This window comes from Manis pentadactyla, chromosome 10 (assembly GCF_030020395.1).
Source record: "Manis pentadactyla isolate mManPen7 chromosome 10, mManPen7.hap1, whole genome shotgun sequence".
In the NCBI taxonomy this organism is placed as follows: Eukaryota; Metazoa; Chordata; class Mammalia; order Pholidota; family Manidae; genus Manis; species Manis pentadactyla.
This window is the reverse complement of record NC_080028.1, coordinates 45,984,029-46,056,117: the sequence shown is the minus strand read 5'-3', so window position 1 is coordinate 46,056,117 and position 72,089 is coordinate 45,984,029. Positions and strand designations below refer to the sequence as shown.

At 36.2% G+C, this 72,089-nt stretch overlaps 1 protein-coding gene and 2 pseudogenes across 1 annotated transcript; 2 read left to right on the top strand and 1 right to left on the bottom strand.

The window, feature by feature from the left end:
- Positions 1–23,525: 23,525 nt before the first annotated feature.
- Positions 23,526–24,455, top strand: LOC130685167 (olfactory receptor 6C2-like; annotated as a pseudogene).
- Positions 24,456–35,466: 11,011 nt separating this feature from the next.
- LOC130679311 (olfactory receptor 6C2-like) lies at positions 35,467–53,407 on the top strand (annotated as a pseudogene).
- A 12,526-nt stretch (positions 53,408–65,933) lies between these two features.
- On the bottom strand, positions 65,934–66,875 carry LOC118929178 (olfactory receptor 6C2-like). Its single transcript, XM_036919089.2, has one exon. It carries the CDS (start codon positions 66,864–66,866, stop codon positions 65,934–65,936), a length of 933 nt encoding a protein of 310 aa, XP_036774984.2. The 5' UTR covers positions 66,867–66,875.
- Positions 66,876–72,089: the final 5,214 nt, after the last annotated feature.

The window sequence follows — 72,089 nt, the reverse complement described above, 5'->3', positions numbered from 1 at the left end:
ATAATTAAATCTAGCTAACATGTAAGAAGAAACTGGATGACTGAGAAACAAGATAAGTGACAATATAAGGAAGCAATCAGTTAAATATTCAAAGATATCATTAACTACAAATGACCTAATTTCTCCTTTAATAAAAGCAAGAAAAAGTGAAAGGATCATAAGGAAATTTTTAAATGATGTAAGTAACATAACTACCAAAAGTAATGTGTTAGATTTTGATCCAAACACCTTACCTAAAAGAAATACAAAACAAAAAACAAAACATCTTTATGTGACCCAGGGAAATATGAATACGCACAGAATATAAAAATCTATTATGATTTATTGATAATATTGATATGTGGGATAATGGCATAATGATATTATTCTTATTAAGAAATTTTTCTTTTCAGATAGCTATATTTACAGATAAACTTGTGGGTGAAATGTAATGAATGTATGGGTGAATGGTATAAGGTGAAATGTCAGCCAAAACATAAAATATCAGAGAGTGATAGAGAAAAGTATTTTTAATATATTGATAACTATGGAAGCCAGACAAGGAGTACATGTCTGGTAATTATTGTATCTTGTCTCCTTTTATGAATGTTTAAAAATCCCCACCCAAGAATATTTGCAAAACCTAGGTTACTGAATTATTTTCTACAAAATTTATCTGCTTGATGAGATTAGAATAAATTGCTACTCGTAACTGGCTATGTGTAAGGCAAGCACACGGCCCTCTTACCTCTACTCACCACTGAGTCAGCTCTCAGGGACAGTGTCATTGCCTAATGATAGCAGAATTGCTTGGCTTCTAACACGGCAGGAAAGTCAAACCAGTTTAAGCAACCTCCCTCCTCTTAGCCATATTCTTCAATCTGTATTTACTGTGAATGAAATAACTATTTAAACTCATCTGAATCATGAGCATGTTTATCATTTGTTCAGATCTCAAGTTGAGATAATGTGTGAGTAAATAGTAGCAAAGGGCAACCAGGTTATGGTCTAGAAAACTAATATCATGGATAACATATACATTTGTGACCAAGCTATGAGCCCAGAGGATAAACCAGGCTTGAATAGAAAATGATTTTTCATCTGTGGTTAAAGACGTCAGAAATCAGTGGTGTGACAGTAGTTACATTCACTTGTATCACTGAGGACTTGATTTTCAGAAGTTGAACTCTACACCCTTCATGTAGTCGTGTACATAGGTTAAGGAACTCCCACTTGGAGCAAAAAGCAAAAATAAAATATTAACTGAAGTATATATGTTGCCTGGATTTAAGATAATGGATTAAGAGCATAGGTTATGGCAGAATCAAAGAATCAGAGAAGCTAAATATCTCAGAAATCTGAGGTAGCCATAGGGTGAGGATACCTGCCCAGATGCTTTCATCTGGTTGAGATGTGGAAGGCCACTAAACATTTTTGGTATTCAGTGGGAGATAAAAATTGGAGATCCTTTCTCTCAAACACCCTTAAATATTGAGAAATCCATGCAGGGCCCTCTATGTTCTTAATGGGCTCCCCTGAGGAGACTCTGCACACAACAGATGATTAGCAATTAGAAAAATGCCTAGAAGCAGGATTTCCTCAATGAGATTGAACATCCAGGCTAAAGACCATTTTTTCTTTTCTCCTCTCCTCTGGTTTTTACTTCTTTTTCCATTTCTACTTATTACTTATTTCTCTATACTTGTTACCTGATTTTTAATGTAATTTTACAGTTTTTATAGTATATAATCCAATTAACATCATTTATTACCATTATTTTAATATTCATAGTATATATCATATAAATGTAATACATTTTATGTTTTTCATATTTTGTTAATAAAATTAATTTTGTTAAAATTTAGTACTTACTGATATTTCTTTTATGGGTGTTGAGTTTTGTCAAATGCTTTTCCAGCATCTCTGGAGATGATAATGTGGTTTTGTCCTTTTTGTTGATGTGGTGGATTTTGGTGGTTTTTCAAATATTGTACCATCCTTGCATCACTGGAATAGACCCTACTTGATCATGATGGATGATCTTTTTGATGAATTTTCAAATTCAAGGTGCTAATATTTTGTTAAGTATTTTTGTATCTGTGTTCATCAGGGATACTGATGTGTAGTTTCACTTTTTGTGTTGTCTTTGCCTGGTTTTGGTATTATTCTTATGCTGGCATCATAGAATGAGTTTGGAAGTATTCCCTCCTCTTCTGATTTTTGGAGATCTTAAAGGAGAATGGGTAGCATGTCTTCACTAAGTCTTTGATAAAATTCAATGGTGAATCCATCTGGTCCAGGGGGTTTGTTCTCAGGTAGTTTTTTTATTACCAATTCAATTTATTGCTGTTAATTAGTCTGTTCATATTTCCTGTTTTTTCCTGGGTCATCCTTGGAAGGTTGTATTTTACTAGAAAGTTGTCCTTTTCTTCAAGATTGTCCAGTTTTTTAGCATATAATTTTTCATGGTACTATATAATAATTCTTTGTATTTCTGTGGTGTCCTTAGTGATTTTTCCTTTCTAATTCGGTTTGTGTGCATAGACTCTTTTCTTCTTGATAAGTGTGCTAGGTGTTCATCTATTTGCTTTATTTTCTCCAAGAACAAGCTCTTGCTTTCATTGATTCTTTCTATTGTTTTTTTCTCATCAATTTTGTTTATTTTCTGATTTAATCTTTATTATGTCCCTTCTTCTACTTGGGCCTCATTTGTTCTTTTTCTAGTTTCATAATTGTGAATTTAGACTGCCCATATGGGATTGTTCTTCTCTCCTGAGTAGGCCTATATTGCAATATACTTCTCTCTTACCACAGCCTGCCTTTTCTATGTCCCAGAGATATTTTGGTGTTGAATTATTGCTGTCATTTGTTTCCATATATTGCTTGATCTCTGTTTTTATTTGGTGATTGATCTATTGATTATTTAGGAGCATATTGTTAAGCCCACATGTGTTTCAGGAGAAAAGACAGGTGGACAAAATTTAGCACAATCTGCCCAGTAGATTGGGAACTTTCAAGAGCTATAGGTGCTCCATTTCCCTGCCTAGATACCTGGCTCTGAGGCCTCCCAGCATAATACACAGCCCACTGCACCTTCCTCCCAGCTGGCACCAGCTTGCAAACTGGCTACCTCAGCTCTTGCAACAGGCCAGCCAGTGGGAGGCGCAGCCTATTGCACCTACAAGCACAAACCATAGAGGACTCTACCTGCATGCTTGGCCCAATGGTCTTGGCAATGGAGACAGGTGCTGCACTGAGAAGGAGGAAACATCTCTTTCTTCCTGACAAGCAGCAGTGCCACTCACCTGCAACCCCTGCCATTGCTCCAGGGGCTAAGCAGTTCCAGAGAGTAGAGCTTCTGGCACTAGAGGGCACCACATACAAACATGAAATGCCAAAGGAACATGGTTCAAACAAAAATCCCATAAACAACAGAAAAGGGCCAAGTGAAACTGAATTTATCAATCTTTCAGAATGAGATTTCAAAATAAAAATAATAAACATGCTCATGGAGGTACAGAAAAATATTCAAGACCACAGGGAACAATGAGATTCAATCATTAAAAAGTACAGTATCTGAAATGAAACACACTATGGAGGGATTTTAAAGCAGATTAGGAGAAGCAGAGGAGACAATAGGAGAATCAGAGAAGAGGAATACAAAGAAGCTGAGGCACAGAGAGAAATAAGGATCTCTAGAGATAAAAGAACATTGATAGAACTATGTGACCATCAAACAAGAATAAAATATTTGCATTATAGGGATACCAGGAGAAGAAGAGAGAGAAAAAGAATAGAAAGTGACTTTGAGGAGATAATTGATAAAAACTTCTCCAATCTAGGGAAGCAGTTATTCTCTCAGGCCATGGAGGTGCACAGATCTCCCAACAAAAGGGACCCAAGGAAGACAACACCAAGACATATTATAATTAAAATATCAAAGATCATGGATAAGGACAGAATATTGAAAGGAATCAGAGAGAGAATGAAGTTAACATACAAAGGAAAACCCATCAGGCTATCATAAGATCTCTCAGCAGAAACCTTATAGGCCAGAATGGATTGGCATGATATATTTAATATAATGAAGCAGAAGGGCCTCGAAACAAAAATACTCTACCCAGCAAGATTATCATTTAATTTGAAGAAAGAATTAAACAATTTTCAGATAAAAAGCTGAATATAGCTCCCACAAACTATCTATCTAGTGCATTTTGGAGGGACTGCTATAGATGGAAGTGTTCCTAAGGCTAAATAGCTGTCACCAGAGAAAATAAAGCCACACTAATAAACTATAACAATTAATTTCTAAGCAGATGCAAAATCAAATCAACTATCCCCAAAGTAAATCAAGAGATAGATAAAGAGTCAAGAATATAATACCTAATATATGAAGAATTGCAGAGAAAGAAAAAGGAGAAAGAAAAAAATAGAACCATTATATTGTGTTTATAAACACAATAATAGCATACTAAGTGAGTTAAATTAGACCATTAGATAATGAGGAAGTTACCCTTGAACCTTTGATAACCACAAAACTAAAGCTTGAAATGGCAATAAGTACATACCTATCGATAATCACTATAAATGTAAATGGTCTGAATGCACCAATCGAAAGACATAGAGTCACTAAATGGATAAAAAACAAGACCCAACTATATGCTGCCCACAACAGCTCACTTCAAACCCAAAGACATACAAGGACTAAAAGTGAAGGGATGGAGAAGGATATTTCATGCAACTAATAGGGAGAAAAAAACAGGAGTTGAAATACTTGTACCAGACAAAATAAAGTTCAAAACAAAGAAAGTAACAAGAGACAAAGAAGGACATTACATAATGATAAAGGGATCAGTGAAACACAGGGATGAAATCATTATAAATATCTATGAACCCAACACAAGCACATCTACATATGTGAAACAAATATTAACAGAATTAAAGGGAGAAATAGAATGCAATGCATTCATTTTAGGAGACTTCAACACACCATTCTCTCCAAAGGACAGATCAACCAGACAGAAAATAAGTAAGGAAACAGAGGCACTGAACACCACATTTAGGAGAGATGGACCTAACAGACATCTACAGAGCCCTCCATCCAAAACAGCAGGATACATATTCTTCTCAAGTGCACATTGAATGTTTTCAAGAATAGATCATATACTAGGCCACTAAAAGAGCCTCAGTAAATTCAAAAAGATTGAACTTGTACCAACCATCTTCTCAGACCACAAAGGTATGAAACTAGAAATAAATTACACAAAGAAAATGAAAAAGTCCACAAAGACATGGAAGCTTAACAACATGCTCCTAAATAATCAATAGATCAATGACCAAATAAAAACAAAGGTCAAGCAATATATGGAAACAAATGACAACAATAATTCAACACCAAAATATCTCTGGGACATAGAAAAGGCAGGCTGTGCTAAGAGAGAAGTATATTGCAATATAGGCCTACTCAGGTGAGAAGAACAATCCCATATGAGCAGTCTAAATTCTTAATTAATGAAACTAGAAAAAGAACAAATGAGGCCCAAGTAGAAGAAGGGACATAATAAAGATTAAATCAGAAAATAAACAAAATTGATGAGAAAAAAACAATAGAAAGAATCAATGAAAGCAAGAGCTTGTTCTTGGAGAAAATAAAGCAAATAGATGAACACCTAGCACACTTATCAAGAAGAAAAGAGTCTATGCACACAAACCGAATTAGAAAGGAAAAATCACTAAGGACACCACAGAAATACAAAGAATTATTAGATAGTACCACGAAAAATTATATGTTAACAAACTGGAAAATCTTGAAGAAAAGGACAACTTTCTAGTAAAATACAACCTTCCAAGGATGACCCAGGAAAAAACAGGAAATATGAACAGACTAATTAACAGCAATAAATTGAATTGGTAATCAAAAAACTACCTGAGAACAAACCCCCTGGACCAGATGGATTCACCATTGAATTTTATCAAAGACTTAGTGAAGACATGCTACCCATTCTCCTTAAAGATCTCCAAAAATCAGAAGAGGGAATACTTCCAAACTCATTCTATGATGCTAGCATAAGAATAATACCAAAACCAGGCAAAGACACCACAAAAAGTGAAAACTACACATCAGTACCCCTGATGAACACAGATACAAAAATACTTAACAAAATATTAGCACCTTGAATTTGAAAATTCATCAAAAAGATCATCCATCATGATCAAGTAGGGTCTATTCCAGTGATGCAAGGATGGTACAATATTTGAAAAACCATCAAAATCCAGCACATCAACAAAAAGGACAAAACCACATTATCATCTCCAGAGATGCTGGAAAAGCATTTGACAAAACTCAACACCCATAAAAGAAATATCAGTAAGTACTAAATTTTAACAAAATTAATTTTATTAACAAAATATGAAAAACATAAAATGTATTACATTTATATGATATATACTATGAATATTAAATTAATGGTAATAAATGATGTTAATTGGATTATATACTATAAAAACTGTAAAATTACATTAAAAATCAGGTAACAAGTATAGAGAAATAAGTAATAAGTAGAAATGGAAAAAGAAGTAAAAACCAGAGGAGAGGAGAAAAGAAAAAATGGTCTTTAGCCTGGATGTTCAATCTCATTGAGGAAATCCTGCTTCTAGGCATTTTTCTAATTGCTAATCATCTGTTGTGTGCAGAGTCTCCTCAGGGGAGCCCATTAAGAACATAGAGGGCCCTGCATGGATTTCTCAATATTTAAGGGTGTTTGAGAGAAAGGTTCTCCAATTTTTATCTCCCACTGAATACCAAAAATGTTTAGTGGCCTTCCACATCTCAACCAGACAAAAGCATCTGGGCAGGTATCCTCACCCTATGGCTACCTCAGATTTCTGAGATATTTAGCTTCTCTGATTCTTTGATTCTGCCATAACCTATGCTCTTAATCCATCATCTTAAATCCAGGCAACATATATACTTCAGTTAATATTTTATTTTTGCTTTTTGCTCCAAGTGGGAGTTCCCTAGCCTATGTACATGACTACATGAAGGGTGTAGAGTTCAACTTCTGAAAATCAAGTCCTCAGTGATACGAGTGAATGTAACTACTGTCACACCACTGATTTCTGACTTCTTTAACCACAGATGAAAAATCATTTTCTATTCAAGCCTGGTTTATCCTCTGGGCTCATAGCTTGGTCACAAATGTATATGTTATCCATGATATTAGTTTTCTAGACAATAACCTGGTTGCTCTTTGCTACTATTTAGTCACATATTATCTCAACGTGAGATCTGAACAAATGATAAACATGCTCATGATTCAGATGAGTTTAAATAGTTATTTCATTCACGGTAAATACAGATTGAAGAATATGGCTAAGATGAGGGTGGTTGCTCAAACTGGTGTGACTTTCCTGCCGTGTTAGAAGCCAAGCAATTCTGCTATCATTAGGCAATGACACTGTCCCCGAGAGCTGACTCAGTGGTGAGTAGAGGTAAGAGGGCCGTGTGCTCGCCTTACGCATAGCCAGTTACGAGTAGTGCTTTATTTGAATCTCATCAAGCAGATAAATTTTGTAGAAAATTATTCAGTAACCTAGGTTTTGCAAATATTCTTGGGTGGGGATTTTTAAACATTCATAAAAGGAGACAAGATACAATAATTACCAGACATATACTCATTGTCTGGTTTCCATAGTTATCAATATATTAAAAATACTTTTCTCTATCACTCTCTGATATTTTATGTTTTGGCTGGCATTTCACCTTATACCATTCACCCATACATTCATTACATTTCACCCACAAGTTTATCTGTAAATATGGCTATCTGAAAAGGAAAATTTCTTAATAAGAATAATATCATTATGCCATTATCCCACACATCAATATTATCAATAAATCATAATAGATTTTTATATTCTGTGTGTATTCATATTTCCCTGGGTCACATAAATATGTTTTGTTTTCTGTTTTGTATTTCTTTTAGGTAAGATGTTTGGACCAAAATCTAACACATTACTTTTGGTAGTTATGTTACTTACATCATTTAAAAATTTCCTTATGATCCTTTCACTTTTTCTTGCTTTTATTAAGGGTGAAATTAGGTCATTTGTAGTTAATGATATCTTTGAATATTTAACTGATTGCTTCCTTATATTGTCACTTATCTTGTTTCTCAGTCATCCAGTTTCTTCTTACATGTTAGCTAGATTTAATTATTGAATTGATTTAGATTCATGGTTGTAGCAAAATGATCTATAGGTGAGGTGGTATGTTTTCTGTTGCACCACATCGTGACCCTTACAATGCACATCTGACATACTTTTAGCAATGCTTAGATTAGTCAGTGTATTCAGGTCTTGGCAGCCTCATATCTCTATTATGAATATCCCCATCAATAATTCACAAATGGTGTTTAGCACACAGTAACACATTGTTGAGCTTCATTCTTCTCTTAATAGGTTTTAAAACATTGTTTTCTTTTGTATTTCTGTGAATTCACGGATTTTTTGATAACGTATTTGACTCCAAGGAAAGGTAGAAAGGAGCATTGCCTCCTTTATCAATGTTTTGTGGTAGTAATCTGATGTCCTAGTGACTTCCACTGGTGATCAATTTCCATTTAGAGACTATATGATCACGGATTTTATAAATATATTATCTATCTTTTATTTGATTCATTATGTTATTTGCAAACCCAAATGTCCCATTTTATTTTATTTTATTTTTATGTTGGTATCATTAATGTATAATTACATGAGAAACATTAATCGTTACTAGACTCCAACCATTAACAAGTCCCCTCACCGTACCCCATTACTGTCACTGTCCATCAGCATAGTAAGATGCTATAGAATCACTACTTGTCTTCTCTGTGCTGTACTGCCTTCCCTGTGCCCCATCCCCCCTATATTATATTTGCTAATCATAATGCCCGCTTTTCCCCCTTATCCCTACCTTCCCACCCACCCTACCCAGTCCCTTTCCCTTTGGTAACTTAGTCTATTCTTGGGTTCTGTGAGTCTGCTGCTGTTTTTGTTTCTTCAGTTTTTGCTTTGTTCTTATGCTCCACAGATGAGTGAAGTCATTTGATACTTGTCTTTCTTTGCCTGACTTATTTCACTGAGTATAATACCCTCTAGCTCCATCCATGTTGCTGCAAATGGTAGGATTTGTTTTCTTCTTATGGCTGAATAATATTCCATTGTGTATATGCACTACATCTTCTTTATCCATTCATCCACTGATGGACACTTAGATTGCTTCCATTTCTTGGCTATTGTAAATCGTGCTGTGATAAACATAGGGGTGCATATATCTTTCTGAAACTTGGCTACTGCATTCTTAGTGTAAACTCCTAGGAGTGGAATCCCTTAGTCAAATGGTATTTCTATTTTTAGTTTTTTGAGGAACCTCCGTACTGCTTTCCACAATAGTTGAGCTAATTTACATTCCCACAAGCAGTTTAGGAGGGTTCCCCTTTCTCCACATCCTTGCCAGCACTTGTTGTTTGTCTTTTGTATGTTGGCCATCCTAACTGGTATGAGGTGATATGTCATTATGGTTTTAATTTGCATTTCTCTGATAGTTAACAATGTGGAGCATCTTTTCATGTGCCTGTTGGCCATCTGAATTTCTTTTTTGGAGAATTGTCTGTTCAGATCCTCTGCCCATTTTTTAATTGGTTAATATGCTTTTTGTTTGTTGATGCACATCAGCTTTGTATATATTTTGGATGTCAACCTCTTATCAGATTTGTCATTTATGAATATATTCTCTCTCCCATAGTGTAGGATACTTTTTTGTTCTACTGATGGTGTCCTTTGCTGTATAGAAGCTTTTTAGTTTAATATGGTCCCACTTGCTCATTTTTGCTTTTGTTTTCCTTTCCCATGGAGATATGTTCATGAAGAAGTCCCTCATGTTTATATTCAAGAGAGTTTTGCCTATATTTTCTTCTAAGAGTTTAATGGTTTCATGACTTACATTCAGGTCTTTGATCCATTTGGAGTTTACTTTTGTATATAGAGTTAGACAGTAATCCAGTTTTATTCTCTTACATGTAGCTGTCCAGTTTTGCCAACACCAGTTGTTGAAGAGGCTGTCATTTCCTCATTGTATGTCCATGGCTCATTTATCATATATTAATTGACCATATATATTTGGGTTAATATCTGGACTCTCTATTCTTTTCCACTCGCCTGTTGCTCTGTTCTTGTGACAGTATCAAATTGTGTTGATTACTGTAGCTTTGTAGTAGAGCTTGAAACTGAGGAGTGTAATACCCCCAGTTTTATTCTTCCTTCTCAGGATTACTTTGGCTATTCAGGGTCTTTTTTGGTTCCATATAAATTTTAGAACTCTTTGCTCTAGTTTGTTGAAGAATGCTGTCAGTATTTTCGTAGAGATTGCATTGAATCTGTAGATTGCTTTAGGCAGGATAGCCATTTTGACAATATTAATTCTTCCTATCTGTGAGCATGGGGTCTATTTCCATTTATTGGTATCTTCTTTAGTTTCTCTCATGAGTGTCTTGTAGTTTTCAGAGTATAGGTCTTTCACTTGCTTCATTAGATTTATTCCTAGGTATTTTATTATTTTTGATGCAATTGTGAATGGAATTGTTTTCTTGATTTTCTTTCTGTGAGTTCATTACTGTATAGGAATGCCAACATATTTCTGGGTAATAATTTGGTATCCTTCAACTTTGCTGAATTCAGATATTAGTTCTAATAGTTTTGGAGTGGATTTTTTAGGGTTTTTTAATGTACAATATCATGTCATCTGCTAACAGTGACAATTTAAATTCTCCCTTACCGATCTGGATGCCTTTTATTTATCTGTTTTGTCTAATTGCCATGGTAAAGACCACCAGAAGTATATTGAATAAAAGTGGAGAGTGTGGGCATCCTTGTCTTGTTCCCGATCTTAAAGGATAGGTTTTCAGCTTCTCACTGTTAAGTAGTATGTTGGCGGTGGGTTTGTTATATATGACCTGTATTATGTTGAGATACTTGCCCTCTATACCCATTTTGTTGAGAGTTTTTATCACGAATGGATGCTGAATTTTGTTGAATGCTTTTTCAGCATCTATTGGGATGATCATGTGGTTTTTGTCCTTCTTTTTGTTGATGTGGTGGATTATGTTGATGGGTTTCCAAATGTTGTACCATCCTTGCATCCCTGGGATGAATCCCACTTGATCATGGTTTATGATCCTCTTGATGTATTTTTGAATTCTGTTTGCTAATATTTTACCTCTTGTTTTCTTGATAATAGCCATACTAACAGGTGGGAACTGATAGTTCATTGTGGTTTTGATTTGCCTTTCCTGATTATTTATGATGTTGATCATATTTCCACATACCTGTCCACCAAGTGGATGACTGACTTCTTTTTAAAAATGGCTGTTTAGTTCAATTGACAATTTTTTAAATCACATTTTTATTTTGTTGTTGCTATTGTGGTATGTGTCTCCTACATATTTTGGAATTTTTGAGGGCCATCCATATAGTTTATCTGATATTGTTTGCAAAAATTTTCTTCTCTTTGGTAGTTTGCCTTATCAGTTTGTTGATGGTTTCCTTCTGAGCAAAATTTTCTTAGTTTGATGTAGTCTTACTTACTGATTTTTGCTTTTGTCACTTGTGGTTTGTGTCATATCCAAAATATTATTCCAAAGACTAATGGAAAGCAGGTTCTTCCCTATTCTGTTGTCTAGGAGCTTTATAATTTCAAGTCTTATATTTAAGTTTTGGTCCTTTTCCAGTTACTTTTCATGAGTTGCATAAGACAGGGGTCCAGTTCTATTTTTCTGCATATGGTCATCCAATATTCCCAACATTATTATTGAAAATATTCCTTTCCCTGCTGAGTGTTCTTGGTTTCCTTGTCAAATAATGTATGTGGACATTTATTTCTGTGCTCTCTAGTCTGTTCCATTTTTCTGTGTGTCTGTTTTGATGCCAGGACCATAGAGTTTTAACTGTATGTTTGTAGTATAGTTTCAAATAAAAATGTGTGATACCTCCAGACTTGTTATTTCCTCTGTTTACTACTCTGGCTTTTTCATTGAAAACTATTAAAATCAATATTGAAGTATTTAACCTTTTATTACATAATAAATGTTAAACAATTTTTACTGTATATTTTAATTAAATATTTTATTTAATATTAATAAAATTAATGAATATTAGAAATATGTACGAAAATAAATAGCATGAGTCCTTTAAAAAGTATAAAGTATGAAGGATATGAAAAACATATGAGGCCTGTTCAGAAAATTGAAATTATTTTCTAAAAAGTAACATGAGAGTCTATGTAAAGAAAATAGTATAAACATATTTAAAGACCAACTTACAAGTGGTGATATATTTGCAATACACATTACAAGTCATTGATAGATAAGTATTAACAATTAATGCTCAGTTCTAGGAAATATTCTAAGAGGAAAAAGATTTTTATACAAAAATGTCTCCATCACAGATAAAAGTTGATTTAAAGGGAAATATTTATAATAAAATTGAGTATCATATGAAAAGCTCAAGGTTGTCATTCTTTATAATAATTAAAGTTTTCTTTAAGAAATCACAAAATTTGAAATGTTAGGACTCATTTAAAATTTTGATGAAAGGTACCAAAAGAAATAATACATATTCTCCAATTGATGATACAAATGTATAACTGTTGAGTAAAAAAAGGTTTTTTTAAATTATCAAAGTAATTTTGAAAAACCAGACCATAAGGGATATTTCATATTTGTGAATATAACAACTAATAAGAATATATTTACATGGAATTTTATGGAAGGTAAAATAGAGACATTAAGGGTGGTTATTAAGTTTAAGCTTAATTTTTCCATTTTTGTTATGTTAATTTTTTAATAAATATAACAATTCTTAAGGTAAAAATATGTTACCAATAGAGAAAAGGGGTAATTATGTTCTGTTATGGTAAAGGTAGTCTTGCTCTTTTTCATTAGATTTTTATTTTGTGTAAAGTCCTGTGTTGAATATCATTGTGGTATCTTCAATTCTCTGAGGACATTGTCCCCACGGCTGCCTGTTTCAAGGTATTTGCAGAAACGTTACACAAAAGATTCATAAATAACTTTGGATCCTAATTCATCTGGGACTTGTGTCTGCATATGTGCCTATGCAAACTTCTCCTCATCCTTCTTACCCTCAGGATGTTCAAAGATAAATAAGCAACTTAAACCACTATACTTACAGACGATGATAGACTTAAAAATTATTTTCTTTAAGAACAGTTTCAAATGTTTTACCAACGATAGAGAGATGAAGAATTAATTGAATTGTGGAGAAAAATCCAAATGTCTACAATTTTGAATTGATTGAAGGCTTTGATAGAGATAGATTTGTATATCAACAAATAGTAGGTCACCTAGAAATAGGTGAAAAGAAGCACTTCTCAAAGCAACCTTATATTGGAAATCACCTGCTGACATAATTTAGATCCCTGCACTCTCTAATATGTTCAGTTTTCTAAAAGACTAAAGAAGAAAACATATATTAGTCAAACAATAGTGACAATTAATTTTTTCAAGATATTTAGGAGCAATAACATGGCTTAAATTTTCCAGACTTGTGTAAGGCACAGTGGCGTTAAGACTGAAGAAAAGAAAGGTAGGTGGGTGTACTTGTTTCTATATCTCAAGTCTATATTCTACCTAATTATTTTAATTGCTTATTCTATTATAACTATTCATTTAATTTATTCTTAGTTGTGTGAGGTTCTCATTCATGTGAGTGTCCTGCTCATCCTCAAACATCAAACCAGGGTCATTCTTATATCCCTTTACTGAAACCTGAAAACTCTTGGAGATTTACTATGGGAAATCGGCAGATGTTTGGTACAAAATATCTCCCACTTCTGAAGGAAAGGACTATTTTAAAGTAATAAAGTGAAACCACATAGACAGTAAATTCAAATTTGTATAACAAATGATATGGTTTATCATCAACTTATTTATGGCCTTAAACAAGAATTGGACATCGAAATCATTTCAGCAGGGATTAGTGTAGTTAGTTGTTGTTAAGTAGGATCAACCACAGAGCAGCTGATGGGTCAAAGCCAGAATTTGAGTTTTAATCTGTGGTTTAATATACTTCTGGCAGGTTGATTGAAGAATTATGAATGGAATTCATAAAAGGAAAGCTATTTCTCTGCAAAACACAGTGATAAGTTACATAACACTTTTTTGCTTTAATGCAGGTGGTATATATATGCTGAGTATATAGTCAGGTCATGGTGTGACTTAGGAGCCTACACCAAACATGGAATATTGCCTACACCAAACATAAAAGCCAAAAAGAATCTTCTAAATTAGATTCTAGATATGGCAAAAGTAGAGTTGTCAGGATAGTTTTAAAATTGAGTCCACGTAAATAATAATATAACTCATCTAGGTTTGAGGGCAAATATTACCTTGAATTAACTCAATATCTCAGTCTCCTACAGCTTTGCAGTTATTACTTTAAACAAGATGAAAATCCTGTTTCCAACCAATTTTTTACATCCTCTGTTAAATGTAAAGTTTTACAGAAACACAGAGAAAGTTCTTAATGTGGCGTGGGAGATTTGGAAGGACTTCTCTGAAGAGTTCAAGCAGAAAAGAGAGGAGAAAATCACAAAGTGCCAGGTATAGGTCAGAATCAGCAAATTGATGGAAAGAGGGAGAGGAAAAAAAAAACAGATGAATTTTCTTGCCAGACAGGAAGTCTTTATAAGATGACTTGTGCAGGGGAACAGAGTCTTCAACTGCATTGGTAGATGGATCTAGAAATATCTTGTGTCACAAACACACATCATGAGTTTTTAATTTATTCAGGAAAAAAGGCTACAAGTAGATGGTGAAACGGGGTAAAATTTTGGTTATTGACAAGGGAAACATTTTTAAGCGAAAATATGTGATATGAAATAATTCTGAAGTGCAAATTAAAGGATAATGCCAATTTAAAAAATTATCATGGAAAATCATGTTTTCTTTCATGTTATTAAAAAAACCTATAAAATATTTGATTTTTTTTCAAATACAGGTCATGACCATTCAGTAGGCTAAAAAATCAATTTGATGATATTTGTATTTATTTATTTTTTTTTTAATTTTTTTTTGAGAGGGCATATCTTATATTTATTGATCAAATGGTTGTTAACAACAATAAAATTCTGTATAGGGGTCTCAATGCACAATCATTAATCAACCCCAAGCCTAATTCTCAACAGTCTCCAATCTTCTAAAGTATAAGGAACAAGTTCTTACATGGTGAACAAATTCTTACGTAGTGAATAAGTTCTTACATGGTGAACAGCACAAGGGCAGTCATCAAAGAAACTTTCGATTTTGATCACGAATTATGAACCATAAACAAACAGGTCAAATATGAATACTTGATTTATATGTGGATCCCACATTTCTCCCTTTATTATTACTTTATTATTATTATTTTTAATAAAATGTTGAAGTGGTAGGTAGATGTAAGATAAAGGTAGAAAACAGTGTTGTAAGAGAGCAAATGTAGATGATCAGGTGTGTGCCTGCAGACTATGTGTTAATCCAAGCTAGACAAGGGCAACAAAACATCATGGATGCAGAAGATTTCTCTCAAAACGGTGGGGGAGAGATTCTAAGCCTCACCTCTGTTGTTCCCCAATTTCTCACCTGATGGTCCCCCTGCGACTGTGCCTGTCTTAGGTTGTTCCTCCCTTGAGGAATCTTACCCGTCTCTGGCTAACCAGTAATCTTCTGAGGCCATACAGGGAGATGTAAAGTTGGTAAATGAGAGAGAAGACATATTGTTTGAAAAGGTTAGCTTTTTACTTCTTTGCAGATTTATGCCCCGTGGCTTCTATGCCCAGCATTTATCTTGAGGTATCTTTAGCACTTGGAGGAATTATGATACTCAGTAAATTCGATATGAGGCACGAATTCTATTTAAGGGTTGTAATTAGGAAGGAAGAAGAAAAGCTATAGAGGTAGCAGACAGAAGAATACATGGGGAGATTGATTATTTCTTTGACATATCTTCTTGTAGAGTAATTTAAGCATGTATAGGTTTAAAACTACTAATTAAATTCCACACATACATTAACATAACAGGAATATAGTTACATAACCAAACCAGATGTATAATTACCAGCCATCTCCAGTGAGGCCAAGAAAACCAGTTAGGCACCCTAGGCATTTGTGAAAATTTGTCTATGATATTATGGATATTGTCCAACTGAACTTGAACAGTCTGAGAGAAATCAGACAAATTAAAACAACCCAGTCCTGGGAGCTGTTCACATCCCATATGTTCTTTTAACAGTAGATAGTCTATAGTTGCAAGATTTTGGAGTACTGCAACTTGCACTTCTCCTAATTCTTGGTTGAGTTCCGACAGTATAGATCCAGTCAAATTTGTTGTTTTACTGTATGCACAGGCCAGCTTAGATATCTCCTTCTTCATTCCAATCACAAGTCCAGGAACCGGTGGGATGAATGCAGCTACAACTGCAGCATCACCTGGATCTTTGTTGAGGTTTTTTGATGATCATCTTCTGGTATGACTCTTCCAGAGAGTGCCAATGTTGGAAGTTCTTCTTCATATCGTATCTTAGATCATTTCCTGGGTAGCCAAATTAGGCTTTGATACTCTGTATAAATACAAACAGACCCATTGTCCACATTTTGATCTGCCCTTTATACCATTGTGTAGAACTCATTGGAGGTTACCACACAGGAACTGTTTTTTTTGTGGGTTTTTTTTAAGAGAAAAGAATATTATCAGAAAAGTGTACTTCCATAGCTGATCACCTGACACCCATTAAGTGATCAAAGTTAAGAATATTTAAAGCATGCATTAATCATTGATTTATATTTAGTTTTACTCTATCATGCAGTAGTCCCCTTTTCTTTCTTTCTTTTTTTTTCTTTTTTGTTATCTTTAATCTAAACTTACATGAAGAATATTATATTTACTAGGCTTTCCTCTATACCAGGTCCTGGCTGTAAACCCCTTTTCAGTCACTGTCCATTAGCATAGCTAAATGTTGTAGAATCACTACTTGTCTTCTCTGTGTTGTACAGCCCTCCCCTTTCTCCCACCCCCCCATGCATGCTGATTTAATATTCCCCTTCTTCCTCCCCCCCTTATCCCACCCTACCCACCCATCCTCCCCAGACCCTTTCCCATTGGTACCTGTTAGTCCATTCTTGGGTTCTGTGATTCTGCTGCTGTTTTATTCATTCAGTTTTCCTTTGTTCTTATACTCCACAGATGAGTGAAATCATTTGGTATTTCTCTTTTTCCACTTGGCTTATTTCACTGAGCATAATGCCCTACAGCTCCATCCATGTTGCTGCAAATGGTAGGATTTGCCCTCTTCTTATGGCTGAGTAGTATTCCATTGTGTATATGTACCACATCTTCTTTATCCATCCATCTATCGATGGAGATTTAGGTTGCTTCCAATTCTTGGCTATTGTAAATAGTGCTGCGATAAACATAGGGGTGCACTGGTCTTTCTCAAATTTGATTGCGGCGTCCTTAGGGTAAATTCCTATGAGTGCAATTCCTGGGTCAAATGGTAAGTGTGTTTTGAGCATTTTGATGAACCTCCATACTGCTTTCCACAATGGTTGAAATAGTTTACATTCCCAGCAGCAGTGTAGGAGTATTCCCCTTTCTCCACAGCCTAGCCAACATTTGTTGTTTGTCTTTTGGATGGCAGCCATCCTTACTGGTGTGAGGTGATAACTCATTGTAGTTTTAATTTGCATTTCTCTGATAATTAGCAATGTGGAGCATCTTTTCATGTGTCTGTTGGCCATCTGTATTTCTTTTTTGGAGAACTGTCTGTTCAGTTACTCTGCCCATTTTCTAATTGGGTTATTTGTTTTTTGTTTGTTGAGGCATGTGAGTTCTTTATATATTCTGGATGTCAAGCCTTTATCGGATCTGTCATTTTCAAATATATTCTCCCATACTGTAGGGTTCCTTTTTGTTCTATTGATGGTGTCTCTTACTGTACAGAAGCTTTTCAGCTTCATATAGTCCCACTTGTTGATTTTTGCTGTTGTTTTCCTTGCCCGGGGAGATATGTTCAAGAAGAGGTCACACATGTTTATGTCTAAGAGGTTTTTGCCTATGTTTTTTTCCACGAGTTTAATGTTTTCATGGCTTACATTCAATTATTTGATTCATTTTGAATTTACTTTTGTATATGGGGTTATATAATGGTCCAGTTTCATTCTCCTACATGTAGCTGTCCAGTTTTACCAGCACCATCTGCTGAAGAGACTGTCATTTAGCCATTGTATGTCCATGGCTCCTTTACAAAATATTAATTGACCATATATGTTTGGGTTAAAGTCTGGAGTCTCTAGTCTGTCCCACTGGTCTGTGACTCTGTTCTTGTGCCAGTACCAAATTGTCTTGATTACTATGGCTTTATAGTAGAGCTTGAAATTGGGGAGTGAAATCCCCCCTACTTTATTCTTCTTTCTCAGAATTGCTTTGGCTATTCGGGGTCTTTGGTGTTTCCATATGAATTTTTGAATTATTTGTTCCAGTTCATTGAGGAATGTTGCTGGTAATTTGATAGGGATTGCATCAAATCTGTATATTACTTTCGCAGGATTGCCATTTTGACGATATTAATTCTTCATAGCCATGAGCATGGGATGAGTTTCCATTTGTTAGTGTCCCCTTTAATTTCTCTTAAGAGTGACTAGCAGTTTTCAGAGTATAGGTCATTCACTTCTTTGGTTAGATTTATTCCTAGGTATTTTATTCTTTTTGATGCATTTGTGAATGGAATTGTTTTCCTGATTTCTCTTTCTATTACTTCATTGTTAGTGTATAAGAAAGCTCCAGATTTCTGCGTTTTAATTTTGTATCCTGCAACTTTGCTGTATTCCCATATCAGTTCTAGTAGTTTTGGGATGGAGTCTTTAAGGTTTTTTCTGTAAAATATCATGTCATCTGCACACAGTGGCAGTTTAACTTCTTCTTTACCAATCTGGATTCCTTGTATTTATTTGTTTTGTCTGATTGCCATGGCTAGAACCACCAGGACTATGTTAAATAACAGTGGGGAGAGTGGGCATCCCTGTCTAGTTCCCGATCTCAGAGGAAAAGATTTCAGCTTTTTGCTGTTCAGCATAATGTTGGCTGTGGGTTTACGATATATGGCCTTTATTATGTTGAGGTACTTGCCCTCTATTCCCATTTTGCTGAGAGATTTTATCATGAATGGATGTCGAACTTTGTCAAATGCTTTTTCAGCATCTATGGAGATGATCATGTGTTTTTTTCTTTCTTTTTGTTGATGTGGTGGATGATGTTGATGGATTTTCGAATGTTGTACCATCCTTGCATCCCTTGGATGAATCCCAGTCGGTCATGGTGTATGATCCTTTTGATATACTTTTGTATTCGGTTTGCTAATATTTTATTAAGTATTTTTGCATCTACATTCATCAGGGATATTGGTCTGTAATTTTCTTTTTTGGTGGGGTCTTTGCCTGGTTTTTGTATTAGGGTGATGTTGGCTTCATAGAATGAGTATGGGAGTATCACCTCCTCTTCTATTTTTTGGAAAACTTTAAGGAGATTGGGTATTATGTCTTCTCTGTGTGTCTGATAAAATTCCGAGGTAATTCCTCCAGCCCGGGTGTTTTGTTCTTGGGTAGTTTTTTGCTTCCTGTTTCAATTTATTTGCTCATAATTGGTTTGTTCAACTTTTGTGTTTCTTCCTTGGTCAGTCTTGGAAGGTTGTATTTTTCTAGGAAGTTGTCCATTTCTTCTAGGTTTTCCAGCTTGTTGGCATATAGATTTTCATACAAGTCTTTAATAATTCTTTGTATTTCTGTGGAGTCCCTCATGATTTTTCCATTCTCATTTGTGATTCTGTTGATTTGTGTTGATTCTCTTTTTCTCTTAATATGTTTGGCTAGAGGCTTATCTATTTTGTTTATTTTCTCAAAGAACCAGCTCTTGGTTTCATTGATTTTTGCTATTGTTTTATTCTTCTCAATTTTGTTCATTTCTACTCTGATCTTTACTATGTCCCTCCTTCTGCTGACTTTAGGCCTCATTTATTCTTCTTTTTCCAATTTCAGTAATTGTGATGTTAGACTATTCCTTGGGATTGTTCTTGTTTCTTCATGTGTGCCTGGATCGCTATATACTTTCCTCTTAAAACAGCTTTTGCTGCGTCACACAGAAGTTGGGGCTATGTGTTATTGTTTTCATTTGTTTCTATATATTCTTTGATCGCTATTTTAATTTGTTCATTGATCCATTGATTATTTAGGAGCATGTTGTTAAGCCTCCATGTGACCCTTTTTGTTTTCTTTGTAGAATTTATTTCTAGTTTTATACCTTTGTGGTCTGAAAAGTTGTTTTGTAGAATTTCAGTATTTTGGATTTTGCTGAGGCTCTTTTTGTGGGCTAGTATGTAGTCTCTTCTGAAGAATGTTCCATGTGCACTTGAGAAAAATGTATATCCTGTTGCTTTTGGATTTAGAGTTCTCTAGATGTCTATTAGGTCCATCTGCTCTACTGTGATGTTCAGTGCTTCCGTGTCCTTACTTACTTTCTGCCATGTGGATCTCTCCTTTGGGGTGAGTGGTGTGTTGAAATCTCCTAGAATGAATGCATTGCAGTCTATTTCCCCCTTTAGTTCTGTTAGTATTTGTTTCACATATGCTGATGCTCCTGTGTTGGGTGCATATATATTTAGAATGGTTATATCCTCTTGTTGGACTGAACCCTTTATAAATATGTAGTGCCCTTCCTTATCTCTTGTTACTTTCTTTGTTTTGAAGTCTATTTTGTCTGATATTAGTACTGCAACCCCTGCTTTCTTCTCGCTGTTGTTTGCCTGAAATATGTTTTTCCATCCCTTGACTTTTAGTCTGTACATGTCTTTGGGTTTGAGGTGAGTTTCTTGTAAGCAGCATATAGATGGGTCTTGCTTTTTTATCCACTCTATTACCCTGCATCTTTTGATTTGATCAGTAATTCCATTCACATTTTGGGGAACTATTGAAAGATATGTACTTATTGTCATTGCAGGCTTTAAATTCGTGGTTACCAAAGGTTCAAGGTTAGCCTCTTTAGTATCTTACTGCCTAACATAGCTCGCTTATTGAGCTGCTCTATACACTGTCTGGAGATTCTTTTCTCCTCTCCCTTCTTATTCCTCCACCTCCATTCTTCATATGTTGGGTGTTTTGTTCTGTGCTCTTTCTTGGAGTTCTCCCATCTAGAGCAGTCCCTGTAAGATGTCCTGTAGAGGTGGTTTGTAGGAAGCAAATTCCCTCAGCTTTTGTTTGTCTGGGAATTGTTTAATCCCACCATCATATTTAAATGATAGTCGTGCTGGATACAGTATCCTTGGTTCAATGTCCTTCTGTTTCATTGCATTAAATATATCATGCCAATCTCTTCTGTCCTGTAGGGTTTCTGTCGAAAAGTCTGATGTTAGCCTGATGTGTTTTCCTTTATAGGTGACCTTTTTATATCTAGCTGCCTTTAAAACTCTTTCCTTGTCCTTAATCTTTGCCATTTTAATTATTATGTGTCTTGGTGTTGTTCTCCTTGTATCCTTTCTGTTAGGGGTTCTGTGTATTTCCGTAGTCTGTTCGATTATTTCCTCCCCAAGTTTGGGGAAGTTTTCAGCAATTATTTCTTCCAAGATACTTTCCATCCCTTTCCCTCTCTCTTCTTCTTCTGGTACCCCTATAATACAGATATTGTTCATTTTGGATTGGTCACACAGTTCTCTTTATATTGTTTCATTCCTGTAGATCCTTTTATCTCTCTGTTTGTCAGCTTCTATGCGTTCCTGTACTCTGGTTTCATTTCCGTCAATGGTCTCTTGCATCCTATCCATTCTGCTTATAAACCCTTCCAGAGTTTGTTTCATTTCTGCGATCTCCTTTCTGGCATCTGTGATCTCCTTCCGGACTTCATCCCATTTCTCTTGCGTATTTCTCTGCATCTCTGTCAGCATGTTTATGATTCTTATTTTGAATTCTTTTTCAGGGAGACTGGTTAGGTCTGTCTCCTTCTCTGGTGTTGTCTCTGTGATCTTTGTCTGCCTGTAGTTTTGCCTTTTCATGGTGATAGGAATAGTTTGCATAGCTGGAACGAGTGACAGCTGGAAGAACTTCTCTTCTTGTTGGTTTGTGGCCCTCCTCTCCTGGGAGAACAGCGACCTCTAGTGGCTTGTGCTTTGTAGCTGCACTCAGACAGGGTTTCTGCTTCCTGCCCGGCTGCTATGGAGTTTATCTCTGCTGTTTCTGTAGGCTTGGCCTCTTTCAGGCTGCTTCTCCAAAGTGGTGGAGTCGCGTTGGAGGTGGAGTGTTGGGAGGCTATTTATCTCCGTAAGGGGCCTTCCTGCTCCCTGCAGCCCAGGGGATTAGGGTGCCTAGAGATCCCTGGATTCCCTACTTCTGGATTAAGTGTCCCGCCCTGTCCCTTTAAGACTTCCAAAAAGCACCCACCAAAACAAAATAAAGACCACACAAAAATATAAAGAATTATTTTTAATAAAAAAATTAAAAATGGTCACTCGTTTTTCTTTATTCTCTGGTGCCAGCTTCAGGCATGTGCTCACCGGTCTTGCTGCCCTGTTTCCCTTGTATTGGGGTCCGTATTCCTTTAAGACTTCGAAAAAGCGCTCGCCAAAACAAAACAGAAAAAAAAAAATAAATGTCCACTCCCTTTTCTTATCTCCTCCCGTGCCCGGCCTCCGGTACCCTCTCACCATTCCTGCTGCCCTGTTTCCCTAGAATCCAGGGCCCCTCACATGCTCTGTGTCTCCGCTCTGGTCCGGATGGCTGGGGCTGGGTGTTCAGCAGTCCTGGTCTCCGTCTCCCTCCCGCTGTGCCTTCTCTTCTCCTGCCGGGAGATGGGGGGAGGGGCGCTCGGTTACCGCCATGCCGGAGCTTGTATCTTACCCCCTTTTTGAGGCACTGGGTTCTCGCAGGTGTGGATATGGTCTGGATGTTGTCCTGTGTCCTCTGGTCTTTATTATAGGAAGAGTTGTCTTTGTTATATTTTCATAGATATATGTGGTTTTGGGAGGAGATTTCCGCTGCTCTACTCATGCCGCCATCTTGGCTCCCCCCTATTTCTATTTATTTTTAATGAGATACATCAGAACATAAAACAACAAATAGCAGGGAAACTAAGGGTTAGTATTTTATTGTCATTTTGTTTCCAATATATGTGTGTCAGATATTTGTGTGGGTTGAACATGTACACTTGGCTGCAATATGAAATGTCTACCTTACCATATGTTGTAGTAAAAAACATTTGAAAACCAGGTTTCTGATCCATGTAATGATATGCTATCAACAGAGCCAAAAGTATGAATTATTTTTAAAATTCATTTTTAGTAAAACATAATACATGTAAAATACATTTGGCTTTTCTGAACAAAACCCTTTGTAACACTATTTTCCCACCATATTCTCAGATCTTAATTCTCTCTCTTTAGATGCAGATTGGGCAAAATTCAGGACTGAGGAATGAAAAACCATACATCTCTAATCAGTTTCATCCTCCTGGAATTGACAGATGACCCACAGCTACAGATTCTGATTTTTATATTTCTACTGATCACCTACATGTTGAGTGTAACTGGAAACCTGAGCATCATCATCCTCACATTAGTGGATTCTCACCTTGAAACTGCAATGTACTTTTTTCTCCAAAATTTCTCCTTCTTAGATATTTCATTCACGTCTGCCTGCATTCCTAGATTCTTGTACAGTATATCAACAGGTGACAGGACTATTACGTATAATGGTTGCATACGCCAACTTTTTTTTACATATGTTTTTGTAATAACAGAATTTTTTCTCCTGGCTACCATGTCCTTTGATTGATATGTAGCCATCTGCAAACCCCTGCATTATATGACTATTATGAACTACAGGGTCTGCAAAAGGCTCATCTTCTGCTGTTGGATGACTACATTGTTCATCATGTCACCACCACTTAGCTTGGGACTGGATCTGGAATACTGTGCCTCTAATGCCATTGAGCACTTTGTCTGTGATGCTAACCCTATGCTGAAGATCTCATGCTCAGATACATGGCTCATAGAGCAGATGATTATTATCAGTGCTGTGATTAGTTTCCTCATGACTCTGCTGTGTGTGGTCCTGTCCTACATGTACATCATCAGAACTATTCTAAGACTCCCCTCTGCCCAGAAGAGGACAAAAGCCTTTTCCACCTGTTCTTCCCACATTATCGTGGTTTCCATCACCTATGGAAGCTGCATTTTTGTTTATATCAAACCTTCAGCAAAAGATGAAATGGCCATTAATAAGGGAGTATCTATACTCACTACTTCCATTTCCTTCATGCTGAACCCATTTATTTACACTCTGAGGAACAAACAAGTGAAACGAGCCTTTAATGACTTAGTCAAAAGATTTATGTTGCTGTAAAAAGAATTAGGGGAACATCCATGTCAGGACCCCTGAGCATATTTTCTTCAGTTTCTATCCTATTTTCTCTTTTCCCATTCTGGACATAGCCTTCCATTCAGTGCTGACCCTGGTCATGTCACCTCTTTCATCGTCTTATAAAGAAACCTCTTTGAGATAATAATCTTAATGAAGAAAAGTGAGAATAGGTGTTTCAGGACATCTAAGCATGACTTCACTCTTAATATTTCCTTACCAATGCTAAAAGGATTGGGAAATTTATTGTAAAACATTAGTGCAATAGTACCCACTATTCCTCCAAATATAACAAACAGACAAAGCAAACCAAAAACCTCAAATAAGAAGAGGTGTAGTATTGAGAAGAATCAATACCTTTCTAAGTGTTATAGGGAAATATTTCATGAACCCAAGATAAATTAAAATAAGGAATAAGTATAAGATTTAGGATTTGAAAGAAGCATTTACTACTGAAGAATCTTTAAGATGACAATATTCACATGTTTTATTGAGTGGATCTTATCCAAGATAAAAGTTATTTAAAATTTGCCAAAGGGTCATGAATTAGGTTACAATGAAGAGAGAAATGTCCTGGTAACTCCTGTTAAAGGTAAATCCTTCAATGAAGTTACATAGTACACATTTACATTGATGTGCCAATTAAAATGTAAATCTTGAGTGTAGAGTATTTAAGCATACAGATGGCAGCAAGTCCAAGGAAAGTCACAAAAGCAAGAAGAATGATAAATAAGTAGTAAGCCAAATATTCTGGGAAAGAAAAAAAAGAACAATAAAATGTGGCTACAAATATCAATGTGATGATTTGCTTTTTTAAATGAAAAAAAAAATGTCACTTTGAGTCCGAATTATGCATGCAAGCATAAGTCCTTTAAGAAAGACCAGAATTTCATTACTGAAAACATTCTGTACCAACTTCCACTTCCACAGGGCAGCATAGTAAAATTTCCTTTGATCCTTGATCTCCTACTTAAGGACACTTGTCACTTTGTGGACTCTGTTGGATGGAACTTTCCCTTACCTTTTCAACTTCCAAACTTCCAGTTTAAATGACATGCCCACAGGAATTTTTGCTAAGCATGTCTCTTGATTCCACCAATAGTACCACTAGGCCTGGGTTAGTCCGACTTATTCACACTAGTGTCATCACTTACACGCTGCTTTCATACCTTACCAAACTATAATTTCATGTTTATTTATCCTTATTCTACTCTGAATGGCAAATGCCTTGGGGAATGTCTGCCTCATATGCCAAATTCTACAATGCTTTATGCCTGGCACCTAGACAAATATTAGTTACATAATGGATAAGTTTCCAGTATGATGATTTGAAATTTTGATGATGCAAAATGAGAACTTATATGAGATGAGAAAAAAACACAAGACTAACATCTGACATGATTCTATGAATAGAAGATAAAGAATGACATGACTATAAGTAACAATTGTGTTACAATACTTATTTTTCAATATCTGAAGTAAATAAAATGCAATCTAAAATTGTGAAAATAACCCTGCAATTTATATCTATTATCATAATTTATACTGGAGAAATGTGGAGAAATGGAAGTTTAAAAATGTTAGTATTGCTAGCAAGTAGTAGAACTAGTATTCAAAACTAGTTTTATTGATTTCTGAAAGAAATATTTATTCAAGTAAATGGTTCTGCTTCTCAAGAGATAATTTCAAGAACATCCTAAAAAATACAAATTAGTACTAAATATTTTTTTTGGTTGATTTTCTTTTCTTTCTTTTTTATTTTTATTTTTATTAAGGTATCAATGATATACATTCTGATGAAGGTTTCACATGACAAAAAATGTGGTTACTACATTCATCCATATTATCAAGTCCCCCCCATACCCCATTGCAGTTACTGTCCATCTGGGTAGTAGATTCCACAAATTCACTCCTTGTCTACTCTGTGCTACACTGTCTTCCCCATGATCTCTGCACACACCATGTGTACTAATCATTTAAATATGAAGGAGGGATTAAACAATTCCCAGACAAGCAAAAGTTGAGGGAATTTGCCTCAGAAGGACACCATCAACAAACTGATAAGCAAACTACCAAACAGGAGAAAAATTTTGCAAACCATACCAGATAAACTGTATTTAGGGCCCTCAAAAATTCCAAAACATGTAGGAAACACATACAACTTAATAGCAACAACAAACTGAAAACCTGATTTAAAAAATAGGCAGTTGAACTAACCAGGCATTTTTAAAAGAAGTCATCCACGTGGAGAACAGGTATATGAAAATATGTTCATCATTAATAACCAGATGCAAATCAAAACCACAATGAACTCAGTTCCCACCTGTTAGAATGCCTATCATCAAGAAAACAATAGGTAATAACTGTTGGTGTGGATGCCAAATAATAGGAACCCACCTGCATTGTGTGTGGGAATGTAAATTGGTCAGCCCTTTTTGAATACATTATGGATTGTCCTCAAAAAACTAAAAATACAAGTGCCTTCTGATCCTTCAGTCCACTTTGGGGACATAGACAAAGGGAATGAAAATATGTGCTGAAGTGACACACACACTCCCAGGCTTACTGCAGAATTATTAATAATAGCCAGGAAAGGAATGAACCTAATTCTCTGTGAAAAGATGACGGAATGAAGAAGATGTGGTACACACATACAATGGCATATTATTCATCCTCAAGAAAGAAGGAAATTCTGCCATGTGTGACACCATGGATATGCCTTGAGGGAATTATGCTAAGGGAGGTAACTCAGGAAAAGAAAGACAAAATACTGACTGATATAACTGATGTGTGCAACCAAAAAAGTTTCTATGACAATCTGTTTTCAAAGAAACTGAGAGAAGAATAGTGGTTACCAGGAGATGGTGGTGGGGGAAATGGAGAGGGTATGACCTTGCAATTAGAAGATGAATAAGTTCTGGAGCTCTAATGCACAGCATAGTGGCTAAAATCAACAATATTATATTACATACTTCAAAACTGCTGAGAGAGTAGTCTGAAAAGTTCTCACCACTAAAGAAGCGATAATTATGTGATGTGATAGAGATGTTAATTAAAGCTATCTGGTAGTCATATTGCCATATACAATATACCTATTAACACACTGTAGACCTGAAATTTACACAATGTTCTGTTTAAATTACATCTTGGTAAAAAATTCACCATGAAGATATAACAATTATAAATGTATATGCACTCAACATCACAGCACCTAAAGATATAAAACAAAAATTAACAGAACTAAAAGGAAAAATAGAAATACCAAAATATTAGGAGACTTCAGGACACCAATTTCATCAGTGATAAAACATCCAGGCAGAAATCCAATAAGGAAACATGACTTGAAAAAGACTACAGGCAAATGGATCTAAAAGGCATAAACAGAGCATTCTACCAAATAGCAGCCATGTGCAAAATCCTTCCAGGCATCTACAGCTCATTTCTCCAATGTAGATCACATGTTAGGCTATAAGTGTTAAATTTAAGAAGACTGAAACCATATCAAGTATCTTTCCTGCCCCATAAGAGCATGAAACTATAAATTAATACTATAAAAAAATTGGAAAATCTGGCTAGATGCAGCCAAGATGTCAGCATGAGTAGGACAGTGGGAATCTCCTCCCAACAACATATATATTTTTGAAAACACAACAAATACAACTATGTCTAAAAGAGAGGCCAGAAGACGCAGGACAACAGCCAGACTACATCTGCACGTGCGAGAACCCAGCACCTGGTGAAAGGGGTAAGATACAAGCCCCGGCCCGGCGGGACCTGAGGCCCCTCACCCCAGCTCCCGGCAGGAGGACAGGCGTTGGAGCAGGGAGGGAGAGGGAGTCCAGGACTGCTAAACACCCAGCCCCAGCCATCGGCACCAGAGCGCAGACACAGTGCATGAATGGGGTTCTGGAAACTAGGGATACAGGACAGTAAAACCTGTGAGTGGGTCCCGCAGCCGGCGCCCCTGGGACAAAGAAAAGTGAGTGCTTTCTGAAAGTCTTAAAGGGACAGGGTCGCCACAGCTGGACGGAAGCTTCCTGGGTCGCAGTCCAGCAGCTGGAAATTCTAGGGAACTCCAGGCGTACTAACCCTCTGGGTAACAGCTCTGAGACCCCTCACGGAGGTAAACAGCCAAATGGCCCCCCGTCCATTACCCCTCCGGGGCCCCACCATAGCAGAGTAGCAGCCTGAGGCTGGCCACACCCACAGAAAGGTAGCTTCCTCCATACCCACCGGGCAAGATACAGAGACCCAGTCTACACGCAATTGCCCAACACAAGCCACTAGAGGTCGCAGTTTTCCCAGTAAAGAAAGGCCAGGAGCAAGTGGAAAGAGTCTTGGCCCTCCCAGCTGACAGACGAGTCAATAGCATACCACTGCACCTATCAACATGAAAAGGCAAAAAAATTTGATCCAAACAAGACTAACCCAGACATCTTTGACAGGGGAAGATGTAGCAGATGCCGAAGCTGTCTGGTTTAGTCTTGTCTGGATCAAATTTTTTTTGCCTTTTCATGTGGACAGGTGCTATTGACTGTCAGCTGGGAGGGCTAAACTTTTCACTTGCTACTGGCCTTTCTTTACAGGGACAACTTCGATCCCTAGTGGCTTGTGTTGGGTAATTGTGTGCAGACTGGGTCTTTGTGTCTTGCCCGGCCGGAATGGAGGAATTTCCGTTTCTGTGCATGTGGTTTGCCTTAGGCTGCTTCTCTGCTTTCACAGCACCTGGAGGGGTAATGGACAGGGGGGCTGCTTGGCTGTTTACCTCCGTGAGGGGTCTCAGAGCTGTTGCCCAGGAGGTTAGTGCACCCGGTTTTCCCTGTAATTTCCAGCCACTGGGCAGTGACCTGTGTTGTTTTTGTCCAGCTGTTCTGTCCCTGTCCCTTTAAGACTTTCAAAAAGCACTCGCTTTTCTTTGTCACAGGGACATCAGCTTCGGAACCCGCTCAGAGGTCTTGCTGCCCTGTTGCCCTAGTTTCCAGCCCTCCACGCATGCACTGTGTCTGCGCTCTGGTGCGGGTGGCTGGGGCTAGGTGTTTAGCAGTCCTGGGCTCCCTCTCCCTCCTGCTGGGAGATGGGGGGATGCATGCTTGGGTTCCGCCGGGCCGGGAGTTGTATCTTACCCCTTTCACCAAGCGCTGGGCTCTCGCACGTGTGGATGTAGTCTGGCTGTTATCCTGTGTCTTCTGGTCTCTCTTTTAGGATTAATTGTATTTGTTGTATTTTCAAAAATATATATGTTTTTGGGAGGAGATTTGCTCTGTCCTACTCACACCGCCATGTTGGCTCCGCCTGGCAGCTGCATTTTTATGAATATCAACCCTTCAGCTAAGGATGAGGTTTCCATTAATAAGGCTGTTTCTCTGCTTATTGTGTCTGTTGCCCTTTTGTTGAACCCCTTCTTTTATACCCTTGTAAGTTAACAAGTTAAGCAGTCTTTCCATGACACACTCAAAAGATTCCTTTCAAAGAAGTACTAGATTTTCACATTGGAAATTTAATTTAAAATTTTTAAATGTTGTGTTCATTGGAAGAAAATTGAGACATGGGAAATCCAGTTTTATACTGTTATAAAATAAAGAGCACTGAGAAGAAAGTCTAAGAAAGAAGCATGGTCTTGCCAACATTATGTAAATGGATATTTCCCTACTTTTCTGAAACTTCTGTTTTCCTCATCTACATTTCAACCAAAACATTTTAGTTTTGTCATTTGCAAATATATTCACCCATACAGTAGATTGCCTTTTCTTTTTGTTGTTGATGGTTTCCTTTTCTGCACAGCTTTTTAGTTTGATTTATTCCCACTTGGTTATTTTTGCTTCTTTCCATTGCCCTGGGAGATCTATCCGGAAGAAAATTACTGATGATGATATTCAAGAGTTTACTGCCTATATTTTCTTCTAGGAGTTTTATTGTGTTGGGGCTTTTATTTTGGCCTTGAATCCGTTTTGAATTAATTTTTGTGTGTGGTGTAAGACAGTTACCCAGTTTCATTCTTTTGCATGTAGCTTTCCAATTATCCCAGCACTACTTATTGAAGAGACTGTCTTTTCCCCTTGAATGTTCTTGTCTCCTTTATCATACATTCACTGGTAATTTAAGTGTGGGCTTACTTTTGGGATCTATATTCTGTTCCACCAATCATTGTGTCAGTTTTTGTGACAGTACCATACTGTTTTGATTACTGCATGTGACCTCCAGCCTAGTTTTTCCTTCTCAAAACTGCTTTGTCTATCTGGGATTTTGTGTGATACCAAATTTTAGGATTTTTTGCTTTAGCTGTGTAAAAAATATAATTGGTGTTTTGGTAGGGATTCCACCGAATCTATGGATTGCTTTGGGTTGTAGGGCCATTTTAACAACTTTAATTCTTCCTGTCAATAAGCATTGGATATTTTTGTGTCATCTTTGATTTTATGCTGTTGTCTCATCAATGTTTTATGCTTTTCAAAGTATAGATTGCTCACCTACTTGGATAGATACATATTTAGATATTTTATTCTTTTTGATGCTATTGTAAGTGGGATTGTTTTCTTGATTTCTCTTTTTGCTTGTTCATTATTTATACATAGAAATAATATTTTTCTGTATATTGATTTTATTTTCTGTTACTTTACTGAATTCATTCATTAATTTTAATATTTTTTTTGGTGGCATCTTTGGTGTTTTCTGTATATAGTATCATGCCTTTTGGTAATAATGACAATTTTCCTCCTTACTTTACAATTTCGATACATTTTATTTCTTTGCCTGATCGATGAGTCTAAGATGTCTAGTACTATATTGAAGAGAGATGATGAGAGTGGATAATCTTGTCTTTTTGCTGATTTTAGAGGTAAAGTTTTCAGTTTTTCACTATTGAGTACAATGATAGCTGTTGTTTTGTCATAAAGAGCCTTTATTATATGAAATATGCTCCTTTTATACCCACATTATTGATTGTTTTTATCATGAATGGATGTTAAATTTTATCATATGCATGTCAGTATCTATTGAGATTATCATATGGTGTGTATCCCTCCTTTTTTAAATCTGATACATCATATTTATGATTTGTGGATATTCAACCATACTTGCATCCCTGGAATAAATCCAACTTAGTCTTGATGAATGATCTTTTCAGTATATTTTTAAAATTTAGTTTGCTATTACTTTGTTGTATATATTTGCATCTGTGTTCACAAGGGTTTTTAGTCTGTAGTGGGCTTTTTTTTTGTAGTGTGTTTGCCTGCTATTGGTATATGGTGACACTGGCCTTGTAGAATGAATTTGGAAGTTTTCCGTTCTCTTTCATTTTTTGGAATAGTTTGAATAGAACAGTTAACTCTCCTTTGATTGAAAGAATTAACTTGTGAAACTATCTGGTCCTGGGATTTTGTTTGTTGGGTATTTTGATTATCAACTAAATATTATTGTTAGTACTCTGTTTGGAAATTCTATTTCTTCCTGGTTCATTCTTGGAAGATTGAATGTTTCTAGCAATTTATCCATTTCTTCTAAGTTGTCCATTTTTCTGGCACATAATTTTTCACAGTAATCTCTTACAATTGTTTGTATTTCTGTGGTGCTGATTGTATCTTCTCTTTGAGTTCTGATTTTATTTATTTGTGTTCTCTATTTTATCTTAATGAGTCTAGCTTCAGGTTTCTCAATTTTCTTTTTTCTTTCAAAAAACCAGCTCTTAGTTTCATTGATTGTATTTGTTTAGTCTCTATTTATTTATGCTCTTATCTTTATTATATCCTTTCTTTTACTAACTTTGGATTTGGTTTGTCATTAATTTTCTAGTTCCTTTAGGTGCAAGATTAGAGTGATTATTTGAGGTGTTTCTTGCTTCTTGAGTTATGACTGTATCACTAAAAACTTTCCTATTAGGACTGGTTTTCGTATATCCAAAGTATTTTGAACCATTTTATTTCTGTTTTCATTTTTCATCAAGTATTTTTTGGTTTCCTCTTTGATTTCTTTGATGACCCATTGACTATTTAGTTGCGTGCACTTTAGCCTCCTTGTGTTTGTTTTTTTTTCTTGTGATTGTTTTCTAGTTTTACACCATTGAGGTCAGAAAAAATGTTTGATATGATTTCAATATTCTTAAGTTTATTGAGACTTGCCCATAACATGTGGTCTATTCTGGTAAATGTACTGTGTGCACTTGCAAAATACATATACTCTGATGACTTTAGATGTAATGTTCTTTTTCTGTTAAGTTCATTGGTCTCTTGCGTCATTCAAACGCATGGTTTTCTTACTTACTTTCTCTCTAGATGATCTATCCATTGATGTAAGTGGGTGTTAAATCCTTATAGTATTATTGTATTACCATCTCCCTTTATATGTGTTAATATTTGCTCTATTTATTTAGATGTTCTTCTGTTGGATGTGTAGCTATTTATAGTTGTATCTTCTCACTGGATTGAACCCTTAATCATTATATAATGTCCTTTTTTGTTTCTTGTTATGGTCTTTCTTTCAAAGTCCATCTTGCCTGACAGAATTACTGCCATTCCAACTATTTTTCATTATCATTTCCATGGAATATCTTTCTCTATCCAGACCCCTATCTTATACCACTCACAAAAATTAACTAAAATGTAAGAACTGAAACTATAAAATTTATAGAAAAAACATGGCAAAAAAATCCTTGACACTGACTCAGTATTTTTTGACATTACACCAAAAGCACTGGTAACAAAAACAAAAAACAAATAAATTGGACTACAACAAACTAAGAGCTTCTAAACAGCAATGGAGAATCAATAAAACAAATGGGCACCCTATGTAATGGGACAAATATTTGCAAACCATGTACAATAAGATGTTAATATACAAAACATATAAGAAACTTCTTACCAAAATATGCAGCAACAAAAAAAACCCCACCAAAACTGGACAAAGGACTTGGAAAGATATTTCTCCAAGGACATACAAATGGCCAACAAATGTATGAAAAAGTGCTTAATATTGCAATCATCAAGAAAATGCAAGTTAAAAACACAATACAAATCATAACTCTTAGGATGGCTGTCATCAAAGAGACATGATAAATGCTGGTGAAGATGTTGCAGAATGAAAACTATTGTACACTACTGATGGGGGTGTAAATTGCTTCAGCTAATTTCAAAAAAATTCAGGAACTTCTTAAAAAATTAAAAATGGACTGCCATATGACCCAGCAATCCCACTTTTGGATATATATCAGAAGAAAATGAAAGCACTATCTCAGAGAGGTATCTGTACTTTCATTTTTACTGCAGCATAGTACACTCTAACAAATACATGGAAACCACTTAATTGTTTGTCAATGGTGTAAAGGTTAAAGGAAATATGATTCAGTGAAATCTGTGATCCTTAATAGGAATATTACTCAGTCATCAATAGAAGGAAATTCTGTCATTTTTAACATTGATGAAATTTGATTGAATGCATTCTGTTAAGTAATAAATCATAGAAAGACAAGTATTGTGTGATCTCACTAATATGTGGGTGGTTAAAAGCTGAACTCATACAAACTGAGAGTAGATTTTGATTGTTAGGCCAAGAGGTAGGGGTAAATTTGGAAATGCTAATCAAAGGGTACAAACTTCCAGTTTCTAAGATCAATAAGTTATTGAGATATAATGTATAGCACTGTGACTATAGTTTAAATATTGTATTGTATACTTAAAAGTTGCTAAAGGAATATATTTTAAATATGCTCAGCACAATATCCCTCCAAAAGTAATTCAAGGTCCTATATAAGTGATGGAAATGTTAATATTCTTATTGCAATAATGATTTCACAATATATATGTACATCAAACTATTAAGTTGTACATATTAAACTTACAAATTGTTATGTGTCATTTATATCTCAATAAATCTGTAATAAAAAGAAAATAAATACTTTGTGGTTTTCCCCTTGCAGTTACATCCATCACTATTTGATTTTATAACACTCTTTTCGTGTATTATGTTATTGATTCCTACTTGCAGATTATACAAAAAACAGTAAATCAGAAATGAGAACTTAGAGAGCAGTAACGGTGTTCTTCCTGCTGGGACACACACAGTATCTACAACTTGAGATTTTGTTTTATACATTTCCATTTTAACCTACAAGTTGAGTATATTTGGAAATAAACAAAATAAACAAATGCTTAGTCAGACTTACTCAAGAAGAAAAGAGAGGACACAAATAAAATCAGAACAAAAAGGAGAAGTTAACATTGATAACCACAGAAATACAAAGAATTATTAGAGGTCTATAAGAAAGACTATATGCAAATAAACTGGACAACCTAGAATAAATGAACAAATTCCTAGATACATACAATTTTCCATGACTGACCCAGGAAGAAACAGAAAATATGAACAATTTACCAGTAAATAAATTGTATTGGTAGTCAAAAAACTCCAAACAAAGAAATAGCCAGGAAAAGAAGACATCACAGCTAAATTCTACCAAATATTTAAAGAAGGGCCAATACATATCCTTTTTAGAGTGTTTCAAGAAGTAGAAGAAGAGGTAATACTTCCAAACTTATGAGGCCAGCATCACTCTAATACCAAAACCAGATGAAGATGATACAAAAAAAATTACAGACCAATATCCTGAACATTGATGTAAAGATTCTCAAAAAAATATTAGCCAGCCAAATTAAAAAATGTCAGTGGGCAGAGGATCAGAATAGACATTTTTCAAAGAAATACAGATAACCAAAAAACTCCTCCCAAATCACATAGAACACAAAAACACAGCAAATAAAGCTAAGCCTGTAAACAACCTGAAGACTGTGGAACTGACCACCTACATCTGGGGAAGAAGAGAAGACCCTATAGAAAAGGGTAAAGGACAATGCCCCAATACAGCATGATTCAAGCCCTTCCCCCACCCTGGCCCACAGGCTGGAGGAAGAGAAACCAAGTGGGAAGGGAGTAGGAGCCCAGGACCCTGAACCCTTGACCCTGGAAATGTGCTCCAGGAACACAACCCACATTGCTTGGTGCCCTGGTGATGGGCGGGGCTGGACAACAGAGATGGGCAGAACAGAAGGCTGAGAAGCCAGCTGCCTGTGGAGAAGAACTATACTCTAAAAACCTCCCCCTTGAGAAAGAAAGCACAGTGGGCCATTTGAAAGACTTCCCAGCAGTGAGAGTGGTGGCAGAGGAAAAGGTAGGCAAAATAGAGATGGATCTTGTTTTTTTATCCATTCTGTCACTCTATGTCTTTTGATTGGTGCGTACAGTCCATTTACATTTAGGGCGATTATATATAGATGTGTGCTTATTGCCATTGTAGACTTTACATATGTGGACACCAAGGATTCAAAGATAACTTCCTTGCCATTTAAAAGTCTGTCTTGAATTGTTTATTGGGGGCGGAGCCAACATGGCGGCGTGAGTAGGACAGTGGGAATCTCCTCCCAAAAACATATATACTTTTGAAAATACAACAAACACAACTAGCCCTAAAAGAGAGACCAGAAGACGCAGGACAGTGGCCAGACTACAGCTACACCAGCGAGAACCCAGCGACTGGTGAAAGGGGTAAGATACAAGCCCCGGCCCGGCGGGACCCGAGCGCCCCTCTCCCCAGCTCCCGGCGGGAGAAGAATAGGCAGAGCGGGAGGGAGACGGAGCCCAGGACTGCCGAACACCCTGCCCCAGCCATCCAGGAAAGAGCGCAGACACAGTACGTGCCCAGGGGGCCCTGGATACTGGGGGAACAGGGAGTAAGACCTCTGAGCGGGTGCTGAAGCTGATGCCCCTGTGACAAAGAAAAGCGGGGGCTTTTTGAAAGTCTTAAAGGGACAGGGACTTAACAGCTTGACGGAAACAACCCAGGTCACAGTACAGCAGCTGGAAATTACAGGGAAAACCGGGTGCACTAACGCCCTGGGCAACAGCTCTGAGACCCCTCACGGAGGCAAACAGTCAAGCAGCCCCCCCATCCATTACACCACCGGGCGCTGAGAAAGCAGAGAAGCAGCCTGAGACAAATTCCGCCAACAGAAAGGGAAATTTCTCCCTTCCGGCCAGGCAAGACACAAAGACCCACTCTACATGCAATTACCCAACACAAGCCACTAGGGGTCGCAGTTGTCCCTGTAAAGAAAGGCCAGTAGCAAGTAAAAATTTTGGCCCTCAAAGCTGACAGTCAATAGCACCTGTCAACATGAAAAGGCAAAAAAATATGATCCAGACAAGACTAACCCAGACAGCTTCGGCATCTGCTACATCTTCCCCTGAGAAGGAACCTGGGGAGATAGATTTAGCCAATCTACCTGAAAAAGAATTCAAAATAAAAGTCATAACCATGCTGATGGACTTGCAGAGAAATATGCAAGAACTAAGGAAGGAGAATTCAGAAATAAAACAAGCTCTGGAAGGACTTCAAAACAGAATGGACGAGATGCAAGAGACCATTAATGGACTAGAAAACAGAGAACAGGAACGCAGAGAAGCTGATGCAGAGAGAGATAAAAGGATCTCCAGGAATGAAAGAATTTTAAGAGAGCTGAGTGATCAATCAAAAAGGAATAATATAAGAATCATAGGTATTCCAGAAGAAGTAGGGAGAGAAAAGGGGATAGAAAATGTCTGTGAAGAAATAATTGCTGAAAATTTCCCCAAACTAGGGGAAGAAATGGCCTCTCAGACCACAGAGGTACACAGAACTCCCATGACAAGGGATCCAAGGAGGGCAAAACCAAGACATATAATAATTAAAATGGCAAAGATCAAAGACAAGGACAAAGTATTACAGGCAGCCAGAGAGAAAAAAAAGGTTACCTACAAAGGAAAACCCATCAGGCTATCATCAGACTTCTCAACAGAAACCCTACAGGCCAGAAGAGAATGGCATGATATACTTAATGCAATGAAACAGAAGGGCCTCGAACCAAGACTACTGTATCCAGCACGAATATCATTTAAATATGCAGGAGGGATTAAACAATTCCCACACAAGCAAAAGTTGAGGGAATTTGCCTCCCACAAACCACCTCTACTGGGCATCCTACAGGGACTGCTCTAGATGGGAGCACTCCTAAAAAGAGCACACAACAAAACACCCAACTTATGAAGAAGGGAGGAGGAGGAATAAGAAGGGAGAGAAATAAAGAATCATCAGACTGTGTTTATAATAGCTCAACAAGCGAGTTAAGTTAGACAGTAAGATAGTAAAGAAGCTAACCCTAAACCTTTGGTAACCACAAACTTAAAGCCTGCAATGGCAATAAATTCATACCTTTCAAAAATCACCCTAAATGTAAATGGACTCAAAGCACCAATCAAAAGACACAGAGTAATAGAATGGATAAAAAAGCAAGATCCATCCATATGCTGCTTACAAGAGACTCACCTCAAACCCAAAGACGCGCACAGACTTAAAGTCAAGGGATGGAAAAAGATATTTCAAGCAAACAACAGAGAGAAGAAAGCAGGTGTTGCAATTCTGGTATCAGACAAAACAGACTTCAAAATAAAGAAAGTAACAAAAGACAAAGAAGGACATTACATAATGATAAAGGGCTCAGTCCATCAAGAGGATATAACCATTATAAATATATATGCCCCCAATACAGGAGCACCAACATACCTGAAACAAATATTAATAGAACTAAAGGAGGAAATAGAATGCAATGCATTCATTCTAGGAGACTTCAACACACCACTCACTCCAAAGGACAGATCCACCAGACAGAAAATAAGTAAGGACAGAGAGGCACTGAACAACACACTAGAACAGATGGACCTAATAGACATCTACAGAACTCTACATCCAAAAGCAACAGGGTACACATTCTTCTCAAGTGCACATGGAACATTCTCCAGAATAGACCACATACTAGGACACAAAAAGAGCCTCAGTAAATTCCAAAAGATTGAAATCCTACCAACCAACTTTTCAGACCACAAAGGCATTAAACTAGAAATAAACTGTTCAAAGAAAGCAAAAAGGCTCACAAACACATGGAGGCTAAACAACACGCTCCTAAATAATCAATGGATCAATGACCAAATCAAAATGGAGATCCAGCAATATATGGAAACAAATGACAACAACAACACTAAGCCCCAACTTCTGTGGGACACAGCAAAAGCAGTCGTAAGAGGAAAGTATATAGCATTCCAAGCATATTTAAAAAAGGAAGAGCAAACCCAAATGAACGGTCTAATGTCACAACTATCGAAATTGGAAAAAGAAGAACAAATGAGGCCTAAGGTCAGCAGAAGGAGGGACATAATAAAGATCAGAGAAGAAATAAATAAAATTGAGAAGAATAAAACAATAGCAAAAATCAATGAAACCAAGAGCTGGTTCTTCAAGAAAATAAACAAAATAGATAAGCCTCTAGCCAGACTTATTAAGAGGAAAAGAGAGTCAACACAAATCAACAGTATCAGAAATGAGAAAGGAAAAATCACGACAGATCCCGCAGAAATACAAAGAATTATTAGAGACTACTATGAAAACCTATATGCTACCAACTGGGAAACCTAGGAGAAATGGACAATTTCCTAGAAAAATACAACCTTCCAAGACTGACCCAAAAAGAAACAGAAAATCTAAAAAGACCAATTACCAGCAACGAAATTGAAGCGGTAATCAAAAAACTACCAAAGAACAAAACCCCCGGGCCTGATGGATTTACCTCGGAATTTTATCAGACATACAGGAAAGACATAATACCCATTCTCCTTAAAGTTTTCCAAGAAATAGAAGAGGAGGGGATACTCCCAAACTCATTCTATGAAGCTAACATCACCCTAATACCAAAACCAGGCAAAGACACAACCAAAAAAGAAAACTACAGACCAATATCCCTGATGAACGTGGACGCAAAAATACTCAACAAAATTTTAGCAAACCGAATTCAAAAATACATCAAAACCATCGTACACCATGACCAAGTGGGATTCATACCAGGGATGCAAGGATGGCACAACTTTCGAAAGTCCATCAATATCATCCACCACATCAACAAAAAGAAAGACAAAAACCACATGATCATCTCCATAGATGCTGAAAAAGCATTTGACAAAGTTCAACATCCATTCATGATAAAAACTCTCAGCAAACGGGAATAGAGGGCAAGTACCTCAACATAATAAAGGCCATCTATGAAAAATCCACAGCCAACATTATATTGAATAGCGAGGAGCTGAAAGCATTTCCGCTGAGATCGGGAACTAGACAGGGATGCCCACTCTCCCCACTGTTATTTAACGTAGTACTGGAGGTCCTAGCCACGGCAATCACACAAAACAAAGAAATACAAGGAATCCAGATTGGCAAAGAAGAAGTCAAACTGTCACTATTTGCAGATGACATGATACTGTACATAAAAAACCCTAAAGACTCCACCCCAGAACTACTAGAACTGATATCGGAATACAGCAAATTTGCAGGATACAAAATCAACACACAGAAATCTGTGGCTTTCCTATATACCAACAATGAACCAACAGAAAGAGAAATCAGGAAAACAACTCCATTCACAATTGCATCAAAAAAAATAAAATACCTAGGAATAAACCTAACCAAAGAAGTTAAAGACATATTCTGAAAACTACAAGTCACTCTTAAAAGAAATTAAAGGGGACACAAACAGATGGAAATGCATCCCATGCTCATGGCTAGGAAGAATTAATATCGTCAAAATGGCCATCCTGCCCAAAGCAATATACAGATTTGATGCAATCCCTATGAAACTACCAGCAACATTCTTCAATGAACTGGAACAAATAATTCAAAAATTCATATGGAACCACCAAAGACCCCGAATAGCCAAAGCAATCCTGAGAAAGAAGAATAAAGTAGGGGGGATCTCACTCCCCAACTTCAAGCTGTTATAAAGCCATAGTAATCAAGACAATTTGGTACTGGCACAAGAACAGAGCCACAGACCAATGGAACCGACTACACAATCCAGACATTAACTCAGACATATATGGTCAATTAATATTTGATAAAGGAGCCATGGGCATACAATGGCGAAATGACAGTCTCTTTAACAGATGGTGCTGGCAAAACTGGACAGCTACATGTAGGATAATGAAACTGGACCATCGTCTAACCCCATATACAAAAGTAAACTCAAAATGGATCAAAGACCTGAATGTAAGTCATGAAACCATTAAACTCTTGGAAGAAAACATAGGCAAAAACCTCTTAGACATAAACATGAGTGACCTCTTCTTGAACATATCTCCCCGGGCAAGGAAAACAACAGCAAAAATGAACAAGTGGGACTATATTAAGCTGAAAAGCTTCTGTACAGCAAAAGACACCATCAATAGAACAAAAAGGAACCCTACAGTATGGGAGAATATCTTTGAAAATGACACATCCGATAAAGGCTTGACGTCCAGAATATATAAAGAGCTCACACGCCTCAACAAACAAAAAACAAATAACCCAATTAAGAAATGGGCAAAGGAACTGAACAGACGGTTCTCCAAAAAAGAAATTCAGATGGCCAACAGACAGATGAAAAGAGGCTCCACATCGCTAATTATCAGAGAAATGCAAATTAAAACTACAATGAGGTATCACCTCACACCAGTAAGGATGGCTGCCATCCAAAAGACAAACAACAACAAATGTTGGCGAGGCTGTGGAGAAAGGGGAACCCTCCTACACTGCTGGTGGGAATGTAAACTTGTTCAACCATTGTGGAAAGCAGTATGGAGGTAAATCAAAATGCTCAAAACAGACATACCATTTGACCCAGGAATTGCACTCCTAGGAATTTACCCTAAGAATGCAGCAATCAAGTATGAGAAAGACCAATGTACCCCTATGTTTATCGCAGCACTATTTACAATAGCCAAGAATTGGAAGCAACCTAAATGTCCATCGATAGATGAATGGATAAAGAAGATGTGGTACATATACACAATGGAATACTACTCAGCCATAAGAAAAGGGCAAATCCAACCATTTGCAGCAACATGGATGGAGCTGGAGGGTATTTTGCTCAGTGAAACAAGCCAAGCAGAGAAAGAGAAATACCAAATGATTTCACTCATCTGTGGAATATAAGAACAAAGGAAAAACTGAAGGAACAAAACAGCAGCAGAATCACAGAACTCAAGAATGGAATAACAGGTACCAAAGGGAAAGGGACTGGGGAGGATGGGTGGGTAGGGAGGGATAAGGGGGGGCAGAAAAAGAGGGGTATTAAGATTTGCATCCATAGCGGGGTAGGAGAAAGGGGAGGGCTGTACAACACAGAGAAGACAAGTAGTGATTCTACAACAGGTTGCTACGCTGATGGACAGTGACTGTAAAGGAGTTTATAGGGGGGACCTGGTATAGGGGACAGCCTAGTAAACAAAGTATTCGTCATGTAAGTGTAGATTAATGATTAAAAAATAAAAATGCTGTTCCTATGTGGTGACCTCTAATGAGTTCTACACAATGATATAAAGGACATATAAAAGTGTAGGCAAATGGTCTGTTTGAGTTTATACAGAGGATCAAAGCCTAATTTGGCTACCCCGAAAATGAACTAAGATACGATATGAAAAAGAACTTCCAACATCAGCACTCTCGGGAAGACTCATGACAGAAGATGAACAGAAAAAAAAAAAAAACCAACAAAGATCCACGCACTGTCACAGGTGTAGATGCACTCATCCCACCAGCTCCTGGACTTGCCATGGGAAAGATGAAGGAGATATCTAAGCTGGCCTGTGCATGCAGTAAAACAAAAATTGGACTGGATCTATACTGTTGGAACTCAACCAAGAATTAGGAGAAGTGCAAATTGCAGTACTCCAAAATCTTACAACCACAGACTATTTATCGTTAAAAGAACATATGGGATATGAACAGTCCCCAGGAATGGGGTGTTCTAGTTTATCTGAATTCTCTCAGACTGTTTAAGTTCAGTCGGACAATATCCACCATATCATAGATAATTTTCACAAATGCCTAAGGTGCCTAACTGGTTTTCTTGGTTTCACTGGAGATGGCTGGTAATTACAGGTATGCTTTGGTTAGGTAACTATATTCCTAGTATGTTAATGTGTGTGCACAATTTAATTAGTAGTTTAAAACCTATCCATGCTGAAGTTACTCTACAAGAAGATATGTCAAAGAAATAATCAATCTTCCCAGGTTTTCTTCTGCCTGCTACTTCTATAGATTTTCTTCTTCCTACCTAATCACAACCTTTAAATAGAACTCGTGCCACATGTCGAATTTACCGAGTATCATAATTCTTCCAAGTGGTAAAGACACCTCAAGGCAAATGCTGGGCATAGAAGCCACAGGGCATAAATATGCAAAGAAGTAAAAAGCTAACCTTTTCAAACGATAAGGCTTCTCTCTCACTTACCAACTTAACATTTCCCTGTATGGCCCCGGAAGATGACTGGTTAGCCAGAGACGGGTAAGATTCCTCAAGGGAGGAACAACCTAAGACAGGCACAGTCGCAGGGGGCCATCTGGTGAGAAAATGGGGAGCAGCAGAGATGAGGCTTAGAACCTCCCCCCTCATGTTCTGAGAGAAATCTTCTGCATACATGGATGTTTATTGCCCTCGTCTAGCGCGGATTAACACATAGTCTACAGGCACACACCTGATCATCTACATTTGCTCTCTTACAACACTAAACTATGTTTTCTACCTTTATCTCGTATCTACCTACCACTTCAGCATTTTATTAAAAATAATAATAATAGAGAAATGTGGTATCCACATATAAATCAAGTTTAAAAATCAAATGAATATTCATATTTGAACTGACTGTGTATAGTTCATAATGCATTAACAAAACCGAAAGCTTCTGTGATGACAGCCCTTGCACTGTTCACCATGTAACTTATTCACTATGTAAGAATTTGTACTCCATGTAAGAATTTGTTCGTTATGCATCAGAAGATTGGAGACTGACGAAAATTAGGCTTGGGGTGGATTAATGATTGTGCATTGAGTATTGACCCCCTATACAGAAATTTATTGTGGTTAACAACTATTTGATCAATAAATATGAGAGATGCCCTCACAATATATATATATATATAAACACACTTCCAATTGTAAAATAAATAAGTAACCGGGATGTAATGTATAGCGTAAGGAATATAGTCAAAATATTGTAACAACTTGGTATGGTGATACCTGGTACCTAGAATTATCATGTATATAAATGTTGAGTCGCTGTGTTGTACACCTGAAACTAATGTAATGCAATGCTGTTGTCAACTACCCTTCAATAAAAAAAATAAAATAAAATAAATAAATAAATAAATAAATAAATAAAAACTATTGTTTATTCTCTATTTCAAATATAATCTAAAAGTACTATTTTTTCTCCATTCTATTTCTTTCTCCTCCAATCTTTATATATCAGGTGTCATATTCTGTACTTTGTGTATTCCTTGACAAACTTTGTGAGTAGCTGATTTAATTTTCTATTTGCCTAAAATTAGTTGGTCTACTAACTTTACTGAAGGATTATTTTCTCTGGTGAGAGCTGTATTTTGCCTCCAAGAGACACATTTCAAGCCAAAGACATATACAGACTAAAGTGAAGGGGTAGAAAAAGACATTTCACGCAAATAAGAGGGAGAAAAAAAGCAGGGGTAGCAGTACTTATATTACACAAAATAGATTTCAAAATAAAGTAAAAAGAGATGGAGAAGAATATTATATAATGATTAAGAGGTCAGTCCAACAAGAGCATATAACCATTATAAGTATCTATGCACCCAATACAGAAGTACCTAAATATGTAAAACAAATACTAACTGAATTAAAGGGGAAGATATAACGCAACACACACATCTTAGGAGACTTCAACACACCACTCACAACAAAAAATAGATGAAACATACAGAAAATAAGTATGGAGACAGAGGAGCAGAACAATGCATTAGAAAAGATAGATCTAACAGAAGTCTGCAGAACACTCCACAGAAAAGCAACAGGGTACACGTTCTTCTCAAGAGTACACACAATGTTTTCCAGAATAGTTCACATACTAGGCCACATAAAGAGCCTTGGTAGATTCACAAAGATTGAAATTGTCCAAGTCTACTTCTAAGACCACAAAAGTATGAAATTTAGAAAGATATTATGCAAAGAAAACAACAAAGCCCACAAATACGTGGAGGCTTAACAACATGCTCCTAAATAATCAAAGGATCAGTGACAAAATAAAAACAAAGATCAAGCAGTATAATGAGACAAATGAAAACAACTCAACAGCCCCAAACCTGTGGAATGCAGCGAAGGAAATTCAAAGAGGAAAGTATATAGCAATACAGGCCTACCTCAGTAAAGAAGAACAATACCAAATAAACACTCTAAACTCACAGTTAATGAAACTAGAAAAAGAAGAACAAATGAGGAGCCAAGTCAGAGAAGGTGGGACATAATAAAGATCAGAGAAGAAATAAATAAAATTTAGAATAAAATAATAGAATCAAAGAAACCAGGACTTATTTCTTTGAGAAAATAAACAAAATAGGTAACCCCTAGCTAGACTTATTAAGACAAAAAAAGTCTACACACATAAACAGAATCACAAATGAGAAAGGGAAATCACTATGGACATCACATAAATACAAAGAATTATTACAGAATACTATGAAAAATTATATATATGCTAACAAATTGGATAACCTAGAAAAAATTGACAACTTTCTAGAAAAACACAACCTTCTAGGAATGACCCAGAAGAAACAGAAAATCTGAACATACCAATTAACAACAACTAAATTCAATTGTTAATCAAAAATCTACCCCAAAACAAAACCCCTGTCCAGATAGCTTCACCATTGAATTTTACCAAACCTTAAGAGAAGACCAAGACCCATCCTCCTTAAAGTTTTCCAAATAGTAGAAGAGGAGATAATACTTCGAAATTCATTCTATGATGCCAGAATCACTCTAATACCAAAACCAGACAAAGACACCACAAAAAAGAAAATTATAAACCAATATCCCTGATGAACATAGATGCAAATATCCTCAACAAAATATTAGCAAATCAAATTCAAAAAGACCATCCATCATGACTAAGTGGGATTTATTCCACGGATTCAAGGACAGAATAATATTTGAAAATCAATTAACACCATTCACCACATCAACAAAAAGAAGGACAAAAACTACATGACCATCTCAATAGATGCTGAAAAAGCATTTGAAAAAATTCGACATCCATTCATGATAAAAACTCTCAACAAAATGGGTATTGAGGGCAAGTACCTCAACATAATGAAGGCAATATATGACAAATCCACAGCCAACATCATACTTAATAGCAGGAAGCTGAAAGCTTTTCTTTTAACACCAGGAAAAATACAATGATGCACATTGTACCCACTTTTATTCAACATATTACTGGAGGTCCTAGCCAAGGCAATCATATGACACCAAGAAATACAAGGGATTCAAACTGGTAAAGAAGAAGTTAAACTTTCACTGTTTGCAGACAACATGGTATTATACATAGAAAACCCTAGACTCCACAAAATAAACTGTTAGAACTAATAACTGAATTCAGCAAAGTTGCAGGATACAAAATTAATACAAAGAAATCTGTTCCATTCCAATATACTAAGAAAGAATTAGCAGAAAGAGAAAACAGGAAAACAACTCCAGTTATAATTGCATCAAAAAGAATAAAATATTCTTTTAGGAATAAACCTAACCAAGGATATGAAAGACCTATACTCTGACAACTGCAAGACACTAATGAGAGAAATTAAAGAAGCCACCAATAAATGGAAACATATCCCGTGCTCATGGATAGAAAGAATTAATATTGTCAAAATGGCCTGTCTGCCTAAAGCCATATACAGACTGAAGCAATCCCTATCAAAATACCAAAATCATTCTTCAACCAACCAGAAAAATAGTTCTGAAATTCATATGGAACCACAAAGATACTGAATAGCCAAACCAATCCTGTGAAGGAAGAAAAAAATCATAATTGTTTTCCCTAACTTCAAGCTCTACTACAAAGCAACAGTAATCAAGAAAATTTGTTATTGGCACAAGAACAGACACATAGATCTATGGAACAGAATACAGAACCCAGATATAAACCCACATGTGTATGGCCAATTTATGTATGATAAAGGAGCTATGGATTTACAATTGGGAAATGACAGCCTTTTCAACAATTGATGTTGGTAAACATGATACATGTAAGAAAATGAAACTAGATTTTTGTCTATAAATGGTACAGTGACCTGAAGCTGGACGTAAGTCATGAAACTTCATAAAACTCATACAGAAAACATAGGAAAAATTCTCTCATAGCAATTTTTTCCTGAAAATATATTTGTAGGCAAAGGAAACAAAGTAAAAAATGAACAAGTGGGACTACATCAGCTAAAAAGCTTTTGTCCACCAAAGGACACCATCAGCAGAACAAAAAGTCATCCGACAGTGTGGTAGAATATATTCATAAATAACCTGTCCAATAAGGGATTAACATCCAAAATATATAAAAAGCTCCCTCACCTCAACACCCAAAAAACACAAAACCCAATTTAAATAAATAGGCAGAGGATCTGAACAAACGCTTCTCCAAACAAGAAATTTGGATGGCTAACAGACACATGAAAAGATAAGCTTCACCTTGCTTATCATCAGGGAAATGCAAAATAAAGCTACAGTGAAATATCATTTCACACCAGTTAAGATGACCAACTTGGAAAAGACAAGGAACAGTGAATGCTAGCAAGGATGTGGAGAAAGGGGAACCCTTCTACACTGTTAGTAAAAATGTAAATTAGTTCAACTATTGTGGAAAACAATATGGAGTTTCCTCAATAAATTAAAAATAGAAATTCCTTTCAACCTAGGAATTCCACTCCTAGGAATTTACCCAAAGAAAAGAAGATCCCAGATTCAAAAAGATATATGCACCCCTGTGTTTATTGCAGCACTATTTACAGTAGTCAAGGTATTGAAGCAACCTAAGTGTTCATCAGTAGATGAATGGCTAAATAAGATGTGGTACATATGCACAATGGAATATTATTCAGCCATAAGAAGAAAACAAACCCTACCATTTGCCACAACATGGATGGAGCTAGAGGGTATTATGCTCAGTGAAATAAGTCAGGCAGAGAAAGACAAGTACCAAGTGATTTCACTCATTTGTGGAATAACAACAAAGCAAAGCTGAAGGAACAAAATACAGCAGACTCACAAACTCTAAGAAGGGACTAGTGGTGACCAAAGGAAAGGGTTTGAGATGTTCCGTGGGGAGGGAGGGAGAAGGGGATCAAGGGACACTATAATTTGCAATCACAATATAGGTAGGTCACAGGGAAGGCAGTGAAGCATGGAGAAGACAAGTAATTAATCTATAGCATCTTACTACGCTGATGGACAGAGACTGCAATGAGGGCGGTGAGGACTTGATAATATGAGTGAATATTGAAACCACAATGTTTTTCATGTGAAGCCTTCATAAGATTGTATATCAATGATACTTTAATAAATAAAAAAAAATTGTCCTGGGAGGGTGGTACTCCAAGAGAGTGCATGGAAATTCCATAACTGCCAATCCCCCATTCCTTGCCCTATGAATGGCTCCAATTGGGCTGCTCCTGTGTGGTATTCTTTGTATTAAACTTGTAATAAGTGCAGCACTTACATATTACTATGGGCAATATTTGGAAGGAAAACATCAAAATAATAATATTGATTCAGGATATTACTATTTCCATAACTTTTATTATTTTCCACATGTACATTTGAATTTTTTCATATTAAATATTTATTATCAGTATAATTTTAGATCAGAAGGCTGTCTTCATATTCATTGCATTGCAAAAACAATGTGTGAATAAATACATAAGAATCTGCTTCTGAATTATCATTGGAAACTTATTTTTTACACTTGGAATGAGCTGGTTGCTATTAAAGTTTCTTATTCTCTAAGGACATTATCCCTATTGGTGCTTTACATAGAATTTTATGGCAAAGTACATCATATTTTATACTCATCGCAGGCTTTGAATCAGGTACTCCAAGGGCTTTTTTATTAAGCTATTTTCTACACAACTGTTACAGAAGGAGTTAATAAGTTGAGCTGTTGGTATAAAAAGCAGTTTGGAAAAAATCAGACCACTCACTTTTGCAGAGCCAGAAGGTCTTCTCAGCTCCTACTTGTACTGTGACTTTATTATTTGCCTTTTAACTACCCAAAATATGAAGAAATTATCCTATTTTAACTAGGATACATTTCTAGGCATTAAGATGACATTTCTCATAAATCCAGAAACGTTGTGTACATATGTGGTGAGTATAAGTCTCTGGGAGCAAGTGGCTAGAAAGGCACTTAGATGATCCTACTAGTAGGTTTTATGTCATTTTAGCTATAGTTTCTCCGTGAAAGAATGACAAATGGAAAAGGCAAGTCCTGGGATGTTTTCAAGCCCACCAGATTGAAAATGATGGTAGGACTCATTTTATGCATTACTCATTTGATTCAGTCCCACATAGTGAATGATTTGCAGAAAAAAAATTTCTCATCTCTCTTTGTATTCCTCTTCTCTCCTGTCTCTATGTCTTATTTATCTGTTATATCTATCTATATATTTACATCACACATATCTCAATTAACTTTTGTTAAACATTCCATTTTCTTGTATCTCCCTCTTTAAGGACAAGCATCTCCTGATTGCAAACACTTTGCCTCATAAATACAGTTTAATGTCCCTTTTACTTTCATGATATCTGTGTCCTGGAAATGTTCCATGTAGAACCGTCCTTGATGGGAGTTGATACTACTCATTTAAACATCATAGTAACTCTATTACTATTACTCTGTTAATTCCACTGTAAAGTTATCTCCACTTTACAGATTAGGAAACCAGGAGCACAGAGAGATTAAATGACTTGCTCAAGGTCTCTTAACTAGTAGATGACAGAGATGTGACTTGATCCTAGACAGACAGTTCCTTCCAGGGTCCATATACCTAACCACTGTGTATCACTGAAACATGATCATACATCTTATCCTAAAGGAAGGTGAGCAAAGTGTCTTGATATCTTTCATGTATTTATGATTTTTGCACATAGTTTCTCATGTTATATTAAAATAATCAGGCATTAAAGCCCTCTCTGTTGAAGTAGAGATAGAAAACAAAGGAATAATAGAGGAACTTAGAGAAAATCAGAAGAAAAGCTGTTGAAGGACTAATTTCTGGGAGAGCTATGACTTGACTTTTAAATAATACATAGCAAAATAGAGGAGGAATCTGGAGAGTCTAGGTAGGATGTAATCACCATCTCCCATACATTTCCATTTTATCAGGTACCACAAGTTGAAGTAAAGGAATTTTAGGATTTAACTTTTTTGTCTAAGAGTTTTTGGAATAAGAAGATTATGCCCCATGCCGCAAAAGCCAACAATTCCTGATCCTACAGGGGAAATCTCAACCAAAGTATGGACTTAAAAAATTAATTGGTTATAATGCTGTGAATTGGGAGAAACTGGAATGTTTAAAACAATCTCAGTAGCAGTAATTTTCAAGAGAAAACTTCTAAGAAGCTTAGATTCCATGGGGCAGATTTCAGTGCAGCTGAGGGAATTACCTCATCAATACCCATCTTACAAAAGGAAATGCATGTGACTGGGTTTGCTTGGTGTTGATAGACACTGGCTCATGCAATTCTGCTTGATGTTGTTCTTCAGATCCCATTTCTGTGACTTTTATGTGAAGAATGGCAATAGGCGAAGTCAGTGATGAGAAACCATTCAGCAATAATGATGTTCAACATACTGGGGCTGACAAGTGACCCGCAGCTAGAGATTTTGGTTTTTCTATTACTGTTCATCTCATACATGTTAAGTTTAATTGAGAATCTTACCATAATTTTGCTTATTTTGGGGGATTCTCATTTAAAAACAGCTATGTATTATTTTCTTCAAAATTTCTCTTTCTTAGAAATTGCACTCACAACGGCCTGTGTCCCCACACACCTCTATATCATATCAAGTGGGAACAAAGCCATCAGCATCAAAGCCTGCTTCAGCCAAATATTTTTTTATTGTCCTCTTTGGAGATACAGAATATTTTCTGTTGGCTGTGATGTCCTATGACCACTATGTGGCCATCTGCAAACCCCTGCATTACGTGAGCATCATGAACAGCAGAGTCTGCAGGAACCTCATCCTCAGTTGCTGGATATCTGGCTTATTGATTATCCTTCCACCCCTTGGTTTGAGCCTAAATCTGGAATTCTGTGACTCTGTTATTGATAATTTTTTCTGTGATGCTTTTCCAATGCTTAAGAATTCATGTTCAGATACATGGTTCATAGAGCAGTTGGTTATATTTGGTGGTGTTTTAACCTTCCTAATGACCCCAGTGTGTGTAGTTCTGTCCTATATTTACATCGTTAGGATGGTTCTAAGATTACCCTCAGCCCAGCAAATGAAAAAAACCGTTTCCAATTGTTCTTCTCATATGATTGTGGCTTCCACTGCATATGGCAACTGCATTTTTGTATATATCAAAACTTCAGCTAAAGATGAGCTGGCCATTAATAATAAGGAGGTTTCTGTGCTCATTGTGTATGTTGCCCCTTTGTTGAACCCCTTCATTTATACCCTGAGAAATAAACAAGTGAAGCAGTCTTTCCATGACACCCTCAAAAGACTTGTGCTTCTTCCAAAGAAATTTTAGGTTCTCTTACTACAAAATGAAAATAAAAACAAAGTTATCAGTATATGGATGGAAACTGAACCATGGATGTTGTCCAGTCTTACGTTGTTGAGGGCAATGTAGAGAGTTAGGCAGAAAGTCTAAAAAGAAGTGTGAGGGATCAGCCTTTTGCAGATGCATATTTCTCTACTTTTCTGAAACTTCAGTGTGTAACTCATCTGCTCATTTCAATCAACTCTTTTTAGTCTTGTCTCATATACATTAGTCATTAGTTCCATGTATTCATATCACTCTATTCTTTGCAACAAAACCTTCCTTTTTTTAAATGGTAGCATAGTTGATACACAGTTATATTTGCATCAGGTATACAACATAATAATTCAACAATTTTATTCATTTTGAAATACTTATCATGGTCAATGTATTTACCAACTGTCAACATACAGTTATGACAATATTATTCAGTATATTTTCTGTGGTGTACTTTTTATCCCCATGACTTTTAATTTTATAATTGGAAGTTTGTATCTCTTTATCCTCTTTGCTTATTTAACCCTTATGTACATTTCTTCCCCTATCAGAAGCAACAGTGTGTTTCCTGTATTTATGAGTCTATTTCTATATTCATTTGTTTGATTGTTTTATTTTTAAAGATTTTTCATGTAAGTGAAATACTATGATATTTATCTTTCTGTGTTTTACTCATTTCATTTAGTATATTAGCCTATAGATCCATCTGTATTGTTTCAAATAATATTTTTGTTTTTGTATGGCTGAATTATATTTCATTGAATAAATGAACCACATCTCTAACCATTCATCTATTAATGAACTCTTAGGTTGCCTCGATATCTTGACTGTTAATGAATAATTCTTCAATAAACACATAAGACATATTTCTTTTCAAAGTGGTGATTTTGTTTACTTCAGGTAAATACTTGGAAATGGACATGCTGGATCATATCGTATATCTGTTGTTATTTTTAGGAATCACCATACCATTTTCCATAATGGCTGCACGAGTTTACATTCCCACCACAGTGAACAGGGGTTCCCTTTCTTCTACATCTTCACCAACGTTGGATATTTCTTGTCTTTTTGATAATAGCCATTCTAATAAATGTGAGGGGATCTCATTGTGGTTTGATTTGCATTTCCCTGATGAGTATTTATGTTGAGCACCTTTGCATATGCCTGTTGGCCATCCATTGGTGTTCTCTGGAAAAATATCTCTTCATGTCCTCTCTCCATTTTTCAATCAGATGATTTAGCTTTTGGATGAATTTGAATATCTACCTCCTCGTAAACTCTCTTTGATTTTTACATGCTTACTGAGTAGAGTTTCAAAGTGAGTGATGAGAAACCACACACAAATACAAGTTTTATCATGTTGAGACTCACAGATGATCCTCAACTGTAAATCCTGCTTTTTATCTTCCTATTTCTCACCTACATGTTGAGTGTAACAGGGAACCTGACTACTCTCACCCTCACATTGGTGGACTCCCATCTTAAGAACCCTATGTATTTTTTCCTCAGGAATTTTTCTCTTAGAAGTGTCATTTACTACTGCCTGCATTCCTAGGTTCCTGTACAGCATGTCAACTGGGGACAATACCATTACCTACAATGCTTGTGCCAGTCAAGTATTTTTAGGTGTTCTCTTTGGAACAACAGATTTTTTCTCCTGGCAGCCATGTCCTCTGATCAGTACATTGCTATCTGTAAACCCCTGCATTACATGACCATCATGAACAGTAGGGTCTGTACCTTACTAGTCCTCTGCTGTTGGGGGTCTGGCTTGATGATCATTCTCCCACCCCTTAGCTTGGGCCTCCAGCTTGAATTCTGTGACTCTAATACAGCTGATCATTTTATCTGTGATGCAGGTCCCCTCCTAAAGATCTCATGCTCAGATACACGGGTAATAGAACAAGTGGTTATCTTTGTGGCTGGGTTTGGACTCATCATCACCCTAGTGTGTGTGATTCTGTCCTACACACACATCATCAGGAGAATTCTCATGTTCCCCAATGTTCAACAGAGAAAAAAGTCCTTTTCCACCTGTTCCTCCCACATGGTTGTGGTTTCCATCGCCTATGGCAGCTGCATCTTCATCTACATCAAGCCCTCGGCAAAGGAGGAGGTTGCAGTAAACTAAGGCGTCTCAGTGCTCACTACATCTGTTGCCCCCTTGTTGAACCCCTTCATTTACACCCTGAGGTACAAGCAAGTGAAACAAGCTTTTAATGACTCCGTGAAGATGATTGCATTTCTCTCAGAGAAATCAAAGCTTTGATGAAACAAGTAAAATGTAGAAGAAAGTCCTCTAAATATTAAACTACCGCCTTTAACTTAATTCAGTTCTTTGTGCCTATAGTTCAGTCATATTAACCTTCTCAGACATTTAATGCTGCACCCTCTCACTTTAAGCAAACTCTTTCTTCTTATTTCAAATCCATCTGATATGTGGTGCTTTCCCTCATTGAGAATCTATAAAACGTATTTCCAAGTAATCAAACTTGTTCATTTCTCACCCAAATGTTCTTTCAGTGCTCTGGTGAAGGAAGGAATGTAATAATATTTAAAAGCATACAAATTATCTAGAAGATACATTATGTGGTAATAGTACTAGATTCTTCTCAAAAACAAAGTTGTCAGAATTATCCCAAATAGTAACAGAGTGCTTGTCAATGAAGAAAGGAAAGAAGAAAGAAAGAAAGATGAAATAAATTGAGGGACAGAGGGAAGGAAAAATAGGAGAGAGAGAAAAGGAAAGAAAGAAGGAAGTAATAATAGGAGAGAGAAAGAAAACAGGCAAAAAAGCAAGAAAGCAAGAAAAGGAGAAAGAGGCCTCTACTGATTACACTCCCACCTTTTAAATTAGCTTTAAAAGTAAATCGTTACTGCTGCTGGCTAACAAGCAAAAAGGGCAAAAAGGTAATTGCTAGAGAAAATTGAAAAGATTATTTCTGACATTAAATTTAAAACTCAGAGAATATCTATCTCAAAATTTAAAAGTAGGCTTTGAAATTGCCATTTAACACTGTTTAAAATTACTTCTATGGCATAATTTTGAAAACAATTACATTTTTGGAATTCCTAATGATGTGTCAGAGTCTCCAATTATTACTATTAATGCCCTTGGCAATGCTATAAATCACGTTTTAGTTGTATCAAAATGTATGCAGAAGAAGATTGAGTAAATTGATGAACACTTCATGGAGAGCAAGTCATGAAGCCTGAGTTCTGATTTCAGGACATGCTCAGCCCACTCCAGTTTACTGCCTTTCAAGCAGCAGTGTGGTTTGCAGAGGGCAGGATGGGAAAAGACACTGGAATTGAAAGTATAAAAGCTGACATGCTAGTAGGGATGTCTCTCTGCAATAATACACACCTAGTTTACCAATATGTCTTCTCATCTTTGTATACTAAGCTATTTTATTGATATCAAAGAAGAAAATTAAATTGACTCAACATTTTGAAATTTATTTAATCGATTTTATGTACCATAATCTTTCCTGTGGTTGCATATTCAAGATTTTATATTTTGATAAAGTGAAAGGTGAGATATTTCAGTTATCATCTCCTGCCAAGTTGGATGCATATTTATTTATTTATTTTAACTTAAAAAAAAATTTTGGTATCATTAATATACAATTACATGAGCCACACTGTGGTTACTAGACTCCCCCCATTATCACGTCCCCACCACATACCCCATTACAGTCACTGCCCATCAGTGTAGTAAGATGCTATAGAGTTACTACTTGTCTTCTCTGTGTTGTACTGCCTTCCCTGTGCCCCCACACACACATTATGTGTGCTAATGGTAATGCCCCTTATTCCCCTTCTCCCTCCCTTCCCCTCAACCCTCCCCAGTCCCTTTCTCTTTGGTAACTGTTGGTCTATTCTTGGGTTCTGTGAGTCTGCTGTTGTTTTTTTCTTTGTTCTTATACTCCACCGATGAGTGAAATCATTTGATACTTGTCTTTCTCTGCGTGGCTTATGTCACTGAGCATAACACACTTTAGCTCCATCCATGTTGTTGCAAATGGTAGGATTAGTTTTCTTCTTATGGATGAATAATATTCCATTCTCTATATGTACCACAGCTTCTTTGAAGCATATTTACTATCAGCATGACCTCCTGGAACATTCACAAAAGAGCTCTTATATACTGAAATCACTGTAAGAAATATTTGAATAGAGAAATTGGCACAAGAGACTAAAATATTTATTATCAGTACCAAAGCAATTATGTGACATTTCATAAGGTGCTTCATTCAATGATAAGTTTGTAATTAGTCAGTGTAACTATTATTTTTGATATATTTGTAAAGCAGAATTAATTTTTATTTACTTAATTGAGATAATGAGCTGTAAAACCAGTAAGTTAAAATAAGAAAAAACCTCAGGACATCAGTATGTAAAATTGAAGAAGATAGAAAACTAGGAGCCAAGAAACTAAGCCAGATCATGTGATTCCAACCTTCTTTACTGTGGAGTTAAAAATATTATATCCACAAATAAATGCAAAGCAATTATAATTAGTCATTATATTGAAGCACTGCAATTTCACTCAGGGGTGTGAAGTAGAATTATCTTAAACTGGAGGTAAAAGATGTGCAGTGGTGGAAGTACTAAAGTTTGAAATAAAAGAAAGCAAGCCATGAATACCAAGCAGCTCCATTATTTGGGGTGATTTACTAGTGCCTCATTTATTTTTTCTTTCATAGTGTTTAGCCTGATTACTTATGTTCCTTCTGTTCTGCATTGGAGTCTGTACAGTTGAAGAAGCAGGTGCCGCTTCCAGTCTTTGCAGACGTGGACTGGGAAAGCCCTTCACCAGCCAGCCCGCCCAGAGGTTCTGGGCTCACATCTGGGTCTACGGGCGGGCTTGTGCTGGAGTCTGCAGGAGGGCAGTGGGCGAGCCTGCTGCATAGGGGCTGACCTGGTGCTGGGGTGGGCATGAACCTGAGGCATGGCAATGGGCCTGTTAATGAGTCTGTGGGGGCCAGCCTGCTGCTGGGGTCCTCTCGACTGGCGTGGCACCTGTGTCCATGGGGGCAGGGCTCATCTGGGACTGTGGTGTTAGTGCTGGATCCTGGTCACAGGTTTGTCCTGCTTCTTGGATGGGTATGGAAGCTGTCTGCTGGGTCCTTCCTGTACCTGGGGACACAGTACGGGGCTGAATTTAGGGCCACGGGGCTGGCTGGGTGCTGAAGTGAGCCTGGAGCCTGGGCTGTGGCTAGAACTTTTCTAGAACTGTTGTATCTTTTTGTTTCACCTACAAGGATTGTATTTAATTCTACTCTGGCTTCTACCATCTTGTTAATCCATCCCTTTCCCTCTGCTAGCCTCAATGCTGGCTGCACTGTAACTTGCTTGTCAGAGATGAGTTGGCAATCAGTCACCTAAATGCTAACAGTTGATTTGTCTCAGCACAATGCCTAGCAGCCTGTCCCTCTGTGTTCCTGGAATAAGAGGTGGCAGAGTGATGGGGACATAAGTCCTCTTTGTCTTTGATTCCCTGTGATTCTTCTAAATTAAAAAACACTATTACCAAGTACATCACTATGCAAACAGCATTACTATTGTTAGTTAACACACATTCTGTTGTCTTCTCTCATCATTCAGTCTCCCCTTTAGCAAGACAAGGATTTCCACTAAGTGGCTGGGCAGTCATGAAGCGGGGACCCAGATTCTGAAGGGCATTGAATCTTCCAATCAAACCTGTAATTTTTCTATATCCCCTACTATAGCTATGTTTTTATTGAGGTAAAATGTACATAACAAAAAACTCACCATTTAACCCTTTTCCAGCATTCAATGCAGTGCCTACTAGTACCTTCACAAAGTGTACAATTATCACCATCATCACATTTCACCACCTTTTCATCATCATCACCACAGAAAAATGCTCCGTGGCGATTATGCAGTGACCCCCTGGTGCTCCCGACCTCCAGCTCCTAGCAACCATTAATGTGCTTCCTGTCTCTTGAGTTTGCCTATACTAGACATTTCATATAAATTGAATCATATGATATGTGTGACCTTTTGTATCTGGTTTCTCTCACTCATTATAACCTGTACAATTTTCATGTGTGTTGTAGAATCTATGGGTACTTCCTTCCTTTTCATGGATGAAAATTATTCCACTGTATGTTTACTGCATTATGTTTATCCATTCATCATATGATGAACATTTAGTTTTTTCCACCTTTTGGCTACTATGAACAATGCTGCTATGAACTTTTGTGCATCACATTTTCTTTGAATCACAGCACATTTATAGGTTTTCCTAATATTTGAAGACATGATGATGATATTAGAGAGGCATTAAAAAACTGAAGGGATGATCACATACATTACATTGTTTTCTGAGTTAGCAATGTTACTTGCCATGGAAATATAAATGAATCATATTTGATTTAAAATGCATTCATATGCCTTGTACCTGGAAATTTTAGTAAAGAATATTATAATTAATATAGTGTTATTACATGCTACTATCAGTATGTATTCTTTACCCAAAAACTGAGAGAATTAATTAATGAGTGAATTTAATCTAACAATAGTTTCACATTAAAAAGAAAATAATAAAAAGTGAAAACTTCTATCAGTGTAAGATCATACGGTTGGTGACTGGATATCAAGGCATCACTTTGTAGTTATGAGAATGTCTGAGCACAGGGAAATCCTTCCCACGTGGTATACAACAGCCAAGCTTCTCAATAAAATCCAACTTCTGGGGCACAAAAAATTCTAATATCCTAACTTTTGTTTATGACTGTGAAATTCTGACCCTCCTAATGAGTCAATGACTATGGTATTGAATAGCTTTCAGTCACTGTTCGGTCAGCTACTCACAAATGAAGGAGTGACCTGGGAATTTCCATACAGTCCATAGTCCATCAGGAACACCCACCCAAGGCAGGCCCCCAGGAGTGGGTCGATTTATATTGTGATGATGGTTGCCTAGGTCCGATCTTGCTTTGCTGTAATATTTTTGTAATTTTAAACTTAAGGAAATATTTCAAAAGTAGTAAAAGTACTTGATATGCCCTTTATCTAGACCCACATTTGTTTGTTTTGTATGATTTACTTTATCATTCTCTCTCCATCTCTCTCTTCTTTTGCATGTATATAAATACAATTTTTAATTAGAATCTATAAGAAGCTTGAGGTAGCCTTTTTTTATACTAGCAAAATATTTTTTAAGGAATCAGAAATTGTCTATTGTTAGGATTGATTTCAAGTTCTGGTGGAATTCACCAAAAAGTAAATAAGAAATATTCCCCAAATGATGCAAATTTTAACTATAGAGATAAAAGTTTGTTTTTAATTATCATAGCAGTTTGAAAAACAACACAGAAATGATGTTTTATATTTGTGAATACACAAATTACAATGAATCTATTTACATAGGAATTTGATGGGAGGGTATAACTGGAGACCTTAAAAGTAGATACTATTTTAAATTTTAATTCTTCTATTTTTTTGTAATCCTAAGTTTTAAATAATAAATAGCAATTTGTTAAGGTAAAATTATGTTACCAAAGGAGAAAAGTGATAACTGTATTCTGTTACAGTGATTAGCTGCTACAGATATTATTGAGTATGAGGAGGAAAAGTTAGGCTTGTACTTTTTAATTTGGCTTTTATTTTGTGTAAAGTCCTGTGTTAAGTATCACTGTGGAATCTTGAGTTCTCTGAGGACACTGTCCCCACAGCTGCCTACTTTAAGATCTTTGTCAAAAGACTACAGAAAATTCACAAATAACTTTGGAGCCTAATTCACCTGAGACTTGTGTTTATTCACTTGGTTTCATGTTTGGCACATAAAAAAATATCAATCTGGTTATTGTAAAAAATTCTCATTGTGTCTAGGAACATCCATTTATCACATCTATCTAACTGGGGATTTCCTGATATTCCCCTAAACTATGGATTGCCTTTCAAAATAACACAAACACCTTAGTAGGAAAATCTTGATCCCCTATTGGGAATGAAATGGCCAAATAAATCAATGCCATCCCTGAGCTGTCTGTGCAGTGAGTAGGTGTCCCTGAGTTAGAGAGACCAGAAGTCTGCTATGAAGTCTATGTAAACATTTCTTCATGCTTCCGACCCTCAGGATGCTCAGCGATACACAGTCAACTGGGACCACTATGTCTGTGCCCTTTAAGAGACTTAGAAAATTATTTTTTCTTAGAAACAGTTTGATGCATTTGACCAAACTTAGGGACATAAGAATAGTTAATTGAGTTGTAGTAAAAGGATACTATAGTTTATAATTTTGAATTGATTGACTTTAGGAAGCAACCTTGAATCGGAAATCGTGTGCTGACAAAATATAGATCCTTGCGCTCTCAAAAATGTTGTTTTCTAAAAGAGAAAAGAAGTAAATGTACATTATTCAAAAAAGAGTGCTAATTTATTTTCAAGATATTTAGGAGCAAGGAAATGGCTTAAAGTTTCCTGACTTGTGTAAGGCATAGTTTTGTTAAGACTGAAGACAAGAGAGGTAGGTGGCCTTTCATATATTTTGAGACTCTTAGTCTATTTATTATTTTAATTACTTAATCTATTGTTACTATTCACTTAATTTCCTGTTAGTTGTGTGAGGCTCACATTCTTGGGAGTGCCCAGCTCATCCTAAAATACCAGACCATGGTGATCCCTCCATCCTTTACCAAAACTCATAAACTCTTGGAGATTTAACATAGGAAGGGGACAGTTGTTGCATGCAGAGTTTCTCCCACTTATAAAGGAAAGAACAATTTAAAGCAAATAAGCAAGTAAGAAAAGACTTTTAAACCTTCAAATGGCCAATTAATTAAAATTTATATAACAAATGATGTAGTTTTTTTTCAATTTATTTATGGCCATGAGCATTGGAAATTGAAATCCTTTTAGTAGAAGTTAGTGTAGTTAGTTGGTTTCAGCTTAAGACCAATGACAGTGAGATTGTTGATCCAAAACCAGATTTTTAAAGAGCTTTTATCACTTGTGTTAATATTTCTGGCAGGTGTATTGAGGAAGCATGAATGGAATCCATAAAAGGAAAGCTATTTCACTGTCCAAGGCAGTGATAAGTCAGGTAACGCTTTTCTGCCTTAATACAGGTATTAATATATATGCTGAGTGTATAGTCAGGTTGTGTGACTTAAGAGACATTCAGAACATTTCCTCCACGAAACGTAAAAGAATCACTTAAATTAGAGTCAGGGATTGGGCAAAAGTAAGAGTTGTCACAGTAGATTTAAAATTGAGTCCCCATAATAAATAATATAAATTGATCAAGGTCTGAGAGAAAATATTACCTTGAATTAACTCTATATCTCCTTCAGCTCTGTGGTTATTGCATTTAACAAGATAAATATTCTCTTTTCAGCAATTTTTTTACATCCTCTACTAAGCATAGAGCCTGACAAAAACACATAGAATGTTCTTAATGTGTCTTGGGAGATTTGGAAGGAATCTTCTGAAGAGTAGAAAACAGAGGAATGATTCATGAAGAGCCAGGTATAGTCAGAATCAGTAAATGGATGGAATAAGGGGGAGGGAAAACATAAATGATTTGATGAAATTTTTTTCCAGACAGGTAGTCCATGTAAGGTGACTCATTCAGTGGAACACAGTCTTCAACTGCATTGGCAGATGGATCTAGAAACATCTTGTGTTTCAAATACACATCATGTATTTTTAACCTATTCAGAAAACAAAAAGGCTTCAAGAGGATAATAAAGTAATTAAAATGAGATAAAAAATAAGGAAATATTCTTAGACAAACAAATATGCTAAACCCATCTATTTCAAAGTGCAAATTAAAAGGATAGTGCATATTTTAAAACCTATCATTGAAAGATTATCTTTTCCTTGGAATATATTTTTAAAGAACCCATAAAAACTTAAACTTTTTTCAAATAAAGGTTATTTACATTTAGTAGACTATAAAATCAATTTCATGATATTTGTACTTATTTTTAATGAGATACATTAGAACATAAATATCAGAGAGCATGGCAACTAAGAGTTAGTATTTTATTGATATTTTTGTTGCTTATATATGGGTGTATGTATTTATGTGTATATTCAATTGTGTACAAAGAGCTATAGTATGAAATGTCTACCTTATCACATATCATAGAATAATGTTTGAAAGCCAGATTTTTAATTCATCTAATGATATGCTATCAACAGAGATGAGTATGAATTACTTTTAAAATTCATTACTAAGTAAAACAAAATACATGGAAAACACATTGCTTGGCTTTTCTGAACAAAATCCATCTTAGCACTTTTTCACACCCATCTTCTCAGATTGGACAAAATTCAGGACACAGAAAGGAGAAATCATATGTCACTAACAGGTTTCATCTCCTGGGACTCACAGATGAACCCACGTTTGTATTCTGATTTTTGTATTTCACTGATCACCTGCACGTTGAGAGTAACTGGAAACCGGTAATGTGGCATCCTCACATTAGTGAATTTTAACCTTAAAACTGTGATGTGCTTTTCTCTCCAAAATTTTTCCTTCCTAGAAGAAATCTCATTCACTTCTGCCTGCATTCCTAGATTCTTGTAAAGTATATCAACAGGTGACAAGACTATTACCTATAATGCTTGTGTATGCCAACCATTTTAACAGATGATTTTGGCCACCATGTCCTTTGATTGACATGTAGCCATCTGCAAAACCCTGCATTACATGAGTATTATGAACAATAGAGTCGCAAAAGGTTTGTCTTCTGCTGTTGGATGACTACATTGTTGATCATATTGCCACCACTCTTGGGACAGGACCTGGAATTCTGTACCTCTAATGCCATTGACCGCTTTCTCTGTGATGCTAACCCTATGCTGAAGATCTCAAGCTCAGATACATGGCACATAGAGCATATGGTTATTGTTGTTGCTGTGATGACCTTCATCAGGACTCTGGTGTGTGTGATGATTCTGTCCTACATGTACATCATCAGAACAGTTCTAAGACTCTCCTCTGCCCAGCAGAGGACAAGAGCCTTTTCCACTTGTTCATCCCATATACTCATAGTTTCTATCACCTATAGCAGCTGCATCCTTGATTATATCAAACCCTCAGCAAAAGATGAAATACCCATCAATTCTTGCTACTTCCATTTCCCCCATGTTAAAGACATTTATTTACACACTCTGAGGAACAGTCAAGTGAGATGAACCTTTGATGACTTAGTCAAAAGATTTTGCTATCAAAGTATTAGGGGGAAAATGATGTCGGGATTCCTAAGCATATTTAGTTCAGATTCTATTTAATTCTGTCTTTTCCTAGTCTAGATACGGCCTTCCATTTAGTACTGACCTTGATAAAGTCACCCCTCTTTTAAGAAATGTATTTGAGATGATAATCTTAATGATGAAAAATGGGAATAGGTTTTCCAGGAAATATAAGCATGATTTCACTCTTAACATTTCCTTACAAATGCTGAAAGGATTGGAAATTTTGTTCTAAAATATTAGTACAATATTGAACACCATTCCTCCAAATAAAACACAAAAACAACACACAAAACACCTTAATCAAATTAGAAGAAAATATTGAAAAGAATCACTACTTTTCTAATCAATACTTTCTTTTTCTTTGTATGTTTCAGAAAGAAAAATTTTATTGCAATTTCTTCCAGTTACCTAAATGTTTATTCTTCACTATCTAACTGATATTAAAACTATTCAAGATAAATTTTCTTATAGGATAGAGTTTTCATCTCTATAAATTTAGTTTGCATCTTTGTCAAAATTTTCATGTTTTTACTTAACATGTTCAATCTTCTCTTCCAACATATGGAGTACAACAATTATACTGAATGTTTTAAATGTATTTTATTATTTCTTCAAATGCCACATTAGTATTACTTTTTTTTAAACTGAGGATTACTCTTTGCTGTATTTTACTTGAATTTTATCATTTGTGTCATTTTGGGGTCTGTTTGTTTTGCTTATTCTTCTCATTAAATGTTGTATTTTCCTGCTTCTTTGCATTTCTGGTGAATTTCCATTATGTCAGACATGATGAATTTACCTTCTTGAAGGTCAGATGTATTTCTATCCCTGTAAAGGTTCTTTAGGCTTGTTCCAGCATCATTAACACCACTTGGAAATAGTTTTATCCTTTCAGGGTCTGTGTTAGTCTATGTTAACCTGGACCAGAGCAGGGTTTAGCCTAGATTTCTTTTCTTAAAACTGAGGCAAATCTTTCTGAATTATACCCAGTAAATGATGAGATTTTAAATTCTGTTTGGTGTGAATAGGAGCCATTTCCACTCTTTTGTGAGCTCAGGGTATTACTCATGAAATCTTTCTGGGTAACTCTTACCTCAACCAGTTAATTCCATTTCACGCACATGCTCAGCTGAATGTTCACGATGGGCTGGCTATAGATCATCGGGTATCTCCCTGCCTGCCTCTCCCGCCTCTTGGTACTGCTTGTGAACTTCAGCCTCCTGACTATCAGCTGCACCTTCTCCGCTCCAGCAGACTGATGGGCTCCACAGGGGCCCCTGCCTGCAGTGTCTCCAGGAAATAAACTGAATTAATCATCTCTCAGGTATCACTGTCCTTCCTTCCTGATGCCAATTATTTGGAAAATAATGGTTTCTAGTATTTTGCTTCAATTTTTAGGGTGTAAGCTAGGAGAACACATATGTTCATGATACTATATTTCTTCTTAAGCTCTTTTCTTTGTATTAAAACATTTCTCTAAAGTTCTAGGTTTTTGAAATGTTTCTTAGTATTTCTATAACTTTATTTGGTTATGATTAAATTTTATCATCTCTTAAAACTCTTTTTGTTTGGCAGCATAGTGTGCTTTGTGCCTCACCTTAAAAAATGAGTAGCACTTTCTATTTCCTAATAGAATTTATTATCTTTGGGGTGGGTGTTGGTGGCAGGAATACCAGCAAAGACCTTCAGAGATGAGGTGCTATCTAAGATCTTGTAGTGTAGCTTAGACATTAGTCAAGTACATGTTAAAGTTAATTTGTAAAAATATGCATCGTGGTTTGCAGCCCTCCTGTGAGGAGATGGTTTATTGGCCCTTGAATGTGTTCAGCTGTAGTGGTTTGCTTTTACCAAGTTGCTGCTTTCATGGAATGTATTAGTGGAAAATGAGGAAAATAAGAACTGTGACTTTGATTGTTTATTTCTAAGTATCTGGAGAATGTAGAGAGAGAAAAGAGATGATACCAGTATTTTAAATTTCCACATCAAGGTATGAAAAAGAAATCAGAAAACTATGACTTCCCAAAAAGAAGCCAGTATCTCCTGTAGCTACAGAATTTCTGGAAACCAATCAATGTCTAACTTTGAGGATGAATTAATTTCAATGCAAATTGAATTTACAGTCACCAGGATTTCAAAGATGACACAATGAATGGACAGATTCCAATGAAATCCCAGAGAAGCACACACTTATATCTTGCCTCAAAGGTTAATCTCTTCCTTCCTGAATAATCTACAGTGATCTACTTTGAGGTAGTTTTCTTGAAAAAAAATGCTGAAATTGTTCAAGAACCATCTCCACTATATGTCATTACTTGTAGTATAATAACCAGACCAGATTCAAATAGACTATCAGGCATTTGATACAGAGTATGACATGGAAGGAAGTAATATATACACCAAAAGAATTTCAAGACAGCTAATTTATATCAACAGAAACCTGAGTAATATTTATGGGAATGGGTCATAAAAATTTTGGAATCAGGGTGAGGTGAGAAGTACATTGCATTGGGTTAACCTTATTAATGTACAAAAAGTATGATTAAGCCTAAAAAGAAGGAAATTCTGCTTTTTTTGAAAACATGGATGGACTTTGAGGGTATTATATGAATTGACATAAGTCAGATAAAATGACAAATACCATGTCATATTAATTATAAGTGGAATCTAAAAATATCAAATGCAAAGGAACAGAGACCAGATTTTCGATTGGTGTACTGAGGGCAATGGGCAAAGATTGTGAAGGCATAAATTTCCACTTATAAGATCCAGGGATATAATGTACAGCATGTTGACTATAGTTACCAACATATTATTGTTTATTTGAAAGTTGTTGTGAGAGCAAATCTTTAAAAAATTTTTTATTACAAGATAAAAATAGTGACTCCTTGAGTGAGGGATATTAACTAAACTTATTGTGTTCACCATTCTCAATATACACATATATCAAATAATTATGTTGTATACCTTAGAATTTTACGTTATATGTCAGTTATATTTCAATGAAACTGGAAAAAGTAAGGGAATATAATGTCAAATATAAAAAATGAAAACACCAACAAACAAGTTCCACTCTAATTGCAACTTAGTGTAAAGCAATAGTCCCACCTTAGTCTAAAGCAGACTGGTCTGCATTGCAAAAAAGGAGAAACAAATTCCATCTACCCACTCTTCATGAGACAGTTGATGCTACTCTAGGAAGGAATGTTGAGATAAATAATCTTTGGACTGAATAAGCCACTAATTTATAGAAGTGAATAGGCAAAAATACAACTTAAATTATTGTTATTTCAGACATAGGAATGAGATGTTCTTTGGACTTTCTGAATATCTGTATTCATGCTCAGTAGTGAAAGTGAACCATTATAAAATAAGATCTGTTTGAATTAAGACCATAATGCTTCTTTAAGTCTGTGGGTCTAAGAGTAATAGAAAAGAAACTTCACTGGTTAATAGGACCATAATTTCAGCACTGTATTGCAGACTTGAATAAGAACACATAGTAAAAGATGAAATGTTTATATGTACCTATCTTTAACTTTTGAAGTCTTTTTGGTTTCCTAATTCTTTGAAAGAAACACCATCTTTTTTATTGAGTCTTTGAAGGCTTGTTTAACTTGATTATTCCGTAGAGTATAAATGAAAGGGTTCATCAGAGGGATGACTGACGTGTTGAGCAATGACACCACCTTATTCATGGCCACAGATTCCTTTGCTGGTTTCATATACATAAAAATGCAACTTCCATAGGTGATGGAAACTACAATCATGTGGGAAGAACAGGTGGAGAAAGCCTTCTTTCTTTGCTGAACTGAAGGGAGTCTTAAAATAGTCTTGATGATGTATGTGTAGGACACAAATACACAGACTAATGTAAACATAAGGGTCAGCACAGCCATAAGTAAAACAATTTGCTCTACAAATTGAGTGTCTGAGCATGCAATCATCAGAAGAGGAGATGCATCACAGGCAAAATGGTCAACAAGATAGGAGTTACAGAAATCCAGCTGAACTCCTAGGCTAAGTGGGGGGAGTATGACAAATAACCCAATCAGCCAACACAAAAGGACAAGAATGGTGCAAACCCTGTCACTCATGATGGTGGTGTAGTGCAGGGGCTTGCAGATGGCCACGTAGCGGTCATAGGACATGGCAGTTAGAAGAAAAAATTCTGTTACCCCAATTAGGATGATAAAAAATAATTGGACAGCACAAGCATTAAAGGTAACCCTTCTGTCCCCAGTTGTCAGGCTATACAGGAATCGAGGAACACAGACAGTTGTAAGTACTATTTCTAAGATGGAGAAATTCCGAAGGAAAAAGTACATGGGTGTTTTAAGAGTAGAGTCAACCAAACTGAGGAGAATAATGATGAGATTTCCAGCAACAGTGAAAATGTAGGTGAGAAACAGAAATACTGAAAGAAAAGCCTGTAGATGTGGGTCATCTGTTAATCCAAGTAGGATGAATGTTATTGCAGAATGATTTTTCATCAGTGTCTTCAGATATGTTAGAAAATAATAAACTCTGAATCTGAGAAATAGAATAGAAAAATAATATTCAATAAACTGTATAGAGGAAAATAGCCAAGCAAGTCAGGAGAAGCCCATTTTTAAACATTCAGTACATCATCAATACTCTGATGTAGAAGTGATTACACTTGCTATATTCCTGTATGCTTCTTTACCTTGGCTTCAGAATGTGGTTTTATAGAAAATATCTTTCTGGAGTTTCATTTTCCCTGCAGGTGCAGGGCCAATTATAAAGTATATAAAAAAATTGCACAAGGATGTCCCAGTCCCCTAAGATTAGGGCAGCTGTCATGGTGTCCTCACTCCTCAGTGTAGAGTAGGAAAATATCTGTATAAAAATTTTATTTCCCCAACCTTCAGAAGATTATGTCAGAAATCATTCTCACACCCTGCACCAATATAATACCAACAAGGCTTACTTGTATTATTCTGTGTTTTGCAACACTTGTCTTTAAATAACTCCTTAATCTCTATACACTAGAGAAGACTTTTCTGTGTGGGTCACGGGAGCACTACCACAGAGTTACTATGAAATTTCCTGGCTCTCTTATTCTCCAGAACTTCTTATTAGGTACTCTTTTATGTTAATATGCTGAAATTTCAAGTGTGTGTCCCTCCCATGTAACAGTTTGACCAGCATATTTTTTGCTTCCTTTCCTGAATTCCTGTTTCACCACCCTTCTGTTGTCTAACATCCTACAGCACAAGGCTTCCCAGGATCCTGACAAATGGGATATTCTGATGGTCTTCCTCAGAAAACCGAATCCTGTCCTTAGGCTTCACTGGAACCTGTTTGGGTTCTGTAATTTATGCATAGATATTTCATTTCCCAAATGTCTCTAAGGCTACTTGCTACCTCCATTCACCACATAAAATCTGTATCTTCCAAGATGGACAGAGGAACCTGAATAGAGCTTGTGGAAAGTGTTGACTTCTTTGCCATGATTCCTTCCTCTGAAGAATCAGTTTCCCCCTGGGAATGTCCCTAATCTTAGCTGTCTCTGTCATTGCTTCCCAGGATACCTCTCTGCTTTTCAACACTCTGAACCAAGGACAGAAGCAGACTGCTTATTTTCCTTAGGAACACTTCTTATCAGGGATTAATCCTCCACAAGGATCAAATATGACACAAAGAAGAAATAAAGAGGGCTATTTGGTGTGGATATTCTTAAAAGCTGAAAAATCACAGTCTATCCTTGTGAGTTTCCCTACAGGACTGCTTCCCCATGTGGCTTCTTTTGAAGATCATGGCAAAGAAGCCATTTTACCACCTTCCAGGAATCCACTGAGTATTTTTTCATTTCTTGTTTTTCCTACCTGTTCACTTACCTTCCCAGCAATTGGGGCAATGTTGTACTTCTAAGAAATGTCAGAGCTGGCATTTGTTCCAGGTAAAGATGGACCTAAAGTTTAAGTATTTTCAGGAAAGCTGTAATCTGAGGATTTGGGGCAATTGCTTATCCTTATTCACTTCTAATAATCACAAATTAATGAAAATGTTAGCTTTCAAATGTTTCCTGAATGCAAACAGTATCTCTGGGACATCTGGGTTTCTTCAATAAACAACTGGAATAACATTTCCCCAGAGACATCCATTATTTTTTTGATGTGATGCTTTGATATATTACATACAAAATACCTTAAGTGTTGTTTCTCTCTGGACTTAGGGAAGGCATCACTTATTTTCTACTGAAAAGAGTTGTCACAGTGTTAGAGAATTAACGGGCACTTTCATAGGAAAATGCTGCTGCTGACCTGGACCTATGGGATAACGAGTTTGCCTGAGTGTTGGAAAATAAAAATACATGATCATGCACAAATTATTTTCCTACACTAAGACATGAGGGTTTCTGTAGAGCCACACACCATCCCAGTTAGTGCCTCTGATGGTCTTCCCTTCAGCTCCCTCTTCCTGCATAACCCGATTCCTGAGTGCTGGCCCACACCCTGACCCCCAGTCCTTATCACTGGAGAGTACACCATGCATATCACAAAAATTCATAATCTTGTGTCCTTAGTTCAGAGGAAATGGATGGATTGAGCTTTACAAATAAGTTCACATCATTGTTTGAATGATAACTTTTAGAGGAAAATCTTTACTCCAAAGAATATATATTTCATACTAGTGATTTAGGCCATCATTGTTTCCTTTCCTCATATCAAGGATAATTTTAAATTAGGAGATTGTCTATTATTTCACTCTTTAAAGAAATAACATTACTTGACTCCTCCATAATGAAATAAGTACATATTACTACATTCATTTAGAACCAATAGAAAAGAATAATAAAGAAAGAAAAATCTGCAATCAAATCACAAGTCTGTCATTAGTACTACCTTGTATTTGTTTAAAACCTGTTTATTCATTGGTAATTATGTAACGCAGTTATTTTTATTTTATAAAATTAATTTTATAAATAACACTTCATGTTTTCCTCACCTAACCTCTCTTTATCTATTTCAAATGCACCTATGACATATTTTCCTCATTATTAAATATTTTTACAACACACAATTTTACTTGTTCTTCATATCCCAACATGTAAGGAGGAAAATTATAAAAATAATAGTTTTAATAGTGAACATTAAGGTTGCTTCCATTTATTATATAATAATATTTTAGACGGTATCCTTGTGTGTAAATCCTTTTGTTCTCATCAGATTAATTTCTCATTTAAGAACTACTCAAAAGAGAAATAATGAATAAAGAGTCTCCCAAACTAGTCTTGTAGAAAATATGCCCGACTGTACACTCCTAAAATTGGTAAGTGTGAATCTCTGTAGCCAAAGCTTTTGAGATTTAAGCATTATAATTTTGGATTTTACTTTAAATATATTTTACTGAGAAGATAATGCTAATTGATAATTATTTCATTGGTATTTTTCATAAAAGTGAGGCATACCACTTTATTCTAAATGATCATTTCACTACAAAATCATCATCTTTGTTTCCTTGACTTTAAAACGCTTTAAATTAATAAAAAAATGTACATGTTCACATTTTTATGTGAGTTATTTGATTGAATGCTCCAGTAAAAGAACAATAGCAGATGGTCCAAAAACTAGAAAGTATTCTACCTTTCTAACTAATGGACATGACAAGGATGTACTATGGACTCTTTTGGGACTGATGCAGTGCTATGGATGGGCTGGATATGATCAAGGATAAGTTAAATAACTATTTAGCAGGTTATTATAAATGGGGAGCTGCCCCTTTAAAGTTATTTCCTTTTTATATTATTAAAATGTCATTGACATACATTCTTAGGAAGCTTTCACATGAGTAATATTGTAGTTACTACCCTCACCCATATTATCAAGTCCCCCCACACACTCCATTGCAGTCACTGTCCATCAGTGTAGTCAGATGCTGTAGAGTCACTGCTTATCTTCTTTGTGCTATACTGCCTTCCCCGTTCCCCCCCTATGTTATGTGTACTGACTATAATACTCCTTAATCCCCTTCTCCCTCCCTCCCTCCCCATACTCTCTACCCGCCTTCCCTTCGTGAAGTCTGTGAGTCTGCTGCTGTTTTACTTCCTTTTAAAGTTATTTATAACCTTAATATTCTAAGAGTCTATGAACAAGGGAGATACATTTTTGGATACTTTTTTGGCCCCTTTCATTATACCATTATAATATGTACATAGCTGATCTTACCCTTAAGTCTAACTCTTCCAAGAGCGCTGCTCAAAGGTTATGTTCAGACACATTATCATGTTATATAGACCGAAGTGGCAGTCCAGAGATTAATTTTCAAATCCTCTCTGAACATGAAGATACTTCTTTGACTCATATTTTCTAGCAGAAATATCTAACCTCATTGCCTTTACCCACGGACTGCTTTTGCACAATTTCCATGGTTCCAGCTCCAAAACATTCAGGCACATAAATAACGAACCGTTCACACTTACTTTCTAGTGGCTCCCATCAATTTTAGAAATTGAGCCCAAAGATCCTCTTTGGGTCTGAGAAACACTGGTTGCTATAGGCTATAATTTTGAATTAACTTTGTCATATTTTTAAGGCCCACAGGCTCTTCCAGGCAGAGTGCCTGCAAATGCACGGGGATGTGCAATGACACCGAGAGGGGCACCCTTCGCTCTCCTCATCACCAAGTCTACGTGGAGGCTGATGAGATCTTCTATCTCTAGTTAAACTATTAAATAATATTTCCCTGATACCTGTGACTGAAAGAATTCACAAGGGAAAATAACTGCTAGCAACTCCCCCTGGCTGTGGAAGTAAAGATGGTGAGACCGTAATGTGCAAAGAAATGCTCCATTAGCTTTCACTAATAGTAATGGGATGTGCTTTATTGGTTCCTCGGCTTAAAGTGCACAGGGATCAATTAAGTGAACAAAGAAAAGTGTCTTTGTGATTCTATTCAAACCACTAATGAATCTACAATGAAGTTAACTTTGGCACAAATAGACAAAGAGATGAAAGAAAAGATGAACTAGCACTTGTGGGTCAGTGTCCACAGACCTAAGAAATGCAAGCATAATAGTATCAGATTCTTGTCATGTCGTCTTCTCTTTACATTATCTAAATTTTAGGGGTCATCTGATGATTTCTGTTATAGGATGTACTTATATGGTCTACTCAGTTCAGTCCTCAGATATCTAATATTTAGTTCTTAAGATATTCTATTTCAGTGATTAGGAGAATTGAAGGTTATTTATTTTGTTCTGCTGATCATATAGTTCATCCATTGGCTTTATTAAGATAGAACTTATTAGTATTCACATATTAATTAATCACTGCCATAACTCAACTACTGATATTTCATTTTTAAAACATGCAGGGGCCTTGTTAAATCCAAAGTTGTCATTGTCTTTATCAAGAAATCAGGGCCTGGGTTCACTGTGCTCAACCACCATTTTATCATACGTCCAGACCTCAGCCCCTCACTTGCACAAGGCATGGAAATATAAAAACTTATTCATTTTATTACTCAAGATCAAAACGGTGATTCCAGTTTGGGGATATTATAATCAATGCTGTTAAGCACATTTTTGTACATGTCATTTCATGGACATACATACATATTCCTTTGCTTCACTGTTATTCACTTAGGAGTGATATTATTGTATCAAAGGTGTATGTTTAGTGATAATAGGTGCCAGAACATATCTCCAAATCACAGTACTAACTAGTGAGTTCTCTCACACTAGTAGTATA

What these genes read in the sequence shown, in the direction of transcription:
- LOC118929178 (XM_036919089.2), bottom strand. Translation starts at nt 66,866, where the DNA reads ATGAAAAATCATTCTGCAATAACATTCATCCTACTTGGATTAACAGAT.